The sequence below is a fragment of the Protopterus annectens genome, chromosome 1.part1 (assembly GCF_019279795.1).
Source record: "Protopterus annectens isolate FY-2018-M chromosome 1.part1, PAN1.0, whole genome shotgun sequence".
NCBI classification, from domain to species: domain Eukaryota; kingdom Metazoa; phylum Chordata; order Ceratodontiformes; family Protopteridae; genus Protopterus; species Protopterus annectens.
The window spans coordinates 1,885,496,984-1,885,569,072 of NC_056726.1; positions in this window are offsets into that span (position 1 = coordinate 1,885,496,984).

A 72,089-nucleotide genomic window follows, 5' to 3' on the forward strand; every position below is an offset into this window, starting at 1 on the left:
TTCTGTACATGTGTATCGCACATTTTAATGTTCATATGTTTGTGGGATTGTGTTCTGCAGTATGGCCTGTCAGGGTGTATTGCGGATGTGAATGTATGTTCTTTGGTTTCCTTTCTGATTCACCCACTGCTCCCTCGTACACCTCCAGTTCACCTATTGTACATCCGACCCAGTCTCCCCTTGGTGAATTATTACATTACCTGTCACCCCCCCATATTCCACACACACCATCCATCCCTTCTCTGGTTGATGTCCCATGGCACAGACAGCAGTACACATTGCGTACTCTACATATATCTGGTACCAATATGGTTGCGAGGACAACCCTAGCATATTTGATCTTCCACATGCTGTACTTCACGCACATAGGTACATGCAAATACTTATCTTTCATGACATGGTAGGTAGACCCGGGTAATACCCATTCATCTTTGGGCCTTCCAGACAAGGACGACTTGGACCGCGAATGGGCGGATAGTGAGCGAATTCTCTGACCATTGGTAGGGTTGCCACCTTTTCAAATGGCCAAAGTGGGGCATTTTCGAGACACACATCAGATTTTACAGGCCGACACATACCCATGGTCAGTACAAAGGCTAGAAATTTACTTTTATGCCTAAATGAAAGCTTATTCTTGTAGCAGTTTAGTTGCTTATACTGTTTCTTGTAACATTTAGGTATTTTAGATACAGAAATAACTATTTTTTGGAACTATTACATAAAATATGGGACATAATTATGTCCTACAATCGCAGGACATTTGCCATTTTTAATATTTTTGGTAAGGACACAACTGCCCAGAGAGGGACTGTCCCAAACAAAGTGAGACAGGTGGTAACCCTAACCATTGGGCTAGGCTTAGCAAAGGGCAGCGGCGCGCAAACACGGTGCGTTTTGCTTCCACTTGGTATAACAATCAACACTACAATGAAATACAGGCACGGGGTTTTAAATGTCATTTGTTCGAGGGACGGGGGCTCAATATTCAGCTACGTGCCTTTGTGTTTTCTTTTTATTTTGGTGTTCACGGAACTGTCTTGTATGCTTTCCATACATTTCAGTATCCACGGACACTGTCAGGAGTGATTACTATTAGAGGCAGGCTGTAATGGTCAACATTTTAGGTTGTGCATCTACAGCCGACATGTTCACACCTCCGTGCAGCGCTTAGACACGCCCCCTGCACTCGCGCACGTTTCCTCTGCACGTGGACGTTGTGGCAGCGCGCCTTTATTAATATGCATATGGTGCTGCTGCTCCATCTTTGCGCCTCACGGTCGGCGCAAGGCTAACGCCGTCCTTGTGCCGAGCTTCATGAATCCCGGGGTTAGTCTAATCTTTCTAGTTTCTAGCTATTTCTAAGAGAAAACACAAATCTAAGATAAACTTACTTATAGAGCAAGACAGTGCTGTGAGTTGGATGGTCAAGACAAAAATACTTAATAATCTCTGGTTCTCTCTGTTTAAATTGAAATTGCAGTTCTGATTCATATTACATCCTTCTTCACACTTTCCTGGGGTTCCCAGGCTACACATTACATCATTCTTCACACTTACTTGGGTTCCCAGGCTACCAGAAACTACATTTACATTCTTAACATCTCCTTTTATCTTGCAGCTGGTCAGGAAGCAGAGCAATAAAAATACATTTGCATGTTTAAATCTAGCAGTTTAACTCTTGGTTAAAACAATAGAAAGAATTCCTTCATCTAGACTCTTTGGCATCACTGTCTACATCAAAGGGTCACCACATGCTTTACTTTGGTCAGTAGAGTGCACTGTTGTCACATTTATTTCCAGTTCCACATGTAACAGTATTTCTTTACATTTAAGGCAACAAGCCTGTAGTTTACATTCATATTTACAAATGACAGAATTATTTGCAAAATTCTATCTGGCTAGGCTGGCAGACTTCATCTATCTTCACCCACTCTTCACATACCCCCCCCCGGAGAACTTAAGCTAGTTTTTCAAGTGACCCTTGAGAAATGCTGCTTGAGAGAGTCAGGTCTATGAGGGGAGCAGCTATGGTACTATAACTGGGTACGGACTTTCTGTAGTACCCTGCTTTCCCTAAAAATGCCCTCACCTACTTTTTAGTAACAGGTGCAGGCCATGCCTGAATGGCTTCCACTTTGGCAGGTTCTGGCCTTATCTTACCACTCCCTACTCTATGTCCTAGGTAGGAGACCTCTGCCATACCCACCTGACATTTGCCTGGCTTAATGGTCAACCCTGCCCTCTGTAGTCTGCCCAGCACCTCCCTGACATGCTGAAGGTGCTCTGGCCAGGAATGGCTGCAGATGGCAATATCATCCAGGTAAGCAAGGGCAAACCCTCCTGCTAGGATATGATCTACCAACCTCTGGAAAGTTGCTGGGGCATTCTTCATCTGGAAGGGCATCTTTGTGAACTCATACAAGCCAAAAGGAGTCACAAAGGCTGACTTCTGTCTAGCACTGGGAGTCAAAGGCACCTGCCAGTAACCCTTGGTAAGATCAGTGGTTGTAAGATACTTAGCCCCACCCAGCTGCTCTAGGGCCTCATCTGTCCTAGGCATGGGGTATGCATCTGACTCTGTGTAACTATTTCCTGAAGTCCACATAGAACCTGGTGCTGCCATCCTTCTTTGGCACCAGCACCACTGGGGAGGCCCAGGGACTGTTGGACTCTTGAATCACCCCTAGTTCCAACATCTCCTGTACTTCCTCCCTCAGAGTCTGTTTGACTCTCTCAGGCACTCTATAAGGGGCCTGCCTAATAGGCCTTTGGAGTCCTGTATCCACCTGGTGCTGCCCCAGGTGGATGCACCCTGGTTTCCCAGTGAACATATCCCCAAATTCCTGCAACACTGCTCAGATTTCTTGAATCTGGGTAGGAGATAGCTGCTGGGACATTGCTACCCCTCCCACTGAGGTGTCAGCCTGAGCCTCACTGAGGAGATCAGTTCCCAGATCTCTCTTAGACTCCTCCTGCAATCCACTGCAAATGCTCAGCACAAGGGCCTCCCAAGCATGGTAAGGTTTCATCATGTTAACATGGTACAAGTTTGTGCCTCTGCCTTCTGCCTAGCAGTTCCACCATGCAGTTAACATCACTTACCTTTCTTACCACCTTGTTGGGTCCCTCCCAAGCTGCTTGCAGCTTGTTGTGTCTGACAGGAATGAGAACCATTACCTGCTGCCCCACAGCATTCTCTGTAGTGCGAGCATTCCTGTCATACCACACCTTTTTCTGTTGTTGGGCTTCTGCCAAGTTCTCCTGGGCCAAGCCCATGAGTTCCCTGAGCCTTGTCCTGAGGCTTAGGACGTATGCCACAGCAGACTCCTTGTGAGACTTGCACTCACCTTCCCACTCATCTTGAATTAAATCTAGAGGTCCCCTCACCCTATGGCCATACAGCAACTCAAAGGGTATAAAAAACTGTGGATTCCTGGGGAACCTCTCTCTAAGCAAACAACAGATCGGGCAAATATTTGTCCCACTCCCTCTTAAACTGATCTGCAAATGCCCGTAGCATGGACTTGATTGTAGAGTTTACCCTCTCAAAAAGACCATGAGTCTGGGGATGGTAGGGGGTGGTCTTCATGTGCTTCACCCCACAGGACTTCCACAGGCAAGCCAGCAGGTCTGACATGAAACTGGCACCTCTGTCAGCTAGTATTTCTTTTGGGAAACCTACCCTGCTGAAAACCTCTAACAAAGCATTTGCAACCTTTTCTGCCTCAATGGAGGACAAAGCCACTGCCTCAGGGTATTGTGTAGCATAATCCACTACCACTAGGATATACTTTTTCCCTGTGGAACTTGGGGTACTCAGAGGACCCACAATATCCATAGCTACCCTCTGAAATTGCTCCTCAATCACAGGCAAAGGCATCAAAGGAGCTCTCACCTTGTCTCCTGCCTTGCCTACCTTTTGGCACTGCTCACAGGTCCTACAGTACCGTTATATCTCTGGAAATTCCAGGCCAATAGAAATTCTGCATAATACGCCTCTTTGTACGTTGTATGCCCATATGACCTGCAAAGGGAATATCATGGGCTATGGCTAGAAGCACCAGATGGTAGGCTCTGGGCACTACCAACTGCTGTACTCTCTCACCTTCTAACCCTCCCTCAGGGGTCCAATCTCTATATAGTAACCCTTTGTCCCAGTATACAGATTCCCCCTTTCCTTGAGAATCAGGTGCCTCTCTAGCTACCTGCCTCAGGCCTTGCAATGTAGGGTCTGAGAGCTGAGCCTGTCTCAATTCTCTCCTGGTAACCCTTCCCAGCTCCCCTTCCACAGGAAGTCTGGCAACCTCTGACAGTGGTGCCTTACTGTCAGCCTGGGTACTACTACTCACCTCTACCTTTGCAGCCACTCTGTCCAAGGGAACATCAATACCCACAAGCAACTGTGGCTCACATTCAGTCTCACTGCTACAGAGTAGCTCCCTCCCTGAAGTAACCACCTCACCAGTCCTGGCTGCAAGTATGCAGTCTGTCTGGGTATCCCCCAGGCTACCAGACCCACATGCTTGTCTCCTAGCCTGACTGCATGTAACTGCATAAGCACATGTTATTGCCTCATCCAAATCCTTCCCTATCAGGACATCTGCAGGATGGTAGTTCAGTACTCCTGTTGTCTCAAGACAACCTACTATTGACATTTTGTCTTTCCCACTTACTGGCTCCCTCACCATTTGTTCCCCACCTTGCCTCTGTGGACATCTGTATGCCGCATGGCCCCACTGGTTGCATTCAAAACATTTAACCCTAGGTCCTGGATGTGTACCTGGACTAGTGGCTTCACCTGTTACTAGCAGATTCTGTTGGGGCAGTATGTGCTGCCCACCATGAGTTCCTTTAGACTCATGAGCAGTACTGGGGGTCCCTTTTCTGTGCAGGGCTGCCCTGCTTGCCAAGTATAGGTCTCCCTTCTTCCCCAACTCATCTGAAGTAGCACATTGTCTATCAGCTAACCAGATCCTCATGTCCTCAGGCAAAGTGCTAAGGGCTTGTTCCTTCACCAAAAGGTCTGCCAGCCCTTCAAAAGTGGTGACTTGACATCCACTCACCCATCTATGGAAATAAGTGCTCAGTTCAACAACATATTCACACACACTTTCATCTGCCTTGCATCTGTGCGGCTCACAAAACTTTTTCCTATACGTTTCAGGTGTTAGCTTAAACAATTCCAACAAATGCTTTTTAACAATAGTATAATCAAAACAAGCAATGTCAGACATTTTTGACAAAACAGTTACAGCTTTACCATGGAGTAAGGGGGTCAGGAACCATACCCAGAGCCTTTGGTCAACACTACTGTTTGCATACCCTCTCAAACATATGAATGAAACTATCAAAATTATCCCCCTCTTTAAACTATGGAAGACATTTACTGACCTGTTGTGCTTCTGGGGTCCAGTTACTCCCTTCCCCATTACCTCCATGACTCTGGCAAAGAGTCAGCATCTCCTTCTCATGCTGCTTCTGCTTCTCCTTTTCCTCAACTTCTAGGCGTAGCAGTTTCTCATTCTCCTCAGCCTGCAAATGCCACAGTCTCTCATTGTCCTCACTCTCTAGATGCCTCAGTCTCTCAGTTGCTTATGTTTCCACACACCTGGCCTCCAACTCAAGTCTCTTTAGCTTCAGATGGATTTTTAAGTCCTCTGCAGAAAGGTTGAGCTGTCCATTCTCCAAGGGTATTCTATCTTCACTGCATGCAATGCACTCTAGAGCTTAAATTATCTCTACACAAAACAGCCACAATTGAAAAGTTTTAAAATATTTAATAATAAATAATAAAAACACAAGACAATACTTCTTACTACACAGTGCTAGTCAAGAGTTCAGAGATCACAGAGAAATACTTAAATTAAGTCAGTAGTACAGTTCTGACATCACAGAAAAACACTTAGTCTAATCTTTCTAGTTTCTAGCTATTTCTAAGAGAAAACACAAATCTAAGATAAACTTACTTATAGAGCAAGACAGTGCTGTGAGATGGATGGTCAAGACAAAAATACTTAATAATCTATGGTTCTCTCTGTTTAAATTGAAATTGCAGTTCTGGTTCACATTACATCATTCTTCACACTTTCCTGGGGTTCCCAGGCTACACATTACATCATTCTCCACACTTCCCTGGGTTCCCAGGCTACCAGAAACTACATTTACATTCTTAACATCTCCTTTTATCTTGCAGCTGGTCAGGAAGCAGAGCAATAAAAATACATTTGCATGTTTAAATCTAGCAGTTTAACTCTTGGTTAAAACAATAGAAAGAATTCCTTCATCTAGACTCTTTGGCATCACTGTCTACATCAAAGGGTCACCACATGCTTTACTTTGGTCAGTAGAGTGCACTGTTGTCACATTTATTTCCAGTTCCACATGTAACAGTATTTCTTTACATTTAAGACAACAAGCCTGTAGTTTACATTCATATTTACAAATGACAGAATTATTTGCAAAATTCTATCTGGCTAGGCTGGCAGTCTTCATCTGTCTTCACCCACTCTTCACAGTGTGCACTAGGCTAATGGCCCTGGAGCCTTTTCAAGCCTAACCCATAGAAGTGCCCTGGCATTGTGCCACCAGATGTCGACATATGATTTACTCATAGTACATGTGAGAGGAAATTACCTGAGGCATACGTGCCTGAACTTTATGAAGGGAGACATGATGGAGTTCTCAAAATGTCCAACCAAGGTAGGTATGAACCTAGCCCTGAGAAGCATTTTACCTTCACGAAGAATAATGTCACAATGTGAACAAAGCATTATTGACTTTTAAGAACTGACTTAGATTCTGGTGTCATTTGTAGGAGGTACAATATACAGTGGATATTAAAAGTTTACACACCCATGTTAAAATGCCACCCTTAAACTAATACTTTGTTGAAGCACATTTTGATTTAATTGCAACATTCAATCTTCTTGGGTACACACCTGCCATCAATTAAAGAGACTTTGATTAACCCCAAATAAAGTTCAGCAGTCCTAGTAGGATTTTCCTGACATTTACTCAGTTGCCCGCTACACCAAAAGCCATGGTTCGCAGAGAGCTTACAAAGCATCAAAGGGATCTCATTGTTGAAAGGTATCAGTCAGGAGAAGGGTACAAAAAAATGTCCACAGCATTGGATATACCATGGAACACAGTGAAGGCATTTATCAAAAAGTGGATAAAATACGGGACAACAGTGACGTTGCAAAGAACTGGACATCCCTCCAAAATTGATGAAAAGACAAGACAAAAACTGGTCAGGGAGGCTGCCAAGAGACCTACAGCAACACTGAAGGAGCTGCAGGAATTTCTGGCAAGCACTGGTTGTGTACTACATGTAACAACTATCTCCTGTATTCTCCATATGTCTGGACTATGGGGTAGGGTTGCAAGAAGGAAGCCTTTTCTTATACAGAAAAACACCCAGGCCTGGCTAGAATTTGCAAAACAATACATCAAGTCTCCCAAAGGCACGTGGGAAAATGTGTTATGGTCTGATGAGACCAAGGTTGAACTTTTTGGCCACAATTCCAAAAGGTACGTTTGGCACAAAAACAACATTTTGCATCACCAAAGGAACACTATTCCCCATGGTGAAGCATGGTCGTGGCAGTATCATGCTTTGGGATTGCTTTTCTTCAGCTGGAACTGGGGCTTTAGTCAAGGTGGAGGGAATTATGAACAGTTCCAAATACCAGTCACTTTTGGCCCAAAACCTTCAGGTGTGTTTCTGCTATAAAGATGAAGATGAGGAATTTCACCTTTCAACATGACAATAACCCCACGCATACATCCAAATCAACAAAAGAATTGCTTCACCAGAAGAAAATTAAAGTTTTGGAATGGCCCAGCCAGAGCCCAGACCTAAATCCAATAGAAAATCTCTGGGGCGACCTGAAGAGGGCTGTGCAAAGAGATACTCTTGCAATCTGACAGATTTGGAGCACTTTTGCAAGGAAGAGTATGCAAATATTGCCAAGTCAAGATGTGCCATGCTGATAGACTCCTACCCTAGAAGACTGAATGTTGTAATTAAATCAAAAGGTGATTCAACAAAGTGTTAGTTTAAGGGTGTGCACACACAACAAAGTATTAGTTTAAGGGTGTGCACACTTATGCAACCAGCACATTCTACTTTTTTTATTTTTTATATTTTTCCCCTAACAGATTTGTTTGTTTTTCAATTGAATTGTACAGGTTATAGGTCATATAAAATTTGGGAAAGTTTTGAAATGATTTATTGTGGTCTCATTTTTTATATCACAAAAAACTGGCATTTTAACAGGGGTGTGTAAACTTTTTACATCCACTGTATATCTGCCTGGGAGAAATGGAAGACAGTCCTAGCTCCTTTACCAGAATGGCCTGCCCCCACCCCCCCAGGCTTTTGTATATTTGCAAAAAACTTCTCTATTCCCATAGTGCATTGTTAGGGAAAGTGAGTTTACAAAACTAAATTCGGAAAAAATGAAGGTATTACTGCTCAACAGTGGGAACCTAAACAAAAAAACTACACTCCCTACAGTCATTCCTTATCCTAGAATTCATTAATATGTGCATCATCATGGAGACCTGGTTCAACAATATTGAGAGTACCTCATCAGTGTACGGTTTCAATTCCTACCACTGATGCAGGCCCAATGCACTAGATGAAGGCACTAAAGGCAGTGATGTCTCTATATTAGTAAAACAGTATTACACCTCCAGACTCATTAAGCAAGATAACAACCTGGAACATCTCCATGTCCAACTCACCATGAACAAAACACCATATCACATTGTATCCAACTATAAGACCCCCTCATTGACCCCCTTGGCCCATGACTCCTACTAATCTAATATGGAAGCCCTAAACAGTCAGTCAAACATCATTCTCATAGGTAACTTAAACTACCCTGTCTATTAACTGGGAAACATCCCCAAACATGTATATCCAGAGATTTGGGGATTTCATAAATACAAACACACTGGACCAGCTAGTCTGTACCCCACTGAGGAGCAAAAACTCTTGGACATGGTTTAATCAATCACATTCACCATAAGAATAAGCCAGAAGAATCCTCCAATAACTAGAATCCTTCTCCAACAATTTTTATGGACTTAAAAAACTGCATAGAAGCATCTGTTTCCCAGTGGAATAAATACAATACCAGGTTTAAGAATAAACCCTCATGGTGGAACCCTAATATAAACAGGCTGTAGAATAAAAGGAAAATGTTTATTCCACATACAACAAATCTAATTCTATAAATGCTAAAAATGATCTTGCTAAGGTTAACAGAGAACTTTGGACCCTGATTAAAATCAACCAAAGCTATATACAAGGTAAAAATAACCACACAGGCAAAAAACAATCACAAAGTCTTCTTTAACTATGTTAGAAACCTCAGAAATAATGTTCAAAATTGTACTGAGCTAATAGTAAACTGTATCACATACTCTAAGCCTGAAGACATAGCCAGTTTACTAGTGGATACATTTAGCTCTAATCCCCCCTCCACAGGCCTTTTATCAGCATCCACGCCTCCTCCTCAAGTCTACTAGGAACAAGTCCTCACGGCACTGCACAAGTACAAGAACACTGCTTCTGTGAGGCTGGATAACATACCATGAGGCCTATTGGTCAGCCTGAAGCACAACCTGTCATACCCCCTACAGAGTTTTTTTTCAGTATTAGCCTCCAAACACATTTTGTATCAAATGAATGGAGGACTGCAACAGTCACCCCCTTCACAAAAGAGAAACATTAGCCAATATGGACAATTCTAAGCCTATAACCCTAACCAGCCATTCTGTAAAACTATGGAAAGTATCATTGTGGAATTAATAAGTGAAGACATAGGCAACCTACAAATTATCAGCCTGAGCCAGTTCAGTTTTGTAAATGGCAGATCCTACATACTCAACCTAGTTGACTTCTCAAGGTCACCAAAGCCAAGGAAAAGGGAAAAACTATTCACACTGCATTTCTGAACTTTGGAAAGGCATTTGACACCATCCCCATTAAGGCATAGTTATAAACTCATCCAGCTAAATATAAATCCCTGTGTAACTCATTGGATAGAAAACTGGCTCACAAACAGAGCCCAAGAAATTAGGGTGGGTGGAGTTACCTCCATCAAAAGACCTGTCAATAGAGGAGCACCACAGTGGTTGGTCCTTAGGCCAATCAGAAGTCAAGGCAAAAGTTGAAGGCCTATGGCTGACAAAGTTTGCTGATGACTGTAAACCCAGTGCCATCATAAACTCTCAAGAAGGAACCAAGATCCTTTAGAAGGGCCTGTCACAAACAAATAACTGGTGTCAAAACCATGACCTAATATTAAACACCAAAAGGTGTATGACTGCATCCTTCGGCAAGGAAGATGTTCCCTGCTACTATCACATCAACGACACTCCCCTGAAAACTGACCAGTAGTGAGAGGTCTGCAAGCATATGTAGACAATGAGTTGTCGTTTGACCACTGTGTATCAATTATTGTTAGGAAGTCCTTTATAGCACAGCTTATTAGCAAGGGTATATTATACATACCTAGAGAGGTAATCATTCCAGAGTACACTGCACTCATTAGGCCTGCCATTGAACATAATGTTTCATTTGGTATGTACTTGACCACAGCATTTTCTTACCAAAAAAATCAAGGGACTAAATCAAAAAAGCTACTTTGATGGTCTCAAAGACCTATCCATCTTCAATGTGCCCTACAGGCTGCTAAGGGGAGATCACTGCTTTACCTACAGGGCTTCTACAGACCCCATGCTTTCAGACCTTCTGCACATCCATAAGTCCAGTCATGGAGTAAACACCCACTATAGAGACCTCGATGATCTCTATTGCAACTTAAAAAGAACATACAGAGGGAATAGATATGTCTCACAGAGAATGCCTCTTCTCTGGAATCGCCCTCTTCTCCATGTGAAGTTAGGCACGTCTTTTGCTTTACTCAAGAGTAACCTGGATAAATGGATGGGGAATCCTAAGTTCACCCCTAGTTTGGCACCTTTTTCCTTTACAGACAAGGGAAGCATGTAAATACCTGCTCTACAGTTATGGTTATTCATACCTAAAATACAAAGAGTTTTTACACAATACTAAAGGATTATCTCACATTGGGTCATACAAGAATTCTTCAAAACAGAACCTCAGTGGGAATGCATGACTAGGTTGCTAAAGATCCTTACAGATCAACAGTTGACTAAGTACCTATGAACCTATTTCCATGATTTTGGCATTCTGTCTTATTTTTCAAGGCTATTTGCTTAAAACATTTGTATTTATTTCAAACTAATGGCATTAGCCTACAGATCCACCTCTGTAAAACAGTAGAAACCATCTTTTAATTATATACATATTATGATCACTAAACGTTTATATTCCCTACTCCAGCATCCAAAGATCACATTATATTAAGTTTCACTTGCTTCTTCCCATAATTTCTTACCTTGCCACAGTATAACGCCCAGATATATTATAGCTAAGAAAATGTACTTCTTACTTTAACACCTTTAAAATATACAGCAGTCGCTGATGAGACTCCCCCATGTCACATTTAAAATTCCTCAGAATGCACACTTTACAAAAATGCTTTATAATAAAAAATACAATTTACATAATATTTTTGTGTAAATATTAATAACAAAATGCTTTACGTACAGTTACTACTTCTGCCCTCCAGTGTCCTTCTAAATATTAATGACAAAGTGGGTTTAGGCTTTACAATTCAGTCAACAGTGTAACACAGTCAACCAAATTCCTACCATTCTCAGCTGTATCTTGAAAATACATATTTCATATGCCTAATCCTGTATCTACTAGGACTGATGCTTTACAGACTCCCATTCATTCACTACGGCCACACTGTTGCTGTTTTCTTCCTGATAATTTCCACCTCCCATCACCAGTCTCTGGATGAAGTCCAATGCACTCCTATTTCTTCTAGCCAGCTCCTGTGATATTTCTGACACTCAAGCATTTACCTTTGGAGCAACTAAAAATGTTTCACTGGCATAATCTCTCTGTGAGCTTTGTTACTGTCAGAATAATTGGAAACAGAGTCCTCTTCTTCTTGCTGGCTAACTGTTGACTAAACGTTTTAATCTCCAACTTTTCCTGTTCTGCATTCACAAATGTATTTAATCTTCCAGAGAAAAATATTAAGACAACTGGCTACAGCAACTTGAATTTCACACCTCCCTCTCACTTTCTCATATATGGTGTGATACAGGTGTTTCTCTCCTGCCTGGTGTGCATTAAATAATCATTTTCCACAAAGACCCGGTTGTCCACAGTGTTTTAAAACACATTTATTACATTCACACTGTTTTAACAATGACGTGTACACATACAGTTATATAAAAGCAAACCATTTTAAACATTTTTCATTAGTTGTCTGTACTATATATATATATATATATATATATATATATATATATATACACACACACACACACACACACACACACACACACACACACACACAATTGTATATATAGAATTACAGTTCATTCCAGCATTATATAAATTACTGCCTTCCCTTAAATTTTACCTCTCCCAAAAATTATTCAGCATGTATTATTCCCACAAATTCCATTTATTTCTACAGAATTTGCTCCTTCCCTTTTCTAAAGATCCCACCTAGAATTCTTGTCTCAAAGTGTTTTTGTGGAGGGGAGGCAAATATTTGACAACATTAATAGAACAACAATGATGCACAGGGAAGCAAAGTATAAGAAAGCACAGGTATTGTTCTTGGGTCTTGATGCAGAGAAGGCATTTTACAGTCATCTGTGATTTTATGAGTAGGGAAATGGCAGCATTTGTGTTGCTTTGTGTTACTTCAGTTATGATTGGTACAGCCTTTGATTTCCATTCTGTATAATTTATTTTTTTTTTGGCAGACAATAGAATTAAACTTAGCAAACCCTTACATGTCTTGCCAATTCAGATCCTAGATCCCAACTCAAAATAATAATTTCCTTAGTTAAAATCATTTTGGTTTCCCAGTGCTTCTTATAAAGTAGCATTCCCCAAAATATGTTTCTAATTACTGCTCTCTTTCCCATCACACTTCAAGGAATTGCTGTCTGCCTGAGGAAAATTTAGATGAAGTAAGCTTGTGGTATCACAATACCTATGTAAACACATCCATGCAAAAGTACTAAATCTTCTGGACTTTGTTCTATACTTGGGAGCCATACAGATATTCTCCCACTGTCCCTTTGTATAATGCCTTTCCATCCTCTCTTTGCAATCTTTCCTAACCTCTTCTGATTGTCTCTCATAGTTAACTTGAAATGTTTTAGATGGGCTACTAATATCCCCTTTTTGACAGCAGCTTGTATTCTAGGCTCAACTGAAAAACTCAACCAAACTGTTTTTTCATTTAGCACTCAGCTATTTTTTTCACTTTGTGTATATTCTGTTAATCCCTGATAGGGAAGGCAGTTTGTAACTTGCAGTCCAAATTTCCACTTGTTCTCACTCCACTCTATTAGTTCTCCCATAGTCATTTACCCCCATACCTTTGTTTCTTTGCTAATTTTCTACAATAAATTCCAGCCCTTTTTTGCTTATTTTATGCACCTACTTGCAGTCATTCCTACTGGAAAAATCTAATTTCTCCATTCCCATATTGACTTAGTTCTTCAAATATTTTCTGTTACTTTATTAAGATAACATTCTGTATGTCTGTTGTTCATAGATTTATAGGTGGCTACTAGGCTGTCAGTCAAAGAGCCATTTTAAGCTGTGCAAATCTTACCCCATATTTAATAAAATATTGCTGATGTATCAAAAACTGAAAAAAATTTATAGTCATGATAAACATTACATGTAAATAAAGCTTAATTTTCTTGAGTATCATTTAATTTACATCCTTGAATTTGTTAATTCCTTAATTTATATGTCAATGGCTATATGTAAAAAGCAATTAAATTGTTTCTACATCCCTATTTTTATTTCACCCTTTCCTACCTCAGTTATTAATTCTTGAGCCTCATTTTCTAACATTGACATAATTAAGTATTCAATAAATATTTCCTTTTGTTGGTTTCAACATTCCTGTGCTTTATATATATTTTCGTAGTAGTCTGGAAATATTTCTAATATCTCTTTAGGATCTCTGTTTAGTTTTCTTGTCATAGGCTCCCTAGGTCTGGCAACAACCCCTTCTACTTCCTGTCATCTAAGTCATTGTGTTAAGAGTTTTTATACTCTAGAGTTGTTGTTGCAAAATACTCGCTTAACGTCAATCTTTCTAAACTCATACATATTATCCAAATATTTCTTTATTTTTACTTTAGTACTTAGCGATTGTTCCTCTTCTTGTTCTGTGAGATTCCTGTTCTTCTGCAATACTTTAACCTTTGACAACCTCTCTAAATAATTCCTATTATTCTCTTATTTTTACCATATTTTGCATACTTTGCAGGATAAAAGACCACTAAATTAAAAATAACCATAACACCATCTAACTCATACCATACTAGACAAATAATTAAAAAAAGTTAATACTTCTGGTCTCTTCTATTATCATCTTATATAGTTGAACTAAAATCCCCTCTAGCTCCATCCCTGGAACCTCACTACATACTTAAACATATTTACTTCTAGTTTCCTCTTCTCTCTCTCTCTCTCTACACATCTCTTACTTAATCCCACAGCCTATGCACACAGCTATTAACTAACCTGGTAAAGCCTGCACTAAAGTAACCAGCTAGAACAGAACTGCCCATACAACTTTTTCTTCACCTCAGTAGTAACCTTGGCTGCTAGTCTGTCTCTTTTCTATCCTGTCTAATATTCCACCAACTTACATGTCTTTTTTACACAAAATGAAATGTAACTTTTTTATTGTTTCTCTTACAAAATATTATGTAATACATTAAACTTGTTAACTTCTCTTTTGTAAAATTGTTAAGTTTTAATTCTTTGTATGTCTTGGATCTTTTCTCCCCGGGCCTCAGCTAGAAATGGACATGTTGTCCAGTCGGACTTTCCCGGTAAACAAATATAAAATAAATACATATTTTAAACTCCATTTTCATTTAGTCTACTCCCTAGCTATTCCTTCTGAAGAGGTATCTTTCTTAATAATTTTCAAATCATTTTCACTACACATTCCTTAAATCCCTCTCTTTTTAAAGAAGAGCCACATTCCAAAACTGAAAAAGCATATATTTGTCAGCATATTTTGACCTCTTCTGCATTACTAATGTCTCTGTGTCAAATTGGGTTTTATTATTTTATAATTTGTTTTCCCAGAAATGGCCTGAAAGGGGGCTGCCATGGGTAGCATGATTTTGCTTCAGAGTTAATACCTTTAGCTCCGTGAAGTCATTTTAGAGGAAGAGAGAGAAATCCATTTATTTCTATGTAATTTCCATTTTCTAGTAATTGCTTTTTTGGCAGCCACCAAAGGCCTTACTATCTCTAGACAACTCAGAGCCTGTACCACAACTCAAAAAATCATTTCCTTAGCTATACCCATTTGCTCACCCAATATTTGTGACAGAGCACTCTGTACAGAATTGTTAAAGTTTGCCAGTTCATTACATCCCCAAAATATATGTTCCCAGTTACTTCTTTCTTCTCTATCATATCTTCAACATTTGCCGTTTACCTGAGGAAAAATTCTTTGGCATTTGCTTGAGATATAACAATACCTATGCAAATACTTTCAAGCAAAAATCCTAAATCTTCTAGTCTATGTTGCATATTTGGGATCCATATATGCCCTCCCATTTTTTTTGTGAACTGCTTATCTAGTCTGTCTTCCCAATCTTTTCTAACCCCCCTATGATCAATTCCTATAGTCATTGTGCAGTATTTTATATGTCCTAATAATTATCCCCTTCTTAACAGCAGCTTCTGTTCTAGATTAAACTAAACTATACCAGAGCAGGTCTTTTACTCAGAATTCCCATATCACTTTCTGTTTGCCAAAATTCAGATACCAATCCCTGATTAGGAAAGACAGTCTCTAACCTGCAGTCCAAATGTCTTCATGGCCTCTTCCCATTCTATTATTACCTTTCCCTCTCTAGATATTTGCTCCTGATACTTTAGTTCCTTTGACAGTTTTCTCCAGTAAATTCCAGCCCACTCTTGCATATTCTCTGTGCCACTAATTGCAGTCATCTCTATAGGCAAAATCTCCTTTCTCCATTCTCATGTTGGCTTGGTTCTTTGAATGCTTTCTGCTACTTTATGAATATAATATTCAGTGCGACTGTTGTTCTCCTTAAGCATTTGCATCCAAAATCTCACTATCCCTTTATTTTTTGAATTTCCTCTCTGCTTCATCATCATTCTTTTCCACTTTGGATAATAACTTTCTGCTTGTGTTATGTATACAAGGCTTAGCTGTGTAGCTCTAAAATATCCTTCAAATCAGGTAATCATAATCCACCTTGTTCTAATGGAAGGGTCAACTTATCCCACTTGACTATTGCCATTTCCCCTCCCAGATAAAATCTTTCAACTTTTTATTAATTACTGTCCACAAATTTGTCTCTGGTTGATAAAAATATGCCTGATCTATATATAAAAATGAAGGGACTAAAAACATTGTCAATGCTTATATCTGGCTATCCATAAACGAGATCTTCCATTTTCTCGGTTTTTAAATGCTTAATTTTATCATTTTCTCATATATATGGGTATTGCTGGACCAATTCAAGTGTGCGTACATAGTTTACAGCTATAGCCTTTATTTTATCTTCCTTAATTTTATATCCTGAAATACCTGAAACTGTCTCAAGATGTTCAACACTAAGATGTCATTTGCTGATTTTATTAGGTACAAAATAATATTGTCGCAAATAAAGCCAACTTTTTTTGATTACCATGCCAATTATATCCTTAAATTTCTGAGTCCTACATTTTCTTTGCCAATGGCTCTAAATATAAAGCAAATAGCAAAGACAGATGACACCCTGCCTAGTTCCTCTGTTCAGACACAACTTGTCAGAAAGGAATTGGTTCACTTTAATTCTTGCATCTGATCCCTCACATATCCCACTAAGTTAACCTTATTATTGTATCTGGGAATGCAAATGCATTGCCCTACTCTGTCAAATGATTTCTCTCCAAGACCCACTAAAAGTGATATCTTCTTACACACTGCTTCAATCTGGATCATCATTGTTCTATTAATGTTGTCAAATGTTTGCCTCTCCTCCACAAAGCCCTATTGATCCACATCTATCAATGTTGGCAACACCTTTGCCATTCTTTTAGCTATTATAGATATAAAGTACTTTATAATTATGGTTTAAATGTATTTGCTCCTCCTGAAAAAAAAAATAAAAACAGCTCGCTATAGCAACTTGAATTGAACAGTAAAAAGTCATATTCCACAAATACTCCAGTGTCTCCCATTATTAATACTTTTCCCTTTTTCCACAAATTTGCCAGGAACAACTCTTTCTGCTTGTATGACTGCATCTTGGCTTCTTTCTCACAGCCAGATTTGAAGACTACATATAGTATGCCCTTTCAGTTAGTTGGTTATTTATACTTTCAAAAAAATAATGCAGTCTATTCCTTCCAGTTTCTCTGGTGTAGCAGAAAATATATTTTTCTCCAAGTGATTTGCCTTCTAAATCTATTATTTTTTACAACAGTTCTTGAGAAGCCTCATATTCAGCCAGTCTTTCCATCAGTTCAGACTGTGATTTATGTATTTTCAGCTCATCTGATTAACTACTTAAAGTTTCTTCTATTGTTTCCAACTTTTTTCATTTGACTTGATATATTCATCCAGTTTTACACTCATTTTAAAGACTTCTGTATGCCAGATGCTACTTTGGGTGAATTGAACAGCTTACACATACTATCTGAGGTTTGGCAACAATAATATTGTGACAAGTCCCTACTCAAGGCTAGCAATCAAGGAGACTCAATCCTCACCACTGACTCTGGTGAGGAACAGTCACTATGAGCAAAGATGGATTCACACAATATTTTCATATGCAGCTCCCTGCACCAAGCACAATTTCCCTTAAGAGCACACAGGGAGCATGCTCCAGACCTGGGGCTGGACTCTCCTTCTCTCTCTCCAGACCCACACAAAACTCCACACTGACCACTTTGGAGCTCTGTGCCCCTGTTCCCAGTAGTTGACACACACACTTGGATATTTGAGTTTCACACACACATACACACCTGGGAAAAACTGGCACAATTTCACTAGCTGTGCCCCTTTCTGCCCAGACTCTGAGGTAGTCATGTTGCCACCAGTCAGCTACCCTAAGACTCTCACAAAGGGTACCCAATTATACTGTATAAAATTAATACTAATACCGATTGTAAGGTGTGACCAAATTAGCAAGACTTTCAGGAGTGGCCACAGTGTCACTAAGACAAGCATAAGTACTCTCAAGATGTTTAAAGTATTCTCTAAAGGACCAGCCACAATGAAAGGTATTAAAATATTTAATGATAAATAATAAAACAGAAAACAGGAGAATACTGAATACAATAAACAGAATTTCAACCACAGAGATATAAAAATAATAGAGTTGGATAGTTTCTCACAGATGCAGAAAACAATACTAAACTATTGTCACTAAATGTCCCTGACTAACTAAAGAATTATTGTTCCCTGACTACTTACTAAAACAAGGCAAGCTGATGCATGCTAAGTGTCTTACCACAGCAAAAGTCAGATGATGTTAGAAATCTTATCTTTCCAAAAGTGCTGCTGCAAGAGTTCCAAAGAAACCAGATTCTGGTTAGAGGATGAAATCACCTCTGGTCACCTGACTCTGGTACAATGCACACACAGAGCTTTGCTAAGATCTGTGGCAGCATCTGAAGCTATAACACAATTTCAAACTTTCCACCCTTCCAGGGTTCTCTGATAAAACATACACATTTCATCAGTTACAAACAATACAACCTAACATGCATGCATACATTCTTTCTGTCCAGTAGAATTTAACTGTTGATGCATTTTTAACACAAGTAACTTTACAAATATATTTTTTAACTCAAGCATCTGTACAAATCAGTGTGATAGTCAAATAACATAAAATTCTTAACAAAACTCCAGCTAGCCATCCTGGCATATGTACACATGTACTGCCCTACTCTCCCTGACACAGATAACACTACCTCATAACATCACATCCTCCCCCCCCTTTGAAAACTCAAGCTAGTTTTTCAAGTGACCCTGGAAAAACATTGCTTGAGAGAAATGGTCCTGACTGGGAATACACCAACCTATACCCTGTCTTGAGAACCCATCTGCATTGGCATTGCTGACCCCACTATGATGCTGCACTGTCATATCATATGCCTGCAACCCTAGGCTCCACCTTAATAACTTAGCATTTTGCTGGCTGCCACGATGTAGCCATGTTAAGGGATTGTAGTCTGTAACCACAGTGACTTTTCTTCCATATAGATAGGGCTGAAGTTTCTGCAATGCCCATACTATGGCTAGACGGGTCCCCTTCACATGGTCGACATTTCAAAATGTCAAAGACCATATGGCTGAGACCATATGATCAACATTCAAAATGTCGGCCATGCAGAACCAGCATCTCCATACAGTGTGGAATGGAAAGATTTCCATCTTCCGCACTGTAGTGCGATCTTGGAGTTGGTATATTTAAGTTCTGGTGGGGGGGGGGAGCATGAAGGTAAGATTTTGTTGTGTTTTTTTTTTTTTTTTTTTCAATGTGGTCTCGGCCATATGGTCTTCGACATTCTGAAATATTGACCATATGAAGTAGATCAGGCTAGACATTCTTTTTCTATAGCTGCATAACATTACTCCCTGGGTTGGAGTCTACGGCTGAGATATACAACTGGGTGTTCTTCTCCCTCCGAGGAAACTTGGCTTAGTACAGCCCCTACCCCATGGTTTGAAGCATCCATCTACACAACAAATTCTTTGCTGTAATCTGGACTGGTTAACACAGGGGGTCCTCTAAGCTTTTGGAATGCCTGTCCTCAGGTAGGGGTCCGCACTACCTTATCTGGCCTGTTTTTCCTCATCAGGTCTGGGATCATCAGATCCCCTTCAGAATCTTCATGCCATCCACTGCAAATACTCAACACCACGGCCTCCCTATCATGTTAAGACTTCATCATGTTAACATGGTATAATCTGTGCCCCTGCCTCCTGCCTAGCAGGTTTACCATGTACCAAAAAATAAAGCACAGTAGGGGGCAAACAATGAGAACGAAGTTCATAAGGCAATCCAAGATAGTTTATTAAAACATACTGCACAATGCAAGAAAAAAAAACAACAATGTTGGACACTAAACTCTTTAACTTAATCACCATGTTTTTCATCCCCAAAATACTAGGACTTCATCAGGCTACAACTCAAACCCAACATAGCGGTGCTTATATACTCTAGATAAGATCAATTAAGCAATTATTTTTTACTTAAAACAACAGGGTCTATTCCCTACTAAAAGCATTGCAATATATACACTTAAAATCAAACCAGAATGTCACAAACATAAGCACACATTTAAAAATACAAACATATTTAAATTTTTAAAACATGCTGCCAAAATCTGAAGGCTGTATATGTAAATATTCTCTGTTGACTTAAAAAATATATGTTAAAATAACGGATTATTCACAATATCAACAACAATTAAATTGTATTAATAAATAAGTAACTAGGTCATGTTTAAAGGCTGCATCCTATATAATATGCACAATTAAAAGTAATGTTTTGTTAAAAGGGTACCAAGTTTCGAAGGAAGAATTATAAAAAATATATACCCAATACTGTTAGAGTCTAGCTGCTCTTAACTTGAGAACTGGTAGCAAAGATATATTTTCATTCATTCCTGGGCTTTCATTAGCTTGCAAGGCTATCTGCCAATTTATTTCTCTATATTCTATGGTCTCCTCCCATGGACCTCCCCTACTATTCATAGTTACAACTTCCAGAACAAAAAACGTAAGGTATGTTTAAATAAGGTCTTGTTCTGTTTTTTTGTTCTTATGCTGCACTGATGCTCATATATATGCTTCTTCAGTGCCCTTTCAGTTTTTCCCACATAGAACCCTTGGCAGGCCCCACAAGTAGTCAAATAAACTAAGCCCATACTATCACAATTATAGAATTGTTTTGGCTTTTATTAGCACATCTGTACTAGGAGTATATATATGGTATCAGTATTACAAATGAATACACATTGTGGGCATCTTTCACATCTGTACGTGCCCATTTTTCTCTTTCCATTTACCAATACTTTGTCATTTCTCTTATGTGATTCATATAATTCTTTCAAATTTCTTCCCTTCTATACACAAATTTTATAGGCTGCCCAAAAATGTTTGCTTCATCAGAGAAATTCCTAAATAATTCCCAATATTTCACTACTATTTCTTTAATTTGGGAAGTATTATTATTATTAAAATATAAACTGAATGCCCCTCCAAAATCCTCACTGGTTCTATCATCATCATCATTTTCTCCTATGGAAGTTATATGATCTATTTTTACTGTGGGTTTCCCTTCTCTATCCAATATGGGTGAGTACTTATCTTTTCTACCCCTACTACTTCCTTGAAAACCTCCTCAATCATCCTATTAGTGTACTTTCCTTCCAAGAACATACTTTTAATAATATCACATTCTAACAAAAAGTCTTCATCCTCCGATACCACTCTACCCACACATCACAGATCAGATCTAAAGTCCGCTTCAACCTGTGCTCATACAGCAACTCAAAGGGTGAAAAACCTGCGGATTCCTGGGGTACCTTTCTGTATGCAAACCAAAGATGGGGCAAATATTTGTCCCACTCTGGCAGCTCATTATCTCCCATCACAGACCACCTTAGTGCTTAAATCTGAGCACTATCTGAGGCACTAGGAATTGTATGCTTTTACACCCGAGTGCCTTCCACAAGTGTAACTTTACAGTCAAATTTTAGCGCCACTGTTAAAAACTAAGTTGAAAAAGTACCTGAACTTTGTCAGTTACCTTCTCAAATTACTTTTTAGTGTGGAGTAACATGAGGTTCATATTTGAGTTTTATGAGAAAATCGTCTTGCCATGTACTGTGTATCTTCTTGTGATCACAGCAAGCTGATTCTGTATGCATTGCATGAAGCAAGTGGTGGCAGCCAATCGGATTCTTGCAGTCTTGCAATCCAAGTAACCACTTGCCTAACACCTTCGCTGCTTTATTTCTTGCCTTATACACAGCATTAAAGCTTTTCTGTATGGGAAGTGGGGCAGATAAAACTACACATTCTAGTTTATTTTGTCAGCTTCTACACTGAAATAATCTTTGTTAAGAAGTACATCTATTGAATGTATTCAGGCCTGACGTTCAGAACATCTGCTGCCCATTTGTCTGATCAGGCAATCCCGTTTGAATGCAAGGCTTCATTATTGAGTCATAACAGGTTATTACATGGCTCTCACTGTGTGTTAGCTGTTGGGGTGGTGTATTTTACTGACAGATTTGTTTTTTTCTGGTGCTGCTGTCTATGAGTATCTTGCGTGAGAGGGAGTGAGTTGAAAGAAATAGTGATGGATGTTGCCACGTGGTCAGAAATATCTGCTGAATAATATGGTAAATGAAATCTTTAACTTTGCCCATGTTGTACAGTTCACTTCTGTTAGATCGTGGTATGTAATGAGTAGGATCTACTTCAGTAGATCAAACTTTTAAATGTTCAAAGACGATATCGCTGAGACCAAAAGTTTGAAAACTGAAGAAAACATAAAGAAAAAAAAAAACAAACTAAACCTGCGTAGGAGGGGGGCAAGCCCCCTGCACCCCCCTACTTAAATATACAAACTCTGAGATCGCACTACATTGCGGAAAAGGGAAATCTTCCCGTTCTGCACTGTACGCGGATCTCCATTCAGTCCGTTCGGACTTTTAAATGTTGGATGTTATGGTCTCGGCCATATCGTCTTAGAACATTTAAAAGTTCGATCTACTGAAGGGGACCCGTAATGAGTAACAGAAGCTTATGTTGGGATTGGAACTGCAATTATTTTATACTTGCATTGTGCATGCCCCTTTACTGTATCATTAGAGATTGCCTTTTTCTGCTCCATAATATATTGGCCTTTAAAAAAGAAGTTATGTTCTTACCATAACATTCCATCTGTGTTGTCCATCTTCATCTCCATTAACCTCAGGGATTCATTTCTGATCCTCGGGACGCACTGGTCACATCTTTCTACAGCTTGAACTTCCTGACTTGAGCTCCTCCTTCATACCCATAATGTCCTGCTCTCCCAACATACTTCAGATTGAGTTTGCCAGAAAGGCATAGCACATAAACATATCTGCACTATAGAAAAGTACATAACTGTACAACTAAATAACTTTAGGAGCTCAACATAAAGGAATGGAAATTCATTTGAACACTCAACCAGGCTTCCCAAAGACTAAGATAGGGGGTTGGGGGAAGGAAGGTTAATGGAAATAAAAATGGACAACACAGATGAATGTTATGATAAGAACATAACTTCTTAATCTGATGTTGTCCTTTTCATTTCATTAACCTGTGGGACAGAGTCCCCAGCTATTAAGATCCAGGGTGGCCCTCAAGGAAGGATATTCCAGTGAACAGCAGAGCCAAAAGCACTTCTATTCCTGGATATGATATCCAATTTGTAATGAGTAACAAATGTGTGAGGATTAGACTAAGTAGCTGCAGCACAAATATCCTCAACAGAAACTCTAGACCAAAAAGCCTGAAAAGTAGCCATGGACCATGTGGAGTGGGCCTTAATTTGTCCTGGTAAGGGAATGTTTTTGGAAGAGTAAATAAAGGTAATACAGTTCTTCAACCATCTAAATAGAGAAACTTTGGTAATAGATTTACCTCTTTTTGCCAAAGAGAAAGACACAAACAACTGATCAGACCTCCTAAAGGCTTTGGTTCTGTGTAAATAAAAATGAAGATGTCTATGAACATCAAGCAGATGCAGCATGTATTCACCTTTGTTTTGATAACTGAGAAAAAAGACTGGAAGCTCAATGGACTGATTAATATTCCTTTCCTTAGCCACCTTGGGTAAAAAGGAAGGATTTGTACGCAGGGAAACTCTATCCTTGTGGAAAATCAAATATGGAAATTTTGAAGAAAGGCTTGGAGTTCAGACACTCATCTTGCAGATGTAATAGCTACCAGAAAAAGTGTTTTCCAAGAAAGGAATTTCAAATCCACTGAAGCTGCCAGCTGAAAGGGTGGGTGGACCAGGGCTTGCAAAACCATAGTTAGATCCCATGGAGGAGTAGGATTTTTCACTGGAAGCCATAGCAGGAAAGTGCCCCTGAGGAAAGTTTTACAGAGCTTAGAAGAGGCAAGGGAGAAAGAATCAAAACCAATGTGAAAATTGGATATGGCTGCTAACTGAACTTTGAAAGTAGAATAACTAGCTCCATAATGTAAAACGGAAGCCAAAATATCAAGTACGACTGCAACTGGTGCTAAAAAAGGATCTACCTGTTTTTGTTCAGCCCAAATAGCAAATCTTTTCCACTTGCTTCTATAAATCTTACGTGTTGAAGCTCTATGCGAGGAAACCAAAATTTCTTGAACGGGGAAGAAAGGCTGGGAAACCTTGCCATCATTGGAAGTAGAGAAACCATGCAGTTAACTTCAGGCCTCGTAAGTCTGGATGGGGATGTCCTGATGTGTGTGAGAGAGCAGATCTGGGGCTGAATCCAACCTCATCGAAGGGCAAAGCAGATGAGCTCAAAGGAAGGTGAACCAGGTTTGTTGAGGCCAAAAGGGGCCAATGAGGATTACTTTGCTCTGCAACCTGAGGGCCTTCTCTAAGAACTTGGGAATGAGGGGCAGAGAAGGAAAGGCACAGAGAAGACCGGAGGGCCAAGCATAGACTAGAGCATCTCTGGGTGACTGCCTCTGAGGAGGGATCAAGGCAAAATACCTGCTGCATTTTTTGTTGAAAGGGGATGCAAATAGATTCACAGCAGGGATGACCCTATTTCTAGAAATTCATATCAGCAGTAGACTGGTTCAGAGACCACTCATGCGGCGTTAGTAACACCTAACTGAGCAGATCTGCTAAAATGTTGGACTCCCCCTGAATGTGCATTGCTACCAGAAAGCAGTTGGTAGAGATTATCCACTGTCAGACTCTTAATGCCTTTCAACATAGGGGTAGGGCCTGGTTCCTCCCTGTTTGTTGATGTACCAAACTACTAACATGTTGTCTGTCTGGATTGCAATAGTCCCCAGAGGAAGAAAGCTGTCAAGTTCTTGCAATGCTAGAAGAACTGCTTTCATCACCAGCACATTGATATGCAACTTGGACTCCTGGGATATCCACATGCCTTGGACTGTTCGACCCAGATAATGCTCTCCCCACCCTAGCTGAGAAGCACCCATGGTCAATGTGGCATTTGGGGATGGGAGGATGAATGGATGTCCTTGAGTAACGTCTATGGAGTGAATCCACCAAAGCAGACAGTCCTTGTACACTCGTGACAGTTTTTTGGGAAGACTGAGAAGGATCCCTGAGTAGTGATCGTTGATCTGCTAGTGTCAACTGTAATATCCTCATGTGAAAATGAGCCATTGGCAAGAGAGTTATCATGGCCACCATTAAACCCAATGCCCTGAGAATCAGCCTGGCTGGAGGTTGAGGTATGATTAGAATTTGTATGATATAGCTTCTCAGAGTCTTTACTCTGTTGTCAGATAAACACAGGATGTCCTTGTATCCAGCCAAGTCCCAATGAACTCTATGACCTGAACTGGGTCCAGCTGGGATTTCTGCATATTGATAGTTATCTCCAGACTTGGGGCTAGCTGTAATAAGTAGTCTCTGGCTTGAATGAGTAGATGCAGCAGTCAGAATCCAATCGACCAGATATGGAAACATCTGGAAGCCCTGCTGCCTGAGACGTGCTGCCACCACTGCCAAGCATTTGGTGAACACCCTGGGGGCTGTGGTGAAACCAAACAGGAGTGACCTGAACTGGTAATGACTTGCTCCAAGCCTGAAATATAGGAATTGCCTGATGCGTCTGTCCATTTTATGTGATAGTTTTTGTCCTTCAGGTCCACAGAACAGATCCACTCATCCGCCTTCAAAAGAGGCAGGATGGACTGGATCATGACCATCCTAAACTTTGTGTACTTTACTGATTTGTTCAGAGAAGTCAGATTCAGAATAGGTCTCAGGTCCCCTGTCTTTTTGGGTTCAAAAAGAATCTGGAGTAAAAGTCTGATCTGACTTGATTGGGGGACCTCTTGGATTACTCATTTTTGCAAACGTTTTTCTAGCTCATGGACTGCATCCTCCCTCTGATTGGGTGGAACATTGGGGAGGTAATGTTCTTGGGAACTTCTAGAAAGGTAATGAAGTATCCTCTGAATATGATCCTTAGCATCCATTTGTTGCTTGTGATGGCCTCCCAGGTTTCTGGGTGCAAGGAGAATTTCCCCATCTACTTCCTGAGGAGGACAAATGGGCAACAGTTCAGGATCACTGGAAGGGCCTGTCCTGAAAGGTTTTCCGCAATCCCTAATTTTGCAGAACCCCTCAGCAGTGTGGATGGTGTCTTCCATTTTGATTATGTCCCCCTCTGCCTCAGGGAGAAAAATCTCCCTAAGTGTCCTGAAAAGGACCGTGCAACTTCTGAAACCACATGTTTTTACTCCCACGCTGGTCCCTGGAGAAGGTCCTTTGCAGGTTAGAGAAATGGATTCTGACAGCAGGCAAGGTCTTTCCATCCTTCTCACTTTGGAAGAGAGTCTCATGAACACCGTCAAAGGGGGCATTGACAAATGCTTGTTTGAAAAGCTCCACAAAATCACACATCCTCATCAAGGCATGGAGCTTCAAGGCAAAGCACAAATTGGCTACCCTTGAGGTACCCTCTGCAGCATGGGAAATCAACCTCATGGATGCATTGGATAGTGACTGTAGGGTGGCCAGTCTAGAGGAAAAGGATTTCTGATCCTCAGCAGACATGGACCCTGGAGTCCAACTAGAAACTTCCTTTACAAAGTCCCTTTGTAGCCGCATAAAGTGAGATAAATAGTTTAACACCCTCAAAGTGAATGTGGAAGAGACGTAAACTCTTTTGTTAAGTCTGGCCAAAGACCAGGATTCCTTATTTGGGGGATAGACAGAGGAGCTCTCCTGGGCAAGCTCTTTTTTGGTGGCTGCTGCAGCAACATTGTCATCTACAGGAATACCCCTGGCCCTGAACAACTTGTGTATGGGGGTGCTAAGGATCTTGTTCATTGGTTTGAGGATTGGCTCTACTGTGTCCGGTTCTTTCCAAACCCTGGACGACACCAGCTGGATCAGTGGAACAACTGGGGGGACACCCAGGTAGTAGATGGGCTAGACCCAAAAGCCTCCCACAACACTGATTCCTCTGGAGAAGGGTTTTGGCCTGTCCAACCACCCTGCTGGCACAGGATTTCTAAAAGGTCTCCAAAGGAGATGTTGTCGAGTGGGGACTGTGGGGAGCTTCTCCTTCCCCGAAATCCATGCCCATGGTGACTAATTCAATATGGGAATCAATGTGACTCCTTTTACACAGCCTCTTCTGGGGACCTCCTCTGTGGGATGTTGCGGAGAGGTATTGGAAGATGCTTGGGGATCCGCTGTGGGGATAGTGTGGAGGCTTTGGGGGGAATGGCTGTCCACATGGCAGACTGGAGGCCTCGGGCATCAAACCAGAATGAGGCGCGGGTGGTACAGTGGCAGAAAGTGCAGAGGGTCTCCGTGGCTGGGAGAGGATCCTCTCCACCACTTCAAATGCTGAAGGGCTGTGAGCCATCAAAAGCTGTTCCCCCAGAGCCAAAGCCACCAGAGCTGACACCTCCCAGAGGGCTTGAGGCCCCTGCTCCGAAGGGGGAGTCGAAGCCGAGCTGTCAAAAGCCAAAGCTCTGAAAGCCAGCGAAAGGCTCTGAAAGCTTTGGGATTGATGCCGTCCCCCTAGAATCGACCTCAATGGTATGGCTCAAAGACATGCTCAAAACCCAAGCCAAGGGAGCTGAGTGGGTCAGGGAAAATGCTGGAGGTGAACAGGAAATCTCAATCAGTTCTGACAACTTGGCACCACAGACCAATGGCACAGAAGACTCTGAACCAAAGGGCAGATTAGAGAAGGAGCTAAAGGTGAGAAAGGTGAAACTCTCGCAGAACCAGATGTGGATGGGGTGGACACAAGCCCCATTTGAATCTGAGCTTCGAGGAACTTCCTCATCAGTCTGCCAATGTCTTTGGAGGATAGGCTCCGGAAAGATCTGGAGGAGGCTGATGATGGGGGTCTGGAAGATCTCTGGGCAGTGAGACCAGGACCTTGGAACTTGTCTGGTCTGAGGTAGGCACAGAGACACTCAGAACTGAAGAAAGACTGCTCAGCTGCAGGGGGGAGACCGGGGCAGAGGGGAAGAAGTTGGAACTAAGCTTGGTAATGACCAAGTTGGTTCCGACAATTTCGGACACTTCTTTGGAGGCTCTGATGAAGTCCAAGGAGAGCAATTTCTGCCCTCCCCAGACTCCTTGGGCCTTTTAAGAGGGAGTTGAGCCCCTGAAGTTGAATGCACCCCTGAGCTGGAGGAAGCAACCCCTTAAGGACCAGCTTGCTCCTCCTGTCCATCAGAGCCCAGGGATGAAAAGCCTGACAGACAGTGCAAAAGAACTTGACAATGATTAGGCACAAGTACCTACAAATATATTTTTAATTCGGACATATGTGAAAATCACTGTGATAGTCAAATAACATAAATTTCTTTACAAAATTCCAACTAGTTATGCTGGTACATGTACACATGTACTGCCCTACTCTCCCTGGCACAGATGGCACTACCTGATAGCATCACAAATATTAAAGAAGGAAACCTTATCAAACTACTGTAAAACAGCCAGGATACCAACAGTGTCTAGTATGTAGGCTTTGAGAGAAACAACAGCAGCTGTAACAAGATAAATAGTAGGTATATGCCTGACTCCCACAATGCTCTCCCAGTCATGGTGGAAGTGTCTTATTTGTACAGCCAAAACAAAAAGCAGATGCATCCACTGTAGTATAGAGAACACCTTAATTATACTTAGGGATGTAAAGAAATAGCTTAAAGATACCCAGGAACCTAGTATAATGCCTTACTGATACCCAAGGACCTGCTGAGTAATGGCATGCACACCTTGATATAGCATGGACAAGCAACTTTCCCACTTAGATACCCATTTACATGAAATGCAAAAAAACTTCAGGATTGCAAATAAGTAACTTTAAGATATCCTGTCAAAGGGTTTCTCTGTGTTTAAACCAATGTCAATCAGAAGAATCTTGACGCACACTGCATGTTAAAAACCCCTGTCACCCTCCTACTTCAGTCTTATCTTTGTCTGAGGTGGGATGAACTCTCCTTGAATGGGATGGACCAGTTAACTGACAAAGACCCTACTTCTAACTGCTCACAGTTTCATAAAGCTTGGTAGATTTAGAATCAATACAAACAAATGATAGCCCTAAACCTTGACAGGTCACTACGATTTTTTACCCTGTGTAGGTAGTGTAACAAGAAGGACTATTTTTCCAAGAATCATATGGTTTTAATCCATGGAACCTTACAAGAAAAGTATATACCTTAAGGAAAAGCTCCATGATCAGACTTTGAAGAAACTGATACAGTTCTCTTGGGATATATCAGGTCCAGGAGCCTTCTCCCATCTCTAATCTTTATAGTCCAGTCTATCTGAATCCTAATAAATGCAGATCCCATGACTTTCTTATGAGCCTCGGACAAATAAAGAATATTTATCTCACTGGATTTTGTGCCTGTGAAAGAACATTTCCTTGCACAGTTGTTCAAAAGATATTTTTAAAATACCACTGAGTAAACTTTTTTCTAGGCTGAATGGATTAAATAAGTAACTAACACCATGATCTAATTTCCATCAATGCTTTCAAGCATTAAGAACTAAAATGGAATTTAAGCTTGGCCCTATTTGATAACATTTCTAACTTAATATTAACAAATGCTTTTAGAAGATTGATGATCCGTATGTGATTTACATTCCTAATTCCACTTCCTCCTTGTATTCACTTGTCATGTACACCTGGGAGAGATATATCCATCTGTAGTGCATTGTGACTGTAGAAAGGCATAAAGATGGCCCTTAAGAAGGTACATGCTTCTTCAATTCTACAGAATGCATATCTTTCCTGGGGCAAACCACAAGGGTACATGAGTAATGGGTTGACACACTCCATTCTGAAATATCTGGAGCTCTCAACTCCAAAAACCATAGCTTGGTTATAGCACCATTACCTGCTCTAGCCATCAGTGTTGACACTCTGGGGCTAGATGTTCAAAACTACATGGCATGCATCAGGGGATTAAATCTACCAGAAAAAATTATCAGCAATATAGTCCAATAATTATTGAATTTTCTTGCATGGCAGTTAAGGGTACAGACAGTGTTGACTGCTGTAAAGTGTTCTCCTATGAATAGAGAGTTGCTATCTCTAAAGGAGATAATCTTGTGAAGTTAGCTCACCTTCTTGGTCCTAAAATGGCTACACCAACCCCCTTCTGCAACTGAAGGGCTAGAGAAAAAGGCTACAGCTTCATATCCCGTTGGAAATGCCCTTGTCTCCTGAAGATATACAATATCTGGACATACTGTATAGCCCTCAAACATTAAAATAGTTTAGATATTATAATAGGCTGACATATATCTAACTGATATTCAGATTTCAGAAACAGTACTGGATTTGACTGACATGTTTATATAATAATACATCACTTATTTGAAAATTCTTCTTTTTTGCTTTTATGCTGATCTGTATTATTTACTTAATGTGGAGATTATCTCCCCGGGCCTCTACTGAAAATGGACATGTATCCAGTTGGACTAGCCCGGTTAACAAATGTAAAATAAAATAAAATAAATAAAATAAATCACCACAGGCCAGGCACACATTCATACTGTCTACTCATAAGCACTGCCTACACAAACTGACATTATTGAGGTTCCACCTCCTGCACAAGATACATATCTGAAAACATATTTATAATTTCTGAATTATGACATTACATTTCTGAATTATTACTTATTATCATTATTATTAAATTGTTACATTAAGTTCTTACTAAATCTTGCAAACTTATTTCATTGTTTGTCACAGAACTGCGTGAAAAACATGGAAAAAGAAAAGAACCTAACTTTTCAAAAGTCTACAACTTTACTAAAACAGCTTAACTGTTTATTCATTTACTTTTATTGACTGGGTTATTCCACTATTTTCTATTTTGGGGGGACAGCTACAGTTGTATTTATAGTGAGTAAGGGTAATTTGACCAGGGCAGTTACAAAATCCCCTACTTGTTTGATAAGTAAAGTACCATGAAATAGTTATCATCTACCTGAAGCTACCACCAGCTAAGGTAGATGGTACTTTGGTTTAACACCTCATCCAAAAGTTGGTACATCAGGAGGGTAGCACCATCCTTATGCTGCAGTACAGAGTCAGACTGGAGGATGCATCCAGGCACCTGAGGGTAGCACCATCCTTATGCTGCAGTACAGAGTCAGACTGGAGGATGCATCCAGGCACCTGGTGTGGAGGTAGAACCTACAGCCTGCTGTTTTCCCTAGCATTAAAGGTGAATGTGCTACCTGCTGGCCCACTGCTTGCTCATTATACAGCTAACAAACAGGAGACACTTTTCTGTAATGTTTAACCTTATGTCATGGGAGCTTTGTTTCGCATATCACCTGATACTAGAGAGAAACTCCGTGGCTTTATGTCTTGTACACCAGTGACTAGTGAGCAAAAATATTCACAAATGTACAAAAAAAAATAAATATGATTTTTAAAATCCAAAGATTTCATAAACCTCACTCAGCCTTCCTGAAGACATTGGAGGATATGAATGTATCACAAAATACTATCATACTGGGAGACTTCAACTACCCAAACATAGATTGGGTACATTATTCTAGCCCTAATATCCTAGCCCAAAGGTTCCTGGAATTCATAAATTCAAATGCACTGGAATGACTAGTCACCTCTCCCACTAGGGGAGATAATATACTAGACCTGATCCATCACAAACATGGGGACAAAATGCTCCACACCGGAAGTATACCCCTCACTAGTGAGATCTGACCACAAACTAATCACCCTGGATATACATATCCCACCTCCACCCCCAGCACAAAAGACCACAGTGAAAAACTTCTCAAAAGCAGACTTCACTCTTCTTAAGACTGAGATGGTATCCTTTAAGCCCACTGTGCCAGTGGATACCACATCCCACAATGCCGAATCCTTCACAAATGCTTTCTATGGACATCTCCAAGAATGCATGGATCATGCAATCCCAAACAAATCCAAGTCCCTCTCCACCAAATGTAAGCGTCCTGTCTGGTGGACCTCAGCCATAAACAAATTGTATAACAAAGAAGGAAGCTACTGCACATCAGAGCGAAATCCCATGAAGGGAAGACATCTCTGATCAACATTAGCAGAAAACTACGTTCTCTCATAAAAACATCCAAGGCAAACTTTGAGAGAAAAACCGCTAAGGACACTAAAGATAACCACAAAGCCTTCTTCAGCTATGTTAGAAACCTGAAGGAAACCCTCAGATATGCTCAGAGTTGGTTCACAACAACAAAAAATACACTGAACCCACAGATATTGCCAACATTCTGGCTGACAGGTTCAGTGCAAATTTCTCCCCTCCTTCACCCCCAAAAGAAGAAATACTTATCCCAGCTGAATGTAATCTCCCCATCTCAGATGTCCAAGTGAGAACTGCCCTAAACAAAGCAAAAAACACAGCATCAATGGGACCTGACGGTATCCCAGGGTGCGTGTTACGTGAACTCCAAGAGGAGCTAAACCCACACATAAAAATGCTATTTAACCTTAGCCTTACTTCGGGATATGTACCTGAACACTGGCGTACAGCAACAGTGGTCCCACTCCACAAGGGGGGTGCATCTACAGACCCTGGAAACTACCGCCCCATAAGCTTAACTAGCCTGGTCTGCAAAGCTATGGAAAGAATCATTATGGAACTCATAAACAGAGACATAGGGGACCTACAGACACTTAACCCCACCCAGTTCGGCTTTGTAAAGGGCAGCTCCTGCCTTTTAAACCTGGTTGACTTTTTCGAAACAGTCACTAGAGCCATTGATGAGGGCAAAGCAGTCCATACAGCATACCTGGACTTGGCTAAGGCCTTCGACACAATACCCCACTCAGGCATCATAGATAAGCTAAACAGCTGAAAAGTAAACCCTTATGTCACTAGATGGGTTGCAAACTGGCTAAAGGACAGAACCCATAAAGTTAAAATCGCTGGAGCAATGTCAGACTCAAAGCCAGTCACAAGTGGTGTCCCACAGGGATCTGTCCTGGGACCCCTCTTGTTCGGCATTTATTTCTCAGATGTTAAAGCAAACATGGGAGGGCTATGGCTATCAAAGTTCACAGATGACTGCAAACTAGGCGCCATAGTCGATACACCAGCAGAAACACACATCCTACAAAAAGGCCTCACTGAAACGGACAACTGGTGCCGTAGTCACGGCCTTAAACTAAATGCCAAAAAATGTATAGTCATCCCTTTTGGAAAAAACAAAGTACCCACAAATTATCACATAGACAGCAACCCACTGAGTACAGAAAAAGTAATCAGAGACCTAGGGACCCAAGTAGACAGCGACCTCTCATTTGACACCCACGTTGCCAAAGTGGTTAGAAAAACATTCTACCTTGCACACCTCATCATGAAGGGATTCACATCCAGATCCAAGGATGTCATTGTACCCCTATATTCCTCCCTCATCAGACCCATGATTGAGTACAATGCCCCATTTGGTATGTACCTCACCCGGCATTTGCAACAGCTGGAGAGACCACAAAAGTACCTCACCACAGGATCAAGGGTCTCCAACATATGTCTTATTATGCCAGACTAAAGAAACTTCAGCTCTATTCAGTAGCATACCGCCTGCTCAGAGGTGATCTCTGCCTGATGTACAAGGCCATGTCCAATCAGGATCTGATGGACATGCTCCACCTCAAAAAATCCAAATCCATCAGGACCACGAGAGCTAAAGACTTAAACCTCGGCACAAGTATGAATAGGACATGCTGGAGGGATAGATTCATAACCCAGAGGCTTCCCATGCTTTGGAACAGGATCCCAGTTCGTATTAGGCAGAGCCCCTCACTGACTCTCTTCAAGAGAAATCTTGATGAGTGGATGGGAGATCGTACGTTTACCCCAGGGGTCACATCTGTGTCACTGCTAGACAGGGGCACAGTAAACTAATTCTATTATATAAGGGGACCTTCATTGTGTCACTACTAGACAGAGGCACAATATTCTAATTTTATTCTGTACATTTTTGTACCATTTCATGGGGTGGCAAAAGCCACATCACTATGGCTAGGCCTACAAATGCCCCAGGGCAGATAGCCTAGTACTATACTATGAAACTATGAAACAATTTTACTGTAATAATTTTACTTAATACAGTGCATGGGGCAGTGCTTCTGAAAACATGCAGTTGACCAGAAAAGTAACATGATAATGCTGATGTTTAAACAGGTTGCCTAATTCAGAAAAGCTACAAATGTAGGCATAACCAAACCAAATATTTATTTCAGATGTTATGAACAATACACCAGAGCATACTGTGCAAATGAAATACTGGACTGCCAAAGATATAATTTTGTTGAAGTGCATAAATAGGTTTTTAAAGACCTGAAATAACTGAAACAAGTTTTATGTCATACTGTTCCAGATGACAAGTACTGAGTGTCAGATACAGCAGTATACTGTGGGGGCCTAGAATTATAATCCCACCAAAATTTCATTCTGTAATGCTGAAAATGTTTCATCAAGCACGTCTCCCACATCTGCTGCACTTACTACCTCTAACAAATGCTTTTCTCACTCTTGCCTCCCTTCCTTTCCTCTACCTTATCCAATGCTTCAATTCTCCACTTGACATTTGCTTTATGAGTGAGTAATAAACTCCAACACTTATAACATGTCAACATGTTTCAGTGCTACATGATATTGTAATTATTTTGTTTTAATGATGGTATATGTGTATTATTCTACATCTTATATGTGCATTAATATTTGTATTAATCTATGTATTTACACTATATTGTAATATGATGCCAGTTTTCATCTATGTATATGTATTTTCTGGTCTTTTACTTGTGGAGCTCTTCTCCCCAGATCTCCACTAAAAACAGATAAAATGATCCAGTTTGACTTTTCCAGTAAACAAATGTCAATAAATAAATAAACAGATAAATTTAGGGATAGCTGAGAGGTACGACGGAGTGACAGTTTATCTGAAACCATTAGTAACTCCAAAGTAGAAGTTTTTGTACTGAAAGAGGGATTAAAACCATCATGTGATGCATTAATAACCAGATTTACCTCAGATGAGTCGTGTCTGGAGGCAGTAGCAACCAATTCAGGCATAACAGCAGGTACACCCTCAGTAGGTGGGGGTAGCCAGTTCTATATCCGTAGAATGTTAAACATTAAGTCACCAATGAATGTATTTTTATATCCATAGGAATGGCCTAACAAGTTATAATCTAGACTGCATGTGGAGCATGTTGGTCCATTAACACAAGGAAAAGGATTGACATGATATATACTGGTATTAGAAGAAAAGGAGTTGAAATTTTAGCCATGAGTGCAGCAAGTGCAAAGCCAGGAGTCAGAGAGGAATTCTTTCACTTGCAGCTTAAACAAATGAATGTTATGCATTGCCCTGATTGGTGCGGGGATAGTTTCCCACAGTTTTGCTACACAGTGAGTGCAGACTTCGATTTTTGTAAGGCTTATAGATGTCAAATAGATTTTTGTCAGAGGATCAAAGGTGATGATTTGGGAAGTAGTGGTGGAGACCTGTACTTACAGCTGGGCAGGAAGTTGGACTAAATATAATTTTGTGTGTTAAGAGAAGTTTGGTATAATTTAGGCGGTGGGATAATTCTAGCCAATTTGGAGTTTTTATTGCAGAATAGTGATGTGTTCTCTCGCTAATATGAGTTGCAAATCTAGCTACCTTGTTATAACACTGTTCTAGCTTAGATTTCAGGGTGGCCTAAAAATTACGCAAACTCCAAAGAAATATGGGCACGTTGAACGCTAAAATTTATTAACTCACAAAGCTTTCAGGTTGAAAAAACCCTTCATCAGTGTTACATTAAAACATCACTTTTGTACTCTCAATAACATAAGACACAGCCCATAATACACCAATAAAATAATTAAACAATCAGTTACCTAGCAATTAATTAAATACTCTTTCTTAGATGCTGTCACAGGCACACAGTGGTTTATATTACCTAGACTGAACATAAAAACATAAAAAACTATCTAAATGGCTAACAATAACGATACTTAAAATTTGGAAACTTAAGTATTATAAGTTGCCATACAACAATCTAAGAAGTCTAAAAATCATACTTATTAACTTTTTAACTGCGTTTGTTTTTTCCTGAGTACAGGTTTAATACTGACTGATGTATTCAGTCCTGGTGGATGTTTAGCATTAAGTCTCAGAATCTATGCCAACTCACATAATTCCAGAATGTTATTCAAGTCACCCCCCCTCCCCACTATTTTTAAACTTTATATCTATAACACAAAATTTTAAACCATGTTCAGTACCATTGTCTGTCATGTGCTTGGACAAGGCATTGGTAGAAATATATCTTTTAATTTCTGATTTATGCTCAGTAATCCTCTCTTTGAGCTTCCTTGTACTTTTGCCAATATAAAACGTTGTGCATCTTATACAATTAGCCACAAAACACTGTGCATCTTATATAATTAGCCATGTATATTATATTCATTGTATCGCAGGTAGCAAAACACCTAAAGGTGTACTCCCTATTGCTTACTGGCTGTGTAAAACTAGTATCTCTCAAAATATCGACACAGCACTTGCATTTATAACAGAGAACCGTGGCTATACTAGATGGCATATACTTTCTAACACCTATATTATGTGCCATGTCCTTGTTACATAACCTCTGCTTCAGATTTTTACTTTTCTTAAATCTAAAAGAGGGAAGATGTTTTAATGTAACTTACACACTGATGAAGGGTTTTTTCAACCTGAAATCTTTGTGAGTTAATACATTTTAGTGTTCAACATGTCTGTATTTCTTTGGAGTTTGTGTTTGCATTTACAATTGTTTCTCCATTGACGGTTAACCTCAGTGCTGGTCTTGTTGGTTTTGTTGGCCTAAAAATGAGTCAAGATGGGAGAACCATATAATAGAGATGGAATAGGTGTGCAGTGGCAAGAGTGACTTTGGTGGATGCAGTAAGGAATTTTTTGGCGCTATATAGCATTCCTATTTTTTGTGAGTGTTTTGTATTGCTCTGTATATGGATCTCATATCTTAGGTTGTCATCTATTATAACCACCAGCAATTTTGTATGGGGCACTACTTAAATTGGCATATTGTTTAGGGATGTGATCTTAAAGACATTTTTCTCGTGATAAGTGATTTGTGGAAAAATAAAAGTAGTTTGGTTTTCTTTGGATTAAGAAAGAGTCTGTGATTACAAAGTCTGTTTTCAATAAAGTTGTTAAAGGCATGTTGTGTAATCATTTCCAAAAATTTTAGATTGTCTGAGAGGAGGCAGATTATGGTAGAATCATCTGCATACTGCACAAGGGATGCTTGTTGTACAGAAGTAAGAAGATTGTTCATAAAGATATTAAACAGAAGAGGACCACAGACAGAGCCCTGTGGTACACTTGTAATGATGGGTAGGTAAGGGTAAAGGAAAGAGTTCCAATTGACTGCCCAGTAATTATTAAGCCACTGAAGAGCAGGTTGCGAGATACCCATGAGCTACAGTACTGAAAGTTTTTGACAAGTCTAGGAATAACGAAAACACAAGTTTAACACTATCCTTTGCTTTATTTATCTTACTTGTAAAAGTTAGGAGCATAGTTGTCATTCTATGGGCAGGTCTAAAACCAAGCTGAGTATTGGTTAGTAGTTGTTCTTTTAAGAAATGCTAGAGTAGTTGTTTATGGACACATTTTCCAATATTTTTGAGAGAGGAGATAAGATGGCAATGGGTTTGAAATTAGATATCCTGGTAGAAATGCCACCTTTGTGGACAAGGACGATGTGCTATTTTTTTTCTAGATGGTAGGAATATAGGATTCCTGTATTAACCTTTTTACAAGGATGGAGTCTGGATATGCAATGGGGTAAGCAGCAATTCTGAGGTATTCCACAGAAAGGCTATCTGCAGAGGGTGAGCAGTATAGTTTGGATAATAACTTTCTTTCATAAAGGAAGTGTCAACTGGTTTTAGTGTGAGGGTATTAGTGGACAGGGGTAGACATGAGTCAGGGGAGTCAGAAAAGGTTTTAGTGGCGAGGTCAGCTATATTGTCAATAACGTACAAGTTAAACTTAGTGGCTGTTTTTTAAGGGGGAGCTTTTGGGAAAAGGGTTAAGGACATTGTTAGTTCCTGGGTGTAGAATTTGTTTAATCGATGGTGAGAATTTTTGAGGGTTAAATTTATGGTTATTTTGTAAATAAGAACAGTATTGCTTCTTATCCAAGGTGACTTGCTTTTTGGTACAGTTATAAAGTTCTTTAAGGAACTGTAGGTTTTGGGATGTTTTAAGTTTTTCCCACTCTTTCCATGCCTTGCCTCTATTTTGCATAAGATGTCTACTCTGATTAGTAAGCCAAGGAGCAAAGTTTGATTTTATCCTCATATTACACTGTGGTGCAAGGTTGTTTAAAATTCTTAAAGTTGTATTGAATCTTTCTACTGCCTCATCTGATGGCAAAGCTTTTAGAATATTCAAGTTAATGGAGTTCAGAGCAGCTAAAATGATTCAGAATTACATTTTCTGAGGTTGCATATATTTTGTATATTTGCTGTTTGGCATGTAATACATCTGATAGCATATGTAGAACAGTGATCACTAACAGATTCAGGACGTATTCCTGGTGCAGTGTAGTTGCAAGGATCAGAGACCAGAATCCAGTCAAGAATGGGACTAGGGTCCTAAGATTTGTTATAGCGAGTAGGAGAAGTAATAAGCTGTTTGAAGCCAAGAAGTTTGATGCTAGAAGAAGGATAGATAAAAGTGAAAGTATTCCAGTTATGTTTACATCACCTGGTATGACTGTTTCATTGGTAACATTGTGTGAGATCCAGTGATGGAAGTTTTCAAGGGTGGATGTATTGTTTCCAGGTGGGATATACAGAACAGTTATGCACAGTAGTTTGGAGTTATTTAACATTATGCAGGAGACAAGTAGCTCTGCATTGTGGAATTTTGGCAGAGTTTTTGTAAGGAGAGAAACTTCATACATGTTAGGGTTGAGGGTGTTTAAACTGTTAGCTCTAATGATGTTGTATCCCGGTTGAAGAATTTCTGCATATTTTATATGAGGTTTTAGCAAGGTATCAGTAAGGGCAATGATAACTGCTGCACATTGAGAGATCCAGGCATGCAGTTCAGTGATTTTATTACAAATGCTATGAATATTTATTGAGGTAAATTATTTTTATTTGGAGCTATTAGAGGTAACCAGAGGAAATGTGGATGATAGGGGGTACAGACTGAAGCAGGGCCCTGGATTAGGGTGTATGTCACCACATAGTTTAATTCTTTAAGAATTTTGGAGGGGGTAAAGTGGTGTTATAATTGTAATTTGTATTTTTATTTTGCATTTACAAGCAAGCAGTTTGCAGAACATCCCTAATTTTGCCACATATTTTTCTCTGTCCCTTATAAAAATTTTTTTTTTTTTTTTTCGAAACCACATGTATTGTTGGTGATTTTTTGGGGGTAAATTATTCACTAGGAGTTACAGTTTCATATGAGTTAAAGAAAATGAATGTTGATGCAAAACTTGCTGTTCTGTTAAATTTCTAAAGGAAAAATTGCCACAAATCCCCCAAAAGGTTGCCAGGCATGTGTGTGTCTGTGCCCCCACGTGTGCACGTGCCTTGCCACATGGCTATTTCACACTGTTAGTAAATGTGCATATATAACTTATCGGATCTAGGACTTTTGCACTAAAGTGTAAAAGCCTGAATCCATTATCACCGAACACACTTTAACGAAAGCGAGTTAAAAAAAGAAAAAAAAAAGAAAACAAATGTACGTTTATGCAGGGGGGGGCAAGCCCCCCTGCACCCCCCTACTTTAATATTCTCTCTCCGAGATCGCACTACAGTGGGGAAAAGGGAATTTTCCCTTACCCGCACCGTAGTACGATCTCCGGAACAGGCATACTTACGCAAAAGTGCTTTTTCGGTGAAAAGCACTTTCGCGTAAATATGCCCCACTGATAATCATTTGGTGGAAAGTGCATTCGGTGATCTGTACAGATCCCAACTTATCAGAGTGCCAGCCATAAGGATGCATTTTTACAATAAGAATGGAGTTATGCCTATGTTAGGACTACCATAAAAGTTCTAATTTTATATGTCATGCACCCCAGAGGTGTGAATTTATGTATTATGCCTCCAATCCCCCGGTGCGCAAATGTCATCTGGTATGATTTTGTACTCCATACTATGATTTTTGATGGTCTCCTGCAAAGATTTTGAAATCTGAGAATTTGATAGGTATGCTATGAAAACATATTATTATTGCAATAAACAAAATGGATGTTGCATTTACAAACAAGAAGAGAATTTACACTGCACTATATGAGTGTAAACCCTGCATTGAAGCTACATAGAAAGAAGATTCTAAAAATGAGTGCCTTCATTTCTAGACATAACTGAAGAAAATTTTGTAGTTTCCTTTGGAAATTGTAGCAACCTTACGTTTGTACTCTGCTTTACATTTTCTAATAGTACTCTTTAAAGTTCCTTACTGCGGTGGTGGTGCTGCGGTAGCGTTGTCGCCTCACAGTAAGACTTTGTCCTGTTCGATTCTCAGCTACAGCGTCTTCTGTGTGGAGACATGTATGAATGGGTGTACCTTCATTGAAGGTTGTGCGTCAGGGCCAGCAACTCGGCACATAAAAATCTACTGCCAATCATTAGCGTACCGGAGTTCCGCTGTGGCGACCCCTAACCAGGAAAAGCTGAAAGACACAACAACTCTTTTAAGTTCCTTGCTGGCATGTTTAGTGTGGTCTTGAGGTAGGGGATTGAGAATTTCCTTAAAACTTTTCATTATTTTCCATCTTTTGTTATATACTTTATTAAGTTTATTAATATGGGCGTTCCACTAAAGAAGTGGAGGAGTTTATAGTCTGACTCAGCTTGTGCTTCTTTACCATTAATATGTTCTTGGAATTTTTCATATCTGCACATCACTAATATATTTTCTTTATCTCAGCATATCTGTTTTGTGTATCTATAAATGCTTTTGAGTCATAAGTAACTGGTCTGTTTGCAGTAATTTCACCATTATCTATCATTTGATGTACTTTTTCCATAACACAGGCAAAAGTGCCCTGAGGTTGATCAACCTCAGAAATTGCTATAGTATGCAAGTGGGTGCCCCTTTCATGGGGAGTTGGGGAATTAATCCTCAGATGCTAAAATCAATACTGTTCTCAGCTTTTACATAAATGGTCTATCACTGTATCTGGACTTGCAGAACAATACCATATCTAAGTCATCACCCATATATCATTTGAACTATTATTTACTTGCAAAACAACTGACTTATTTGGATCATAATATTTCCAGGTAAGTGCTTCTTTTGCTAGTCTTTTAAACATCTCAAAGCTTTTTCACTGTTGATGACTCCATTACTAAGCTAATTTTCATTTGCTTGCTTACTATATGTTATCCATAAAGGTAAGCTTCTCTGGAGACCCTTTTCATGCTGACCCAGTCCAGTAGCACAATGACCCATTTGAAAGTGTCAAAGAAATATGACATTGCATTACACTCTGTTTAGACATTACATGGAAATCTTATTTTGGCATTTGAAAAAATGCAGTAAAGACATGGTGAGACAGACAACAGAAGCAAAATACACCATAGTTCAAGACGTTAAGCATGCATTTCAGGGATGGAAATAATTATTCACCAAACGAAAACAATAAATGAAGGAAAAATTGGCAGGTGGACAGAGAGGTTGAAAAAGAAATTGAATGTGGAGATTATAATGTAAGTTACAAGCAGAAAAGAGGATTGGTGTCAGTTTGTATGTAATCATGGGGATATTAATAAGAGAATATGCCCTTTTAAATACAGTGCAGATATTGGTTGTAAGATGAAGACAGGCTGCAGGAAAAGTTAGCCTGTTATTAAAAATGGTAGTCTAGTTTGTTTTTGAGGTTTTTATGTGAGTTGGCTTTGAAAATTGAATAGTTTTTTTTAGTACGTGGTGATAGCTGGTAACATTTATCAGGTCTATATCACTTAATCAAAAGTTTAATTGGTAGATTCACTATTTGTTGAACTGACTTAAGCGAAATCTCAATTAACTGAATAATCGATTATGTGAAAAGTTTCCTAGGGAAATAAAACAGTTGGCCACCCTCTAACAGTAACAAACAAAACCAAATTAAAAAACTCTGCAAAGTGGGGGGCTGTGCCCCCCCAACTAAATAATCAACTCTGAGATTGCACTACAGTGGGGAAAAGGGCAAATTCCCAATGATGACCAACTACGCCCTTTCCCTGGGAAACATTTGCTTAACCGATCATTTGCTTAATTGAGCTTTCACTTGTCAGTTTGACAAATAGCGATTCACTCAATTAAGCGTTCAATTAAATGATATAGATCCCATTTATCATGGTCAGTTTTGGTAAAACATTTCTTTGCTATTGCAAGGATACTATCAAGTCTTTCTATTCTGATGGCTCCATGATTCTGGGTTCTGAAAGGTTTGAGCAGGAACAACTCATTTGTGAGGAATAGTAACTATATTGCAGAGTTTAAAAGAAAATGAGGTTTGCAAAGGTGTAGCTCAAACAGCAACTAACAACCATTCTGCTCTTGTTTAAATTGGGTAGAAAAGGAAATAAATTTACCAACTGTTTATCTTGTGGTTTGAAGGATGGCAGTATTTTCACTGGAATTAAGGACATCCAGGGAAAAGCATATTCTAACATACAGCTAACTACATTGATTGCTAAATCTCTTCTCCTGTCTGAAATCAACAGCTTGGAGAATGGAATACCATTCAAACAAATGTCAGCACAAACTCAAAACCAGCAGAACCAGCACTCAGACACCAGCCACAAGTCAAGAAGATTGAATTTATTTCTGGTTAAGCGCGTTCTTCCCTTGGTAGGGTCCCTACCAAGGGAAGAAAGCGCTTAACCAGAAATAAATTCAATCTTCTTGACTTGTGGCTGGTGTCTGAGTGCTGGTTCTGCTAGAATAGAATACCATACTTTAACCCGTGTTAAGACTCTGGCTATATCTTACTATGGGAGCTTTCTAAGAAACACAGTTATCTCAGATTAATTAACTACAAACTCAGTAAGACAGTGAATCATTCCCAAACACCTAATCGTTGGGTCTATATTAAAAAACCGAAGAGATGTTTCAGCGAACACCTCTTGGTCGACACGTAATGAGCGAATGCACTAAAGCGCGAACGTTCAAAACAGAGTTTTCTTTCCCTGGGAAAGAAACCTTTAGCACAAACACACACTTTAAAATATAACAACGTGGGGGACTTCACCCCCCACACCCCTACATGGGGGACTGTGCCCCCACACCTCCTTAACCAAATATACCAACTCCGAGATCGCACTACAGTGAGGAAAGGGGCGAACACATAGGGAAAGAAATTGCTGTTTTGAGTGTTCGTGCTTTAGTGCGTTCGCTCATTACGTGTTGACCAAGAGGTGTTTGCTGAAACACCTCTTCGGTCTTTTAATATAGACCCCTAATCATTTACATTGACTGACTTTTCTGAAGTTGACTTTACTCTCTATGAAGTTAGTCAGAAGCTAGACTGTGTCAGTTATAGTATAGACTTATTTTAGCAGTAGTTTTTATTAATTTAAAACTATACTACCTCAGTCATGTTAGCAGCTTTGTGTGGGGTTATTTCTGTGTCTAACTTCAGAAAAAGAGATTATCAGTTATGCTACTTTCAAATTCTATGTCTTCAGCTGCTGCTACTCTCTGGTGCTGATGAGATGGCAAAAGGAAATCTTATCAATCTAAACCTTCCTAAAGGTATATTAGAGGTACATGACTTAGAGCATTATTCATATAGTTTTGTCTGCACAAATCCCTGGCTTGTATTTAATAAAATAAATAATTTAACATCTGGCACAGCTCAGAATACATCATTAGTTGTAATCAGTAAGAAATGCTTATTTTAATCACTCTGTTCAGATACTGCATCTCAGTACAAAGGTAAATACTGTTCTACTTCACAACATTGGCCAAAATATTTATACATTCTCTTGGCTATTTTTTTTTTTTTTTTTTGCTTCTTGATGATGTCCTAAATTTTCATTTTAATGTGTAATTATTTTATTCCTGTAAACTTCTGGTACTTGTTTGGTGCATGTATTACTGGTGTAGCACCTGTAGCTATTTGAGTACACCATTCTCTTGGTAAGTGATCTTTTCAATGATTCTGTTCATTCAAGGTGGCTCTGGTTGTGAACAACTGTGCCTTTACATTTTAATTATGTGCTTGAACACTGTGAATATGCTTCACCATACCCAACTTCTCAGAAGCAAAATTACATAAAATATTGTCCAAGTTACTCCTTTTGGGTCTATATCTATTTGACAGAGGATTTTTTTTTACTTTTTTGTATTCTGTTCACTAGCTTTTTTGTGCTTTTCATTCCCAAAGCTTTAAAAGTGTTTTCTTTTTTTTTTAACTTTTCTTTATTCACTTTAAGAAAAAACTTACAAACAATTCTCTATATCTAGACATAAGTACAAACTACATATCAAAATAACTATGTACAAATCTCATCTATATCTTGTTGAATAAAACTCATACAATTTCCATAAAATCATGTCATAATCTGGTCTAATACAGATTTCCAAAAATCCTTCTGTAAAGGTTGCTGCTTCATGGAATAACACAAATATTTGCATGCAAGTAATTGCTTACTGGCTACTTGCTTAAAACCATCCCATGATAGTATAGTTCTATTTTTCCAATTTAATGTGATGTAGTATTTTATTAGCATAAAAATGGGTATTAGCAGATGTATGTGATTCTTTCTAATTCCTGGTGGGGGAATATGTAGGAGCACAAATATCCCATTTTTTCTAATTTAACCCTTAAGGCACACCAAAGTTTGTATGAGCATTTGCATCTCCAAAATATGTGAATGATATCTGCCTCTTGCAAAGGGCAGAATTGGCAATTTACTGGAATATCCTGGTACAACTTACTTAGAATGTGGGGTGTGTAATATGCGTTGTTGAGAATCATAAGCTGTGTATATCTTAGTTTGTGAAGGGGAAAAAATTTGGAGAACTTCTGAATAGCCTGTGCAATTTTAGTGGATGTGATCATAGGGTCCTGTTTACTCCAGTAGCTAGAGTGAACAGCTTCTTTGTTGCATTTCACAGAAATTATAACTTTATATACATTCAAGATCATTTTTTTTTTCATTGCAACAAATCCCATATGGTTTTACATGTAGATATATCTGTGTCTGAAATATTACTACCATCCCAGAATTTATTACACATCTCCTTCAATTGCCTTAATATAACTGTGTATTTATGTGGGAGATTTAATTTGTTCCTCATATTAACTACTGAATCAAGTTTAAATGGAAGAAAATCTATTACAGCTTTATCTCTCAGTAGTGGGTAGGAGTTTAAGTCAATCACCCTATCATTTAATTTGAGATTGGGGTTGAGGTGAATCGGCTGGAGTGTCATGTACGCGGAATATAAATTCAAGGACTCAAAAAGATTCTGAGTAATTATAATTTGCTCCTTTAGATCCTTATTCACTTTATAGATCCTCCTATTATTCCTATCTAAAAATGGTAGAGCCCTGGGGTCAAATTGTAATGATTTAGGATAGTTGTGATATAGTTTCACCCAAATCGGGCACCACTTATTTGGATCCTCCTTATATTCTGCAATGGTAATTAATCTACTACACTTATTAATTTCATAATATAGCCTAAGATCTGGAAGTCCCACACCTCCTTTATCCTTGGGATAAATAAGTTTCTGATAACTTATCCTGGTAGGTTTTGGGTGCCATAAGAATTTCGATAACGCAGTTTGGGTGTTTTTGAAAAATTTCTTTTGAATGATTGTGTTAGATGCATTAAATATATAAAGTAATCTCGGAAGTACGTTCATTTTTATGATAGCCACTTTGGATAGAAAAGGAAGCTGCTTTAAAAGTGTTTTTTGATGAAATATAAAGCTAAGCACCAATGCTTAATTTAAATTCACTAATTTATTTATAAACTATGAGCTTTCTTGTCACCAGTCTCACTTATAATCCTGCTACATTGCCTCTTTATTTGCTATCTTCACAGTATGAGCATTCTAAGTTTAAAAGTACTTTCCAGAACAGATTTTTAGTACTGATTTTTTTTTGGTTTGCCTTAGTAACATGCATCTTCTTTGAATGTATTGCTTTTTTTTCTTTTATACAGGGTTTCAAAATGATTCTTTCTAGTACAAGATCTGCAAAACTAACACTCTAAATGACTTCTCATGCATATAGCCACACCCTATACATGAGGCTTAAACTACCACTGCATCATACCTCCTGTGCACATTGTGTCTCTCTTTCCAGCCACATTACTGTTATTGCACATGTTCACATCAAACTTACTGTTTTCACTCACATTTTGTCTTGGACACCTCCATTTCCTCATTTAATTCCATTAGCTACATGCTTGTGATTTACTCTTTCTGCACACATCCACAACTGTCGATAAGGTCAGGTCATCTCCCCTTTAACATGCCCCTTATTTGATCAGGTCCCTTAAAATACATCCTTTGTTTCTAATTATAAAGCAAACTGTTTATCTAAGAATCATGCAACTTACAAAATTTCCAGTCTTTGGCTCTTCTCTAACTCAGTCATATAAATATATACTCTTTCCATTGACCCTTGATTCCTTGTAAATGAGAAATGGCAAACACTAGACGATTTTGCAGGCTCAACAGAATTCCTGACATTTCACTTTATTGATGCTATTGTATCTTTTTTACTCTTCTTTGAAGGTAAAAGTAATGCATACTTTCATAATTTCTTCTCCTGCACTATCCAGAAATGTACCACACTCTACCCCTTTCATGCTGTTCTGAGGGCTTCTCATCAGTTATGATAGTGAAAAACTTAATGGCAATTTAAAATGAAAGTATTTCAAACTTTGAATTATATTTCTGCATTACAGAATAATGAATGACTTGAAAACTAACAAACCATATCACTTCTGACACGATTTTACATTTGTAGTGTCTACCAGGATACCCAGTAAAGACTCAGATAACCTGGATGTCTGTCCAGCCTCCATGATGACTTTACTGCAACTACTTCTAGAAAGAAGTGTACCACATGACATGATTTTCTGGTCTGTGGAATATTTAAAGGTATATATCTCAATGTATTTCAGCTTGCTTCTGAGCTTTCAGTTAATTCTGTCACTGGTGTGCCCAATACCTCAGTACTAATTTTCTTTTTCCAAAACACTGACTTATTTCTAATGTTTTAACATTCAAGCATTCTGCATTTCAAACACCTTCCTAACATTGCTGGAGCCTTCCTGTGTCCTGACAGAGTGCTCTTCAAACTATCTGGAGATATACAGAGCTGAGTATATTTTTCTGGCACTTCAGAGTTGTGTACAGGTAATTGTTGTTTGACTAATTCTATATCATTGCTGGCTGACTTCAGAGTTGTGCAGTGTTATTTTTGCTTCACTGTATAGTTTTTCAGATCTCTGCTGAAGGTATTGGTTTTCCCATACCCACCCTCCCTATTCCTGTGTTGTTTAAATTTGGAGGCTTTTGCAGTTGCCCGCCCCCACTGTAGATTTGATATGGGACACTCCCCCCAGTCCCATCTCTTTACCTCATTCTACCTAATAGACTCCTTCTGCACTTGTTTTTAGTCATTTTTAATTTTATTGCATTTTTTAAACTGTTTGGTCTAACATTGCTACATACTAAAGTGTGCTAGCTTGCACTGCATTTGAATTGTTTTTACTGCTGTTTTAGCTACTTTTCTGTATGTATATATATATATATATATATATATATATATATATATATATATATATATATATATATATATATATATATATATATATATATACACACCTTTCCTGTAACTAGTGTAGTCCAGATTCAGATTTGCTGTATCCATGACTGTGTGTAAGCTTCTGAGCCCCCCAAGCTTTCTGTGTTGGAGGAAAGCCTTCTAGCTTATCAGTGGGAGTGGTAAGCACTAGGTAACCTATCTACCACATAAGGAATGGTTCTGGTCCAGAAATTGTAGTTACTGGCCATTTGGGCAGTTTTTCCATCTCTCTCAACTTTCTGATTTAAAAGCCCGCATTTGCACTTGTTTCCCCCTTTCCTGTAACTAGTTTAATCCAGATACAGATTCTTAGTTTTAGCACTTGAATTTGCTTATTTGTGATCAGCACTTCTTCAGAACTTGTAAGCACTAAATAACCTACTAATTACCACAGCACTCAACCTTCCTCATTACCTAGAGGAAAACAGTTTTGGTACTTACTTTCCTCACTTGCTTAGAGAAAAACATCTATTGTACTCACTTTCCTCACTTATCTAAAGGAAATTAGTTTTTTATTCAGGCATGTCCAAGGGTCAGCTCCCAGTGTTCTCTCTTGTCTATCTGATGAATCTGGGCATCTTGGGGCAATGTAGCAATTGCCTCATGTACACAGACAACCCTCTCCTCCTACCACCCAACACTACAACCTGTGAGAGGTGCATTTATCTAGCCAAACTGGAGGTAAAGCTCTCTCCAATCAAGACTGAACTTGACAGTCAAGAGGAGAAGGTAAACACTTGCACCACACCACACTCATCACATAGTCTCACTAAATCTACACCACCAAAATCCACACATAGAAACACAAAAACATTCGCAGAGGCTCTCAATAATAATCTGCTCAAGCAACAGAGACCTCCAAAGCAGATATGCAAGCAACCTCCACCCCCCCAACACAACACAAATGACACATAAAACAAAAAACAAACAAAGAAACGGCTGCGGGTAAGACCAAGGTGCAAAAAATGGGAATAAATACAAAAAACTGTGTACCAGGGTGACACAGAATAGCGTTTAATAGTAGAAAAATAAAAAACTGAACAGAGGTAAGCGCTTTCACAACAGTGGTTGCTTCATCAGACAAAGTTAAAATGCACTTCAGCTCTTAAATAACAGCTTAGTCATCAATTAAGCAGAATCAGTGATGTTACAATTAGCTACTATTTAAAGAGACAGCAAAAAAATATATTAAGAGACAGCAAAAAAAATATATATATACATCTCTATTTTAAAACATATTATCTAAAACCATGAATATAAATTATATAAATGTAGATATTTCTAGTAGACCACTAAAAACCTTTTATAAACGTAAGAAGTATATGTGTGTGTGTGTATATATATATATATATATATATATATATATATATATATATCACCATAAAAAATGTTAAGAATAAAATAAAACATGTTAAAATAAATCAATGCTTAAGACGTCTTGCTTTTAAAAAAGGGATTCAAGAAGAAGTCCCATTAAGCCCTGGATAGCTCAGCATCAAGTTTTAAAATCCATCTTTGCTCATGGCTTTCTGTAACATTTTCAATGTCTCCTCCTCTCAAATTTCTATGAAAATGTTGTAAAAAAAGAATTTAAAAGAATGGGAAGCGTCTGTACGCATAACATGATTAGCAAGGGCATTAGATTGTTTATTTCTAATATCACGAATGTGTTCTAGAATTATGTCTTTTAATGGCCTGTTAGTTTTGCCCACATAAAATGCTGGGCATTGCTGACAGAAACTAAAATAAACATCTGTGGTTTTGCAGTCTGAATACTGTTTAGAATGTAAAGTAAAATGCCTAGTTGGATGTGTATATGTACTTTTGTTAAAAATATGGGGACAGGCGCTACAAGTTCTACAGGGAAAAGTACCCTGTCTAACAGATTTACTTGTGCCTTTATATGTATCTCTATTGCACAAGTGCTGCTTCAGTGACTTGTTGTTTCTAAAACTAAAATGAGGGGTATTTCCAATTATACCAACCAGATTAGGAACATCTTGTAGTAAATGCCAGTGTCTCCTAATAATGTCGGTATATTGATTAATGTTACTAGCAAATTGAAAAACAATTCTAAAAACATTATTGCCAGAAGATTCAGTGTCTGTATTACCACTATTAGTACTAAAATGAAAATACGGTCTACATCTAGTGTGTATCTGTTGCCAAGCATCAGAAATAGTTTGATCAATATCCCCTGCTTGATATCCCCTTTTCAAAAATTCTGTTTTTAGTTTTTTGAGAGCAGTAACTGCATCTTCGTCATTGTCATGTAATCTTAAAGTTCTAAAAACTTGGCCTTTAAGTACATTCCTGGGTATATGCCTAGGATGCATACTGGATTTATGTAATACTGTATTTTTTCTGGTGGGTTTAAAATAGATATTGCTGCTTAAATGATTAGAGCAGAACTTAGTGATATGTACGTCAAGAAAATTAATATCTGTTGCAGAAATCTGGTATGAAAATTTCAAAAAGTTAGTAGTGTTATGTAAATATTCTACAAAGGATACAAAATCAGTACCATCACCTTTCCATAGCAAAAAGACATCATCTACAAAACGTACATACCACAATACTTGTCCTAAGAATGGATTATTTACAGAAAGTATATTTGTCTCTTCCCAGCAAACTAAAGCCAGATTGGCATAGCTGTTTGCACATGGTGTCCCCATCGCTACGCATGTAAAGTACTTTTCCCTGTAGAACTTGTAGCGCCTGTCCCCATATTTTTAACAAAAGTACATATACACATCCAACTAGGCATTTTACTTTACATTCTAAACAGTATTCAAACTGCAAAACCACAGATGTTGTTTATTTTAGTTTCTGTCAGCAATGCCCAGCATTTTATGTGGGCAAAACTAACAGGCCATTAAAAGACAGAATTCTAGAACACATTCGTGATATTAGAAATAATAAACAATCTAATGTCCTTGCTAATCATGTTATGCGTACAGACGCTTCCCATTCTTTTAAATTCTTTGTTTTACAACATTTTCATAGAAATTTGAGAGGAGGAGACATTGAAAATGTTACAGAAAGCCATGAGCAAAGATGGATTTTAAAACTTGATGCTGAACACTATCCAGGGCTTAATGGGACTTCTTCTTGAATCCCTTTTTTAAAAGCAAGACGTTTTAAGCATTGATTTATTTTAACATGTTTTATTTTATTCTTAAATTTTTTTATGGTGATATATATATATATATATATATATATACATATACTTCTTATGTTTATAAAAGGTTTTTAGTAGTCTACTAGCAATATCTACATTTATATATTTTATATTCACTGTTTTAGATAATATGTTTTAAAATAGAGATGTATATATATTTTTTTGCTGTCTCAATATATTTTTTTGCTGTCTCTTTAAATAGTAGCTAATTGTGACATCACTGATTCTGCTTAATTGATGACTAAGCTGTTATTTAAGAGCTGAAGTGCATTTTAACTTTGTCTGATGAAGCAACCACTGTTGTGAAAGCGCTTACCTCTGTTCAGTTTTTTATTTTTGTACTATTAAACGCTATTGTGTGTCACCCTGGTGCACTGTTTTTTTGTACAAATGACACATAGCCCACAGACTCAGTGTGCCACTCAACCACAGCCAATAAGGCAAAACAACGTACCCAACACACTAGTCATAGGTGACTCTATAGTCAGGCACACTGATGTCCCACTCACCAGGCTAAACAAGGAGAAGGTTACTGTCAGCTGCCTGTCGGGTGCCAGGATCCGCCACATAACCCATGCACTCAGGTCACTCCACAACAAGTACAAATATGACTCTGTCATTGTCCATGTTGGTGTGAACGACCTGAGACGTACCTTCCTGGACTACATGAAAAGAGACATGGAAGAGCTCTCCAATCTTGTAGCCCAGGCAGGTATGACCCTAGCCCTGAGTAGCATTCTGCCATCACCCAGAATGATGCTGCAGTACAAGGACAAAATGACTGACTTCAACAATTTGCTAAGCTTCTGGTGCCATTCTAAAGGGATCCAGTATCTGTCTGCCTGGGATGACATGGTCGACAGACCACTATGCTTGCCGGAGATGGCCTGCACCTGTCACCCCTGGGATTTCGGATACTGGCTAAGGTTCTTGCCACCCCTATAGTGCCTTTTTTAGGCAAGGTTCAAATGACAAATTCACCACCGTAACAGGAACAGGCAAGCAAAAACTGAGGGTGATGCTACTCAATGCTAGAAGTCAAAACTCAAAATGCACTCACTCGAGGCACTCCTTAAAATGGAGAACATCGACATCTGTGCAGTGACTGAGACCTGGTTCAAGGCTCCAGAGAGCACCCCTGTACTACCAGGCTATAACTTGTACCACACTTTTCAGCCATGTAACCTGGACTGGAACACCAAAGGCCTCCGGTGTGTCCATATTCATTAAGGATATCCACACCTCCAGGCTAGTTGCTCAGCATAATGCAGCCGAGGTTATCCAAGTACAACTAACTCTGGGAAAAACTGCAATCCAAATTGTAGCTTGCTACAGATCACCCACCATGCCCCAGGATTCCCACTCCTCTTTTCTTGATGTACTGGAAAATATTAGGGTTCAACCAAACACACTAATAATGAGCGATTTCAACTACCCCACCATTAACTGGGAAAACTACTCATGTACCAACTTCTTCGCTCAACACTTTCTGGAATTCATAAACTCCAATGCCCTGGATCAACTTATCCACACCCCCACCAGGGGCAACAATATCCTAGATCTAGTCATTACCAACATGAGTGACCAGTGTTCCACACCTGAAGTCAATGCCTCATTGGTCCGATCCGACCATAAGCTAATTATCCTAGATATCCACATCCTGCCCCCACCCCCCATTAAGGAAACCATGGTAAAAAATATATCCAAAGCCAACTTCATGCTTCTTAAGACAGAAGTGGTGAACTTCATGACACCCATGCAGATGGACAATACAGTTACGACTACTGAATCCTACACAATTGCACTTTATAAGCACTTACATGAGTGCATGGATCGTGCTATCCCAAACAAAACCAAGACGCTATCCTCCAAAAAAAGGAAGCCAATTTGGTGGCCCCCTGCCATAAACAAACTGTACAAGAGAAGGAAGAAACTGTTGCAAAAGAGAGTAAAATCCCATGAGTGGAAGAGCTCTCTGGTCAGCCTCAGTAAGAAGCTGCGATCCCTGATAAAATCCTCCAAAGCTAGTTATGAAAACAAAATCGTCACTTATTCTAAAAACAACAACAAAGCATTCTATAGCTATGTCAAGAATCTCAATGGCAATACTCAGATCTGCTCTGAGTTACAGCACAATGGCACTAAATACACAGACCCAACTGATATTGCCAACATCTTGGCAGATAGGTTCAGTGCTAACTTTACCCCCCTCTCACCCCCTAAAGAGCCCATCTCTATACCGTAAGAATGCAAAGTTCATGTAATCACAGCAGTACAGGTAAAAAACACACTCTCCAAAGCCAAGAACACAGCATCCATGGGACCAGACAACATCCCAGGCTGCGTTCTACATGAACTACAGAATGAACTGGCACCCCACCTAAGTACCATGTTTAATCATAGCCTCGCCTCAGGCTTTGTGCCTGCTGAATGGCGCACAGCGACAGCTATCCCACTCCACAAGGGGGGAGCCACCATGGACCCTGGGAACTACCGCTCCATTAGCCTGACAAGCCTGGTCTGCAAGGCCATGGAACGTATCATCATGGAACTTATAAACAAAGACATTGGCAATCTCCAACCTCTGGACCCCACCCAGTTCGGGTTTGTAAAAGGCAGGTCATGTCTCCTAAACCTGACAGGCTTCTTTGAAGCAGTCACCAAAGCCGTAGACAAGGGTAAGGTGGTTCACACAGCCTATCTAGATCTTGCCAAGGCTTTCGACACCATCCCCCACTCTGGAATTATAGATAAACTCATCCCTATGTCACAAGATGGGTTGCCAACTGGCTCACTGACAGAACCCGCACTGTGAAAGTAGCAGACTCCAAATCTGACTTCAGACCAGTGGCAAGTGGAGTACCACAGGGTTCAGTCCTGGGTCCTCTCCTGTTTGGTATCTACTTCTCTGAAGTACAGGCTAACACAGAAGGTCTTTGGCTAATGGAGTTCGCAGATGACTGTAAACTAGGAGCCATAATCGAAACTCTTAACGATGTGGACATCCTACAAAAGAGCCTCACTGAGACAGATGCCTGGTGACAAAGCCATGGCCTCAAGCTCAATGCCAAAAAGTGCATTGTCATCCCCTTTGGTAAAAACTCTGTACCCATGAACTACAACATAGGCGGTAGTATACTTAACACCAAAAGTGTGATGAGACCTTGGGACACAGGTGGACAGTAGTCTCTCCTTTGATAATCACATTGCCATAGTAGTCAGGAAATCCTTCTACATGGCACACCTCATCACAAAAGGTTTCTCATCCAGAAAAAAAGAGGTCATTGTTCCCCTCTACTCATCACTCATTAGACCCATTATAGAGTACAACGCCCCTTTTGGTATGTACCTCACAAGACATCTACAACAACGAGAAAGGCCACAGAAATACCTCACAAAGAGGATTACCAGCCTCAAGCAGATGCCCTACGCAGACCGTCTCAAAAAACTCCAGCTTTACTCCATCGCATATCACCTACTCAGAGGTGATCTCTGCCTAACATACAAAGCTATGTCAAACCCAGAGCTGTGGGACATGCTCCACTTAAAGAAATCCCAATCCCTCTGAGCTACATGCTCTAGGGACCTAAACCTTGTCACCACAACAAACAGAACATGCTGGAGGGATAGATTCCTGTCCCAGAGACTTCCCATACTCTGGAATAAACTACTTATCTATAACAAACAAAGCTCCTGATTAGCACTCTTCAAGAAAAATCTTGATGACTGGATGGGAAATAGGAAATTCACCCCGGGGATCACCTCTGTGGCTCTGCTCGACAGTGGCATAGGAAAATAATTTTCTTGGGTGGCAAAAGCCAGGGTACCTTTTTGGCTGGGCTTGTATAGGCCCCAGGGCCGATAGCCTAGTACCTACCTATGAACCCATGAACAGTCTTGGTATAACTCTGCTATTCATATGTAATATGATTTTGAGTTTCTAATGCCTGAATTTTACTTTTCCCTGGGAAAGTACCCCCATTCTGTTTAACTTCCCCTTGTTCCTCCCTTTTCATTTAATTATATGCCACTACTATATTTTTGAAACTCCAATTTCTCCTTCAGTATTTATTTCTGTCATTACTGAAGTAGGTTATATTTAAAAAACAAATACTAACCTCTGTAAGCTTCTCCCCATTTACTCACTACTGAGTAGCCATTTGTCTTACTCATCCCCCTAAGCCAAACACTAAATGCTTTAGTTTTCTTATTTCTGGTAGTGTTGGCATACAGAAAAGAGAAAAAATATATTCTCTTGCAGTACAGTCCCAATTATTTACCCTATCATTTACTGTAGTTGCTTTCTTCCTTGACAGGTCATCTCTTTCCAGTGAAATGGTGTATAGTGACACAGCTGTAACTAGGATGGGACAAAGGGGACAGCTATCCCAGATGCATGAGTGCAGTATGAAGCCGCAAGGATATTTGCAGCTTCACAGTTTCATAAATGAATGCCAACGCTGCACTTGTAATCATGGCTAAGGTGACCAGCGTGTGGTACTAAGTGTAGCAAACTGTTTGTTACAGTTGTAGCACACAGCTTGCTACAGTTACAGGAGTACAGAAAAGATTTTTTGCCCTTAACTTTGGAAAGTTTTTTTTTTGTTCTTCAGCTTTGGGTGGGGTGGGGGGGGGGGCAGTGTGCCAGATGACCCACCTACAATTCTGTACATTGATATGTCAACACAGAAATCAGCAAGAAAAAATAAAGTAATAACCTATCTAGCCCATATATATTAGTGCAAGCTGCCCTGTACTGCTTCCCCACAGAACCTGATCAATTATCTTGGGGCCCTAGGTATTCAAATTATTTGTATCAAATGTATGCCAACATCTCTACAATTGTAAAAAAAAAAAAAAGATATTTATTTATTTAACATTTGTTTACTAGGAAAGTCCAACTTGGAATGAGCCAATTTTCAGAGGAGGCCCAGGCAGAAATGCTCCAGACACATAGTGTAGTGGGAGGAAACTGGAGCATCCAGAGAAAACCCACACAAATGCAGGGAGGATATGCAGACTCTACACAGCTGAGAATCGAACTGCAGAACCTCTTATTGTGAGGTGACAATGCAGACGGCTGCACCATTGCGCCATCCGTCTTATTAATGTCTTTAAATTGTTTTGGTGTTTGATGTTATCATATATGGAGGTTTACCAGCAGCAAGAAAGATAGCAAATCCTGATATTTATTAATATGACAATAAGAATTATACATTGCAGGGTCCCCAAGACCTTTACTCACTTTGTCTCCTTTAATCTGGTCCTAGTGCCTCATCTTCTCCTTTCTCTCTGTACTGCCTCCATTCATCCCAATCCTTTTACAGTACAGTCACAGCAAACATTTCTACATACCTAAGACTTAAAATGACTTCTCTTGATATACACTTCATGTTATCATTCATTGTTTATCCTTTAGCAAAAGCCCAAGCTCTTTAATTCCAGTTCAAAGTTCTGTTTTTTTCATACGTATTTATTTATTTCCATTTGTTTACTGGGATAGCCCACTCAGCTGTAAATAGCCCATTTTCAATGGGGTGCCAGGAAAAAACTCCAATGAACAAACATACAGCAAAAGTGTTGCACAGCAAATTACAATTCTACATTACAATTATATAAAAATAAGAAGTATTTCAAGTTCTTCTCTAACTTACATACGTTCCATAATTCCAAGTAACCTTCTTTTTCTTCTCCTTTTTCTTTCAGCTGCTCCCATTAGGGGCCACTATAGCGGATCATCTGTTTCCATTTCTTCATATCCTCTGCATCTTGCTCCGTCACACCAACCACCTGCATGTCCTCTCTCATCACATCCTAAACCTTATCTTAGGCCTTCCTCTTTTTCTGTTACCTGACAGCTCCATCCTTAGCATCCTTTTCCCAATATACCCAGCATCCCTCCAAAGCACATGTCCAAACCAACGCAATCTTGCCTCTCTGGGTTTGTCTCCAAACCGTCCAACCTGAGCTGACTCTCTACTATACTCATTTCTAATCCTGCCCATCCTCATCATACCCAGTGCAAATCTTAACATCTTTAACTGTCACCTTCAGCTCTGACTCCAAATTTCCTAATCTTAACCTCTTATGCCCTTAATTATTCTGGTCACCCACTTCTCTACAACTTTACTAACTTTTTTAAGGTATGAAATCTAGAACATAGCCTGATACTTCAGAATACAAATGGGCAATTGTATTTTGTAAGCTTACCTGTGTTCTTTCTTTTGTTTTATATTTATTTTGGTAGATGACTCCTAACAGCCTGTTAAAGATTTTCACTTATTAAGGTGTGAAAATACTCCACAGGGCATCTAGTGATGTCACACAATACTTAAATATTGCAGATGTCGTTTTCTATTGCTGGAGATAAACTGAAAATTCTGAAAGCTAATATTACCTACCTTTCTTCTTTAAGTCCTAAACTGACTGCTTTTACAGTGCTAGACTTTGGCAGAACAGCTTTAATGTTTAGCAGAGGGGCAACAGTCTTCCAAAGATGAACCAAAAAAAAAAATCCTAATCACACTCTGCCATGGTCAAAGATCTGAATCTCTGAAGGTAAGGGAACCCTTTGGGGAAATGGCAACTTCTAGGAATGGAACCCAATTTAGTGGTAAAATCATTACCAAACAAGACCAATAACTAATTAAAAGTTAACATTACAATCAAGCAGTCGCCAGCCAAATGTTGTCAAGCAATAATATTTTATTAAGCATTTTCATCCTATTATTAGGACTTCATCAGAATACTAATCTCACTCTAACCTTCACAGTTCTATATAAAGAAATAATGCAGGGAAGATCTGCCTATGTTACACATGAAATATACAAAATATAAAAACATAACATTTACCATATTGTATATAAAGCTTTACAGATTAAAAAAGAACAATCCCTTCCATAACTTAATAATACTGTTAGGACAAATGCGCTTAATAAAATATTATTGCTTGACAACATTTGGCTGGTGACCGCCTGATTCTAAAGTTATCTTTTCGTTGGTTAACTTTAGGAATGGAACAAGCAGAAAGGCAACAGATAAATTACAAATATGAGGAAACAGACACCAGTAAACAAACCATCTCCCCCAGGAAATATCCTCTACCATTTCTTCCCCAACTATAACTAAAGAACAGGTCCTCACTGCACACTGGGTCCTGACAGTGTCCCAGGATGCCTTCTAAATAGCTTGAAACATGATCTGTCAAGCCCACTACAATCTCTGCTCAACCACATTGTCCAAAAAGGCTTCATCCCTAGGGAATGGAGGACTGCAATTGTCATCCCTCTACATAATGCCAGACCATCAAAAGACCTAGGGAAATACACACCTATAAGTTTGACTAGTCTTATATGCAAGGTTATGGAAAGAATTATTGTGGACCTGGCAAAGACGTAGGAAAACCTCACAAACTGGACTCATCTCAGTTTGGTTTCATCAAGGGCAGGTCATGCCTACTAAACACAGCGGACTTCTTTGAGAGGGTCACTAAAGCCACAAACTAGAGCAAAATGGTGCATACTGCCTACCTTGACCTGGTAAAGGCATTTCACACAATACATCATGTGGTATTATAGATAAACTCACAAATTTAGACATAAATCCCTATGTCACCCGATGGATAGCCAAATGGTTCACAGGATACATGAAGTTAGGGTGGGAATCTATCTCCACTAAGAGGCCCATTATTAGTGGTGTCCCACAGGGCTTGGTACTGGAACTTCTCCTGTTTGGAATATACTTCTCTGAAGGCAAGGCAACTGTAGAGGGCCTTTGACTGACCAAATTTGCTGATAACTGCAAGCTGGGTACAATCATTGAATCCCCCAAAGATACAGATATCATCCAGGATGGTCTGACACAGACCAATAACTGGTGCCAGAACCATGGCCTAAAACTCGGTGCAAAAAATGCATAATTATACCCCTTTAGGAAGATGACCACTCCTGAAAATTACAACATTGATAACATTCCCTTAAGAGTAAACCCAATGGTAAGGGACTTGGGAACTTGGGTTGACAGTAACCTGAACTTTGTTCACCATGTTTCCATGGTTGTGAGAAAATTTTTCTACATGGTGCAACTTTTAAGTAAGGCCATGGCATTCAGATCTAAGGAGATCATAGTCCCACTATACTCAGTCCTCATTATACCAATAATTGACTACAGTGAACTCTTTGGCATGTACCTGACCAAGCATCTGCAACAACTGGAGTGGCCTAAGAAGTTCCTCACTAAAAGAATACAGAGTGTGTATAATACATCTTGTGTGGATCACCTCAAACTCCTGTCCATATACGTGGTCTCCTACAGACTGTCGAAGGGCAGTCTATGCCAAACCTACAAAGCATTCTCTGATCCAGCCCTGAAGGGTCTGATACACATCTGCAAAACAAATAACACTAGAACTACCTGATCTAAGGATATAAACCTTTTCTGTGACATAAAACATGTTGGAGGGACAGGTATCTGTCTCAGAGATGACCCCTTTTCTGGAACAGACTCCCAATTCATGTGAAACTGAGCACTTCCCTAAGCCTATTCAAATGCAATTTGGACCAATGGATGGGAAATTGCAAATTCACCTCGACGTGTCACCTGAGACTCTTATAGACAGTAGTTTGTAGATGCTCTAAGTCACAGGCATATACTAAAGCCATACTAGCCTGGGGCATTGATAACTGGAAAAATAGGGCATGAATGACTAGTGTCAAAAAGGCTCTAGGGCTGTTAGCCTAGTAACCTCCTATGATCCTGTGATAAGTATGGTAGAAGTGGTATACTGGTTTTGGAGCAGCACTCTGGTAGGAATCACTGTGGAGACTGCATTACTGTCCCTTGTGCCGACACCTCTGTAGACTAAAAGGAGATGATATCTTATCTTCAGACTGAGTTGGCCAAGAGTCAGGGGTTCAGCACTCCAAGTCAGGACTGCAAAGGTCACCATAGCTACCCCATAAATTGTCAGGAATAAGGCTGGACTAACCTAAAGTATTAAAATAAGGTATAATACAATTAGAATAATGTAAAACATAATTCTTTAACCATGGCACTCAGTGCAACCAAATTTGTATTTAAGGTCTTAATAACCAAAGTACAAGTTAAGTAGATGAGTAAGTGCAAGTAAATAAGGAAAGGTATTTTAGATGACATAATTATTTGTGCAGATATTTTCTAAATAAATGTACCCAATAAACATGTTGCAAACTTTAGAATGTTAAACAGTTTAAACATCAACCTTGAAACAGTCACTCAGTAATTTTTCTTAAAGCATTCCAGGGTAACATCAGATCAAATCACAAAAATTCATAAAATAAATAATTGGTTAAAAACTTCTCAGATCAGCATGTTAGACAGCTTAAGTTGCATGTGGGCTACAGAATAAACACTTCAGGTTGCAGTTTGAATAGTCACAGAGTCAGCTTCCTTGAGAACCCAAAAGCCAGAAAAAAAAAATCTTTCTTCCAAAATAATGTGACTCATGACAACAAATATAGTCAGTGTTTGATGTCCACCAGCAGAACAGACTGCTGAGTCAGGTAAAGAAATAGCAAATTCAGAAAACAATAAACCAAGTAAATGTCCACAATCTGCAGTTAATAGTACTTTATACAGGAAAAGCAATTACAAGTCACAGACCCTGAACAAAATAGAAGACTCGTTGCCAACAATGCCACCAAGCCCAGGGCCAAGCTCTGCACAAAAAGTGTAACTAGATTTGATAGTCAACAACATGCAAAGTGAACTTCAAAGATGAGTCAGGCCATCAACAATAGTTGCAGCAAACAGGGAGATGTAAAACTTCGAAGGCTGCAAAAGCAGAAAAGACCAATAAAATGGAATGCCAAGACATTTAAATCTGGAAGTAAATCGCAAATCCAAATTTCCACTGCAGAAACTGCTTAATTAAATCCATCGTGAAACAGAAAACAACAGTGCAAACTAAAAATGAAAACAGTCTGATGTGTCCCTAGGCAGCCACCTGTCACTATCTTGGGTGAATAGAAACACCCAGTAGAAAACCACACCTCAGAAGAACAGTACCTCCAGTGGCAGCTGGTGACTTCAAATTAAAGGAGGGCTGCAGGAGACAGCTGAATGGGTGGGGCCAATGTGAAAGGGGTGTGGTCAACTAGAAAGGGGTGGAGCTATGCTCAAAACCACAACAACTGGAACTTTAATTAAATACGCTGCCCTGGGTGCCAAACAGTCATTACGAGAGTCCAATCAAGACAAAATGAAGTGTAGAAGAAAAAAATATTTCAATGCATTGGCTACATGACAACTTACTTAATATCCAGATGGAAACAGGTTATGAGGAATGAAAAAATAAATTACTTTTTAAATACATTACTGGAATGCCAGTCAAAATCAAGTATAAAAAAACAAGCAGCACAACTCAAACCACTACTCCTTGCACTGCAGTTCTAATTATAATTTATATTCAGCTTTATAAAATCACCAAGTAACATGCTGAAAGTAGCAATCTCTGTGATACCCACACTTGTAAAAATGTTTCTTATCCAAAAAAGACCTGCTTCCTGACACAACTATCTACTTGTTTCATGGGGAAGACATGATCAAAGTAAAACATGAACAGCAAACAAGAAACAAGCTAAAGATAAATTGCTTAAAGGATTCCTGCACAAGTTATGGACCACACATGATAGACTGGCATTCTGTTTAGTTTACGGGTAAAGCCTGCAAAGATTACTACAAGTCTCCAACAAATGTAATGAGCTTCTGAAAATACTGTAATCCTGTCCTTTTATTACAAATACTGTCATATGCATTTCAATACCCAAGGCTTATACATTATCTAGTTATGTAAATATTCTCTGCATGACAGCAACGAAAAGGCTTTCAATGCTGGTAATTCTTTAACAGTATGCTTATTAAAGCTTACGTGCATCTTACAATCTCCGATAAGCTTACCTGATGGTCATTAAATCATTGCTACTTAAACAGAGCAACAGGGCACTGTGACAGCATGTATTTCCTGAATAAGAAGAAGCATAAATCAACAGTATAAAAATATGACAGAAAACCAGAACATTCTGCAAAATCAAGGACAGATGAAAAGCCACGGTCGTACTTGTGGTCTACCTTGGATGGGGGAATACTCTGCACACTTACACTGCATAACTGCTCCTTGCCTTCCTTGGACACATCCAGAGCCACTACAATGGAGTGTAACAAGTATGTCACAATTTGAAATGTCTCTGGCTGACGGTGATGGCTCTGACACTCATACCTCTCAACTTCAGAGCAAGAAATCTGGACAAAGCCATACACAGAACTAGAAGTGGGACACAGGCCCAAAAATAAGGACAATTTTTAAATATTGCTCTTATTAACTTAGATAATAGAACAGTAGTAGGTCTTGCATTAGTACAAATTTTCTGAAGGGTATGAAATCTGAAACTCAAATGTCTGCCATTATTTTCTAACTTCAATCTTTAATGACTTGCCACTAATTTGTCAGAAAACCACAATTTTATGAAAAACAGACCAAAAATGTGATGCAAAAATATAACATTACCACACAATACAGCTGGGAACCTGTCAAAAAAGGGACACCTTTTTAATATTAACACTGTTAACTTGAGCAGCTAACAAAATAAGAGCATCTACATGCATTTCTGAAATAAAAGTAATCTATAACTCTGATCATTACAGTTATATATAATTGTGAACCCCCCACGTTTTCTTCCAAAATTGTCATTTTGGGGAGGGATTATTAGGGGAGAGCAACATTTTGAGCCAAAATTGGGGACAATTGAGAGGTTTGGATATTCCTAATTCTACAAAGCAATTTGCACGTACCTCTCAACCTCTTAATGCAGGAAATCTGGACAAGGCCAAATATATTGGGGGAATATACAAACTACTAAAAATTGCTCTTGTATAAACTTAAGACAGTTGATAGAATAACAAAAGTCTTGCATTAGCATGCATTTTTCTGAAGGTTATGACGTCTGAAACTCAATGTCTGTCATTTTAATGACTTCATTCCTAAATGATTTGCTAGAAAATGACAAATTTTATGAGGAACAAACCAAAAATAAGAAGCAAATATCTATTAATTCTGCAAAAATGTGGACAACTGAGAGGTACAGTTCAACTGGGGCTGTCTGAGTTTGCTACCCTTCCCCCCTCACAAACTCATGGTCGAATGGAGCCTCCCTCCTGCAGCCATTCCAATGCCCCATTCCTTGGTTATTTTGCTCCATTTACCATAAACACTGTAATGTGCATACTGCTTTACTTTTGTGATGATTTAGATTTCATTTGAAAGTTTTATTTTGCATTTTACAGCACAAACCCTAATAGATATCTGTTAAATAAAGCAATGCAGTCTCACAATGAAAATAGACTTAGCATTAAAACTTCTCTGCCCTTGAAACTCACATGCATTGAAACAGCACTGAAACCCACATTCAAAGTAAATACATTTTGCAAGTGGCAGATAAAGATTAACTGTGGGCTGTTTTCAAAATCATATGCCCCTTGAATATGAAACATACACATGCTCTTTGATACACCTTCCTGACTGTATTACATTATATTCCTTGTACAATACAGTACAGTTGTTAGAGGGCATTTTAATTTTTTGTTTTGAACATTTTTCCAGTAAACAATGAAACAAAATGCATGCACCAATGACAAAACTACCCAATTCAGAACATTTCCATTATAAAAAGTCTACTCAACCTTCTATAGTCCACCAGTATCAGTAAATATGCACAATCGCTGAAGTAGTAAAATCCACATTAAAGAAATCTGTAACTAATAAAGAGGTTGCTGCTAGCAAACAACTTTATATGTCATTGTTTCATCTACAAATAAAGTGCCTGTTGCCTTTGAAGAATAAATTGCCTATGTTGCATGCATTAAAAAAATGATAAGCTAGTAATACAGCAATAGGGAATGGATGGCAAACTGATAACAGGTTCATAGTTACTAGGTATCTTTGCCAAAAAGGACTGCAGCATCCACCCCCTTTACAACACAGTACAGTATCAGCAATACATCTACCTACTTTGGGAGTAGAACCCAAAGCCTTCTGCATCAAAAGCAAGTACACTACCTGTTGTGCTATTAACAATGCAAGCAGACTTAGCATAAGCAGCACTAAACTTTTGTTCCCCTGCAGCTCTCCACTCCTTGTAAAATCTACTCGACACTCAGCTGTATCTCTGAACTTTGCAGCACAAGAAATGTGGAAAAAGCCAAAATTTATTGGGCGGGGGGAGACAAAAGGCCAAAAACCAGGGACACATTTTAAACATTGCTTGTATAATGTTGGAAAGTTGCTACAATAAAATGTTGCGTTACCAGCATACATCACTGCCACATCTTGAACCCAGGGGACCCTGTGCAAAACAGTCAGAGAAACATACCATTGTGCCAAATCAGCTGAAACAGAGGAAGACAAACTTAAATGGCTACTATTTAGTGAATTCAGTTCTCACCATAGCTGTCAACCTCTTAGCAAAAAACACATGAAAAAAGCCAATAATGTGGGAATACAGCTGCCAAACATATTCAGTGAATTCAGTTCTCACCATAGCTCTCAACCTTAGCACAAAATACCTGGACAAGGCCAATAATGGGGGAATACAGTCCCAAAAATATGGGCAAATTTCAAATATCCATGTTATAAACTTAGACAATTGCTAGAATAAAAGGTTTTGTTTTACCATGTACTTTCTGAAGAATATGAAGTCTGAAATTCAAATGCCTGTTATTTTTAAACATTTGTTAACCAGGAAACTAGTCTGACTTGGAACAAAACAAAGCCAATTTTCAGCAGAGCAGGGAGAAACACTCCAGACGCATCTTTGTAAGGGATGGGAGGACATGCAGACTCCACACAGAAGGCACCCCAGCCAAGAATCAAACCAGAGAACCTGTAGCTGTCAGGCAACAATGCTACCAGTGCACCATTGCACTACAAACCTTTGCAAGGAAATATGAAGATACAGAAACCACAGATTTTTATGAGGAACAGAACTAATATGAGGCAAAAATCTGCAATTTTTTACAAATAGTGGTGGGTAGGGAATTCAGGTCCTTGCCACCTGCATCCAAGGTACAGGGTTCAAGCCTGAGTATTTCTACCCACCACTATGTGTTAACAAGAGCATTACACACACACACACACACACACACTCCATTACCTGTAAATGGGTCTGGAAGCACACACACACACACACACACACACACACACACACACACACACACACACACACACTCCATTACCTGTAAATGGGTCTGGAAGCAGTAAACCAGGTCCAACTCCATTGTTTCGAAGCAGCAAACCTGCGCTCGACTTAACGCTTCCATGCAAGAGCTTAGAACTCAACTTACCTCACTCCTGATTGGTCATGCACTCGAATCCCTGCTCACCTCTCTCCTGATTGGTCCTGTCTGTGGATCAAGCAGTCCGGAGCTCCTCTGTTCTGTGCGGTCATCTACCACACATATTCCTGGGCATCTGCGGGGCAGAAAATACCTTCTCTGCATCTGGACTGCTGACTCAGGCAGTCAGAGTTCGCACAGATTCCTGGGCAGTCTGAGTGTGTCTGCGCATGCGCAGCAGTTCCTGTACTTGTTAAAACAAAAAAATTTTGTTTTTAAAGTTTATGTTTCATGTTATTTATTTATTTTATTTCTAGGTGGGAGGGCTGCAGTCCGATAGCACGAGCCGCCCATGAGTACCTCCACATAGTTGTTAATGTTAATATGGAAAAGAACAGTTCCTCTAAAGAGATACCAAATATAATACCACTGTTGGACAGACGAAGAAATGAGAACATAAGAGCAGAAGCCAAAGTAGCTCCAATTGTAGAAAAAATCAAAGAGAGCAGATTATGGTGGTTTGGACACGTGCAGAAAAGCAGAAGACAATCTGGCTAAGAAGATTTGGAACAGACAGGAGGAAGGAAAGAGGAAACAAGGACGTCCAGCAAAGAGGTGGAAGGATTGTGTGAAAGAACATCTGCGACAGTCAGGCATGAGTGTTGAAGAAGGCAGGAGTATGGAACTGAATCAATAGACAGTTAACATGATACCCCAACCCCATGTAGAAAATAGGAAAGGGGGGGCTGATGATGAATTATGATGAAGATACCAAATATGATAACCAAGAAAGATGCAGAGAATCCCAGAAGTGGAGACCCACAGAAGGGGGTACCATAGTACACCACAGAAGGAAATGTTCTCTTGAAGTATTTCATTCATAGAAGGGCAGATTTAAAACAAGGAGGACTGGAAATGAATCCTAAGAATCAATGGAGTAACTGTACATGGCAGGAACCTCAATGTTATTTTCCATGTGAAGACCAATGGCCTGGCTAGGAATGAGTAGAGAGCATTACAGTAGTCTCATAGGTGATTTCTAAGCTAATGTCACAAGACCCTCTTCAAGCCAAGCCAATAATACCAGGATATGACAATATCATATCTTAAAGTCCCAGATGTGGGATGGGGTAGTATCAAGGGAGTGAGTCTTTGGGTGTTGGAGTCCTGAGTCATTTTACAGAATGCCTCTGTCCATAAGGGACATGGGCAGTACCCTGGGAGTGAATTTATGGTTCCCCATCCATTTATCCAAATTATTTTTGAAGACTGTGAGGGATGGGTTTTGTTTTACAAAGATGGGAAGTTTATTCCATAGAGGAGGTAGCCTTTGGGATAGAAATCTGTCTCTCCAGAAAGTTCTGTTAAGAATCACAAATAAGGTTCAGGTCCATGGAATGCATGACCCTCATATAATTTTTGTGAACATGTAACATTTTTATCAGGGTAGGATCAAAGAATGCCTTGTAGTTTCAGGCATAAGTCACCTCTAAGTAAACAATATGAGACACAGTAAAGGGACAGGGCTTTTAGTCATTCTGTATAAGACGTGTTCTACTCTCTGTATTTTTTTTTTAGTGAGAAACATCTGGGGCTGCTCCTGTTGGTGTAAGTGCCTGGTTAGGTACATGAAGAAGGGAGCACTATACTCAATTATGGGCCTGATGAGGGCCGAGTACAATGGCATTATGACTTCCTTTGAACTTAATGCCATGCTTTTACCTATAAGTTGAGCCATACAAAAGGATTTCCTCACTACTGTAGCTACCTGGTGGCCAAAGTTTAGTTTACTACCTGTCTCTGTTCCTAGGTCCCTCACCACTGGATCTACTTTTAGGGGTGTCCTATCAATATTATAATTTGCATAGATATCTCATTTACTGAAGGGTAGGATTATGTATTTTTTAGCATTTAGTCTCAAACCATGGTTTTGGCACCAGTCATTTGTCATTTTTAGGCATTGTTTGGGGATTCGATGATTGCTCCCAGCTTATAGTCATCACTGAACCTGGTGAGCCATAAGCCCCCAACACTGGCCTTCACTTCAGAAAAGTATATACCAAACAGGATGGGTCCTAACACTGAGCCCTGTGGAACACTGCTAGAAGCAGGTTTCTTACCAGAAGTGGATTTACCTATCTGGACATGTCCTGTCAGTGAGCCAGTTTGCTATTCATCTAACGATGTAGGGGTTTATGCTTAACTCAGTAAGTGTATCTATGATCCCCAAGTGGGGAACTGTGTCAAAAGCTTTGGCCAGGTCTACATAAGCAGTGAATGCCATTTTATCCTCATCCATGGGCAAAGTGACTTTCCCGAAGTCCATCAGACAGATTGAGGAGGCAAGACCTCCCTTTGACAAAGCCAAATTGGGTCTGGTCCAGTGTTTGGAGATTTCCTATGTCATTATTGATCAGGTCCATGATAATTCTCCCCATGGCATTGCAGATAAGACTAGTCAAGCTTATGGGTTTGTAGTTCCCTGGATCAGTTAATGCCTCACCCCCCATGTGCAGAGGGATGACTGTTGATGTCCTCCATTCCTCTATGACAAATCCCATCTGGAGGTTATGGTTAAAGAGGGTTTTTAGTGGCCCTGATAGATTCTATTTTAAGCTATTTAAGAAGCATCTTGAATGTTGTTGGGACCCATGGAGGCTGTGTTTTTGGCATTAGTGAGTGCAGTAAGGACCTGTTCCCTCGTAATGACTGGTAGGGGGATGTTTACAGGTATTTCTTTGGGTGTGATAGGAGGTGATGGTGGGGGAGAAGTTTGAACTGAACTTGTTGGCCAGCAGGTTTGCTACAGTTTCAGGCTGGGTGCAAGTGTTGCTGTTCATGATTAACTTGGCACATTGCTGAGCATTTCCCCTGAAGTTAAGAATGTAATTAAAAAAAAAAAAAAAATTATGGTTCATCTTTCAGCTGGGAGCCATTTATGTCTCATAGTTTACTTTGGCAGATTTGACCAGCTCTCTAATTTGTCTGTTTAGACTGGTGAGTGGATCAGCTCTCTAATTTGTCTGTTTAGACAGGTGAATGTCTTTCTGCACTGCTTCATCTGTTCCTTCTAGACTTTGGAGAAGATTTTTTTCTTCTGTTGAATGGCCTATTTATGCTAGGTGTCTACCAGCATGGTTTATTTTTGCCAGTAATCATAGGTTTGACTTGGAGAGGTACTGCCTTCTCTCTGCAGCTATGAATGTAGTTGTACAGTGGTTGTGTGTACAGTACAACGTAGGCCTCAGTGTCAACCGGGTTCAGAGGAGGCTTGGAAAATTAATAAGCTGTAACTTAGTTTGAGGCAATTGGTCTCAGAAAAGTTCTTAACAAGTTTGGAGTTTGATAGGGGTTCTAGGGTAATTTTAATACCAAAGAAGATAATTTTTTGGTCAGATCTTACCAAGGAGGAGTTAAAACAAGGGAGGAGCAGTATCCCCCATGTTCTTGAGAACCAGTGTACCCTTAGTTAGGAAGCTAACTAGTTGCTCCAGTGTGTTTGCATTGACCAAGTCCAAAAACCTCTGATGAAGTGAATTAAGGGTCATATAAGTCTTACAGTTTATGGAGGGGTAGCTGAAGTCACCCCATAAGCATGGTGTAAGCCTTAATGTCAAGATATTCCAGTCAGTTTAGATAGGAGGTGTGGTTTTCCAGACTCATGTTAGGGGATCTATAGCTAGCAAGGATATGATGGGGGGGGGGGTCGCACCTATGGTTAATTTGGCATGGAGCAGCTCAAGCAAGTCATGTTGGACCAGTCTAGAAGTGTACTTGTTCTTTATGAACACTGAGACAAGTCTGCCCTTTGTTTTACCCTGAACTGAGGGAGATCAAAATGTATAAAAGGCATTATAGCTTTTGACAGCTGGGGTGCTCTCTATGGATCTGAACCTTGTTTCAGTGATTGCATATATGTCTGTGTTCTCCAGGGTGAGGGGTGCTTCCAGGGCATGCTATGCAGTTTTTTAATCAAACTCCTAGAATTGAGCAGCAGTACCTTTAGGTGGTTGTTAGTGATTTTTATGTTGGAGGGTTTAACAACTTGGCATGGCCTAAAAAAGGCATTATGGGGACAGACACGGTTTTTGCCAGTATCTCAAAGCCAAGTGGTGACAAGCACAAATCATCTTCGACAAAGCATCGTGGTTTGTCAAATATGTTTCCCCAGGTTGACAGATATTGGATCCCCTTGTAGTGACACCAGAAACTAAGCCAGTTGTTGAAGTCAATCATTTTTGCTGGTACTGTGGCATCATCATTGATGAAGGTGGGATGCTTTTTGAAGGCTTGATTCATACACACTTGACATACACATTCAGAGAGCTCCATCATGTCACTGTACATATACCCCAGTGAGGTACACAGTTTAGGTTTATTCCCAGTTGGACTATGAATGTGTCATACTGGTACTTGTTTAAAGAACTAAGTGCATGTGTGGTCTGGTAAATTCTGTTTCCAGACAGACAGCTCACTGTGATCTTCTTGTTTAGCCTGGTAAGGGTGACATCAGTATGTCTTACAATGGCAGTGTCATGTGTTGCCTTATGGGCTTGGCTGTGGGGCTACTGTGATTTTCAGAGTTGTGTTGTGTGAGGTGCTGTCTTTTTTGACTGTGTGTGGGTCCACTGACAGATGTTTTTAGGAGGTCTTGGAGGTTTGGGTAGATTACAAGTGAGTACCTATGTACATATGTGCATCTATGTGTTTGCTCCTTAGTGCTGGTAGTGTGTTTTGGGTGTAACACTGACAACCTGGTTTGCATTTTTCATCTGTGTATGTGACACCTTTGCCTCCAAAGACATTGTGTATCTACATCTCTCACACACTGTTTGTCTGTTCTAAAATTAAATGGTTGCCAGTGAATATGAGGTAGTTACCACACTGCCTCAGGATGCCCATATTCACCAGGCCAGAAACAGAGATGACAGGGAAGTGCCTGTCCATCACACCAAATCCATAGTAGATGGGAAGGAGTAGGGGAGCGCAACTTAGAGTGCTTAGTACTATACTATTGGGTAACCTGCAGTGGTGCTGCCCTCTGTGCAAACTGGCAGCTAAAGAGAGGGGTATAAGATGCATACTACAAACTGCAATATTGTCAGAGCTGCTTTTTGTGTAGAGAATGGATGAAGAGTGTGCGATTCACAGGCATACCTCCAACTTTGCAGAGGTATAGTCTTTCAAGCAGCTTTTTGTCAAGATTTTTAGACTGCAGTTAAAGTGCATTTAGTTGGATTGTGTGAGCTGGTAGTAAAGTCAGTGTTTTTCTACTATTTTCCATTTTTTTTAATTTCTCCAAGTCTTTTGGGTTTCTAATACCATGATGGGAATGGACCCCATTCCTAAGTCAAATTATGATTAAAGTTCATGAAATTAGTATTGTTTCAGTCTTTAATGTTAGCCAGAACTGTGATTTGCAGCACCTGCAACATGCCCAGTAATAGCTCCTTCTGCAATTCATACAGAAAGACATATATCGGTAACATATCTAAGTAATTCATACAGAAAGACATATATCGGTAACATATCTAAGTATGACTGTAAATTGTTTTTATAAGACCCGTTGCTCCTACTGAAATTGGAATCATCTGGGTATCTTCCACATTGCCCTTGTTTCTGAATGCAAATCCTGGTATTTTATGACTTTGTGTCTCTCTGTATGTAAGATACTGCAGTCACTCGGTGTAGCAATTTCAATGATCAATGCTACTTTTGTCTTTTCATGGACCGCTATATCTGGTTTTCTTGCATCTATTTTTTGAACTGCTGGTAATGGGTGATCTTGTGATATAAACTTCATCATTTTCTATAATGCTTTGTAGCTCATGTTTCCAGAGTTTTTCAGCTATTTCAGTATTACAATGTTTGCACAATCCCCAAAGCAACAGTTTTGCCTCATTATTATGACTTTGAGTACACAGTCCTTCTGCCATTAATATATCACAACCAGTAACAATATATACAACTGTTTTCAATTCTGTTATACAAACCCTACATTTATCTGTTTCTCCCTCATGCTCAATGGAATTTGTAAACCAATGTGTATGCAGTCCACTATTTTGGACTGCCAATATTAACCTTTTGTCTTTTGATTTAAATTCACCTCTCCTTATCCATTCCTATGTTCAATCCTGATCAACATGAAGATGTTCCAAGAGTTTTCTACTCTTGCAACTATATTTATGCACTTTCCACATTTCTTGCCTTCTCGTCTGATCCTTCACCTTATATTCCTTCTTTTGTTTTTTGGCATATTCAGTTGCTGCCGGATTTTTATCTTCTTTTGGTCTGATT